Source organism: Arvicola amphibius, chromosome 2 (assembly GCF_903992535.2).
Source record: "Arvicola amphibius chromosome 2, mArvAmp1.2, whole genome shotgun sequence".
Lineage (NCBI taxonomy): Eukaryota > Metazoa > Chordata > Mammalia > Rodentia > Cricetidae > Arvicola > Arvicola amphibius.
This window is the reverse complement of record NC_052048.2, coordinates 45,161,004-45,233,092: the sequence shown is the minus strand read 5'-3', so window position 1 is coordinate 45,233,092 and position 72,089 is coordinate 45,161,004. Positions and strand designations below refer to the sequence as shown.

The 72,089-nt window shown below is 36.1% G+C and overlaps 1 non-coding gene and 1 pseudogene across 1 annotated transcript; both read left to right on the top strand.

The window, feature by feature from the left end:
* Positions 1-40,734: 40,734 nt before the first annotated feature.
* On the top strand, positions 40,735-42,839 carry LOC119807644 (annotated as a pseudogene).
* A 4,635-nt stretch (positions 42,840-47,474) lies between these two features.
* Positions 47,475-47,577, top strand: LOC119808534. Its single transcript, XR_005284467.1, has one exon. It is a non-coding gene; the product is annotated as a U6 spliceosomal RNA (small nuclear RNA).
* The last annotated feature ends 24,512 nt before the right edge of the window (positions 47,578-72,089 follow it).

Below are 72,089 nucleotides of genomic sequence, written 5' to 3'. Positions count from 1 at the left end.
TACAGGTGAAAGGTTTGGTTTATTATTATTATTATTATTATTGTTATTATTATTATTAAAAATTTTCACCTCCTCCCATTTCCCTCCCCCTCCCCCATTCTTCCTTCCCCTTGTTCTCCAGTTCAAAGAGCAGTCAGGGTTCCCTGCTCTGTGGGAAGTCCAAGGTCCTCCCCCTCGATCCAGGTCTAGAAAGGTGAGCATCCAAACAGACTAGGTTCCCAAAAAGCCAGTACATTCAGTAGAATCAAAACCCAGTCGAATTGTCCATGCCTTCTCAGTCAACCCTCCTTGTCAGTCACGTTCAGAGAGTCCGGCTTGATCACATGCTCCATCAGTCCCAGTCCAGCTGGCCTTGGTGAGTTCCCATTAGATCAGCCCCACGGTCACAGTGGGTGGGCGCACCCCTCGCGTCCTTGCTCATGTTCTCCCTCCTTCTGCTCATTTGGACCTTTGGAGCTCAGTCCAGTGTTCCAATGTGGGTCTCTGTCTCTATCTCCATCCATCGCCAGATATTCATGAGTGTGGTTATAGGATAGGGCCAGCTCAGGCGCCCTCTCCTCAGCTGCTCAAGAAACAAGCTGGAGACATCTTCTTGGATACCTGGAAACCCCACTAAAGTCCAGTCTCTTGCCAACCCTAAAATGGCTCCCTTAATTAAGATATATACTTCCCTGCTCCCATACCCACTCTTCCTCCATCCCAACTGTCCCATTCCCCCAAGCTCCCCCATCCTCCCCTTCTCACTTCTCTCTCCCCATCTCCCTTTACCCCTACCCCACCCCCACCCACAAGCTCCTAATTTTTGCCTGGCCATCTTGTCTACTTCCAATGTCCAGGAGGATAACTACGTATTTTTCTTTGGGTTCACCTTCTTATTTACCTTCTCTGGGATCATGAATTATAGACTCAATGTCCTTTATTTATGGCTAGAATCCAGTAATGAGTGAGTACATACCATATTCATCTTTTTGGGTCTGGGTTACCTCACTCAGTAAAGTGTTTTCTACTTCCATCCATTTGCATGCAAAATTCAAGATGTCATTGTTTTTTCTTGCTGAGTAGTACTCTAATGCGTATATATTCCATACTTTCTTTATCCATTCTTCCATTGAGGGGCATCTAGGTTGTTTCCAGGTTCTGCCTATTACAAATAATGCTGCTATGAACATAGTTGAACACATGCATTTGTAGCATTATGATAGGGCATCTCTTGGGTATATTCCCCGGAGTGGTATTGCTAGATCCTGGGGTAGGTTGATCCCGAATTTCCTGAGAAACCGCCACACTGATTTCCAAAATGGTTGCACAAGTTTGCATTCCCACTAGCAATGAATGAGTGTTCCTTTTACTCCACATACTCTCCAGCAAATGCTATTATTGGTGTTTTTGATTTTAGCCATTCTGACAGGTGTAAGATGGTATCTCAAAGTTGTTTGATTTGCATTTCCCTGATCGCTAAGGAGGTTGAGCATGACCTTAAGTGTCTTTGGGCCATGTGAACTTCTTCTGTTGAGAATTCTCTGTTCAGTTCAGTACCCCATTTTTAATTGGGTTAATTAGCATTTTAAAGTCTAGTTTCTTGAGTTCTTTATATATTTTGGAAATCAGACCTTTGTCTGTTGCGGGGTTGGTGAAGATTTTCTCCCAATCAGTAGGTTGCCTTTTTGTCTTAATGACAGTGTCCTTTGCTTTACAGAAGCTTCTCAGTTTTATAAGGTCCCATTTATTCAATGTTGCCTTTATTGTCTGTGCTACTGGGGTTCTACGTAGGAAGTGGTCTCCTGTGCCCATATGTTGTAGAGTATTTCCCTCTTTCTCTTCTGTCAGGTTCAGTGTGTTCAGATTGATATTGAGGTCTTTAATCCATTTGGACTTGAGTTTTGTGCATGGTGATAGATATGGATCTATTTTCATTCTTCTACAGATTGACATCCAGTTATGCCAGCACCATTTGTTGAAGATGCCCTCTTTCTTCCATTGTATACTTGTATGCCCATATTTCTGTATGGTGTGGCAACCAGGTACCAAAGCCATGGGCCTTATTGGAGGGGGTCATATAGCTCTGCAGACAAGCTGTCTCAGCCTCAACAATAGCCAGGATGTGCTGCTCCTTCTCTTTTGTTATAAATGTAGATCACCTGGGGAGAGGTGTTGGCTGAAGCTGATGACTTAATGGTCAGTATGTTTGGAGCTCCTTCCTTTGTAATTTGGAGGATATCTTATAGAGATGCTAATTCAGGCCTACAGGACAGCTAGCATACTCAACAAACAGGTAGATGCAGACTTGACAAAAGGCCATTCACCTGGTTACCTAGGAGACAGCCTAATGTATATTCCTGCTCAGTTTATGTGTTGGTCTAAAAGTTGGTTGGAGAATAAACACAAGAGATCATCAGGAGTAAAGAACCTGAGATGCCCTTCAATGGTGAACATGTAAGTTGTATCTGATTATTCCTTGTATCTCCGTACCAGTCCACTTAGGAAAGATAACATATACTTTTAGCTCCTTTGTCAAAAATCAGGTGTTCATAGGTTTGTGGGTTAATATCTGGGTCTTCTATTCGATTCCATTGGTCTACTTATCTGTTTTTATGCCAGTACCAAGATATTTTCATTACTGTAGCTCTGTAATAGAGTTTGAACTCAGGGATGGTAATGCCTCCAGAAGTTCCTTTATTGTATAAGATTGTTTTGGCTATCCTGGGTTTTTTGTTTTTCCATATAAAGTTGATTAGTGTTCTCTCAAGGTCTGTGAAGAATTTTGTTGGGATATTAATGGGAATTGCATCGAATTTATAGATTGCCTTTGGTAGAATTGCCATTTTTACTATGTTGATCCTACCCATCCAAGAGCATGGGAGGTCTTTCCATTTTCTGGTGTCCTCTTCAATTTCTTTCTTCAGTGCCTTAAAGTTCTTGTCAAATAGATCTTTCACTTCCTTGGTTAGAGTTACCCCAAGATACTTTATGCTATTTGTGGCTATCATAAAAGGTGAAGTTTCTTTGAATTCCCTCGTTGCTTCTCTATCCTTTGCGTATAGGAAGGCTACTGATTTTTTGAGTTGACCTTGTAGCCTGCCACTTCACTGAAGTTATTTATCAGCTGTAGAAGTTCTTTGTTAGAGGTTTGGGGATCACTAATGTACACTATCATATCATCTGCAAATAATGAAAGTTTGACTTCTTCCTTCCCGATTCGAATCCCCTTGATCTCCTGATGTTGTCTTATTGCTATTGCTAGAACTTCAAGAACTATGTTGAAGAGATATGGTGTGAGTGGACAGCCTTGTCTTGTTCCTGATTTTAGTGGAATGGCTTTGAGTTTCTCTCCATTTAATTTGATATTAGCTGTTGGCTTGCGATATATTACTTTTATTATATTAAGTTATGATCCTTGTATATGTAACCTCTCCAAAACATTTATCATAAAGGGGTGTTGAATTTTGTCAAATGCTTTTTCCACATCTAATGAAATGATCATATGGTTTTTAGTTTCAGTTTATTTATATGATGGATTACATTGATAGATTTTCGTATGTTGAACCAGCCCTGCATCTCAGGGATGAAGCCTATTTGATCATAACTGATAATTTTTTAATGTGTTCTTGGATTCTGTTTGCCAGAATTTTATTGAGAATTTTTGCATCTATGTTTATAGTGAGATTGGTCTGTAATTCTCTTTCTTGGTTGGGTCTTTGTTTGATTTCGGAATCAGGGTGACTGTAGCTTCGTAAAAAGAGTTTGGCAACAACTCTTCTGATTCTAATATGTGAAATTCTATTATATTAAGGAGTATAGTATCAGCTCTTCTTGGAAGTTCTGATAAAATTCTGCATTAAAACCATCAGGGTCTGGGCTTTTTTTGGTTGGGAGGTTTTTTATGACAGCTTCTATTTCCTCATGACTTATACGTCTATTTAAATTGTTCACCTGGTCTTGATTTAATTTTGGTAAATGGTACTTATCTAAAAAAAAGTCCATTTATTTTACATTTTCCAACTTTGTGGTATATAAGTTTTTGTAATAAGATCTAATGATTCTCTGAATTACCTCAGTGTCTGTTGTTATGTCCTCCTTTCCATTTCTGATCTTGTTAATATGCATTTCTCTCTCTGCCTTTTTATTAGTTTGGATAAAGGTTTTTCAGTCTTGTTGACTTTCTCAAAGAACTAGCTCTTTGTTTCATTATTCTTTGGATTGTTTTCTATGTTTCTATTTTGTTGATTTCAGCCCTCAGTTTGATTATTTCCAGTCTTCTACTCCTCCTGGGTGAGTCTGCTTCTTTTCTTTCTAGAGCTTTCAGCTGTGCTGTTAAGTTTCTAATGTGAGCTTTCTCCATTTTTTTTTTTAATGTGGGCACTTAGAGCTATGAACTTTCCTCTTAGCACTGCTTTCATAGTGTCCCATTGGTTTGGGTATGTTGTGTCTTTATTTTTGTATAATTCAAGGAAGACTTTAATTTCTTTCTTTGTTTCTTCCCTGACCCAGGGATGGTTCAGTAGTTGACTGTTCAGCTTCCAAGAGTTTGTAGGCTTTTTGGGGGGAGAATTATTGTTACGTTCTAACTTTATTCCATGGTGATCTGATAAGACACAGATGTTTATGATTTTTTTTTGTATCTGTGGAAGTTTGCTTTGTTACTGAGTATGTGATCAATTTTTGAGAAGGTTCCATGAGCTGCAGAGAAGAAGGTATATTCTTTCCTATTTGGCTGGAATGTTCTATAGATGTCAGTTAAGTCCATTTGATTCATTACCTCCATTACTTCTCTTCTTTCTCTGTTAGGTTTCTGTCTGATTGAACTGTCCATTGGTGAGAGAGGATTGTTGAAATCTCCTACTATTAGTGTGTGGTTTGATGTCTGCCTTGAGTTCTAGTAATGTTTCTTTTACATATGTGGTTGCTTTTATATTAGGGGCATAAATATTCAGGATTGAGACTTCATCCTGATGAATTGTTCCTGTTATGAGTATAAAATGTCCATCTCTTTCTCTTCTGATTGATTTTAGTTTGAAGTCAATTTTGTTAGAAATTAGTATGGCCACACCTGCTTGTTTCTTAGGTTCATTTGCTTGAAAAATCTTTTCTTAACCCTTTACTCTGAGTAGATCTCTGTCTTTGTGGTTGAGGTGTGTTTCTTGTAAACAGAAGAATGTTGGATTTTGTTTTCGTATCCAATCTCTTAGCTTGTGCTTTTTTATGGGTGAACTGAGTCCATTGATATTAAATGATATTAATGACCAGTGATTGTTAACTCCATTTATTTATTTATTTATTTATTTTGATAGTAGAGTTTGTGTGTTACCCTTCTTTGAGTTGTGCTGGTGAAGGGTCGCTAGATGTCTGAGTTATTGTGGGCATTGCTGGATTCCTTGGGTTGTGATTTTCTTTCTTTATTCTGTATGTTTTGTGTTTTGATTATTATATGACAAGGGGATTTTTTTTTTTGAGACAGTCTATTCAGTGTTCTCTATGCTTCTTGAACCTTCATAGGAATATCTTCCTTTAGGTTGGGAAAGTTTTCTTCTATAATTTTGTTGAATATATTTTCTGGGCCTTTGAGCTGTAATTCTTCTCCTTCTACCCCTATTATTCTTAGGTTTGATCTTTTATTGTGTCCCAGATTTTCTGAATGTTTTGTGATGAGACTTTGTTGGATTTGCTGTTTTCTTTGATCAGTGTGCTTATTTTCTCTATGGTGTCTTCAGCATCTGAGATTCTTTTATCTCTTGTATTCTGTTGGCTATGCTTGTTTCTGTAGTCTCTGTTCATTTACCTAGATTTTCCATATCCAGCTGGCCTTCGGTTTGTGTTTTCTTCATTGCCTCCATTTCAGTTTTCAAGTCTTGAACTGTTTCCATTATGTTTGATTGTTTTTTTTTCTTGGTTTCCTAGGATATCTTTTATGGATTTACTAATTTCTTCAAACTTTTTGTTGTTCTTCTCAGCCATTTCTTTAAGGGAATTTTTCACATCCTGTTTAAGGGACTCTATCACTTTCATAATGGCAATTTTTTCTACTTCTTCTGGATTAGGGTGTTCAAGTCCTCTTGTAAGTTCACTGGGTTCTGGTGTATTCATGTTGTTTTTCAGATTGTTGTGGGAATTCTTGCATTGGCACCTGCCCATCTCATCCTTCAAATGCTCTCCTATGGATCTTCTGGTACGGGATCAGGTCCCCTTCCTGGCCAGGGACCTTGCAGACAAAGGGCTTACCTTGCTGCAGGCAGGCTATTAAAACAAAGGAACTCTTTCCTGGTTGCACTCACTACCCTATCCCAGTGCCCAAACAGGCTGAGCTGGGGTATCTTATGGTCCAGAAGAAGGGAAAGGAGGGGGTGCCTGGGTGCAAGCTGGGATGGGATAGGTAGAGAGAGGGAGTAGCCGGGGAAGGAAGCCCTTGCAGAAAGAACAGGAAGTATAGGGGGTTGAGGAATGTCTTTGCTCCATGACCTGGGCTTCTGCTGTGGGTCAGAAACACACTCACCCCTCTAATGGATCTTCTGGTACAGGATCAGGGCCCCTTCCTGGCCAGGAACCTTGCAGACAAAAGGCCTACCTTGTTTCTGGCAGGCTATTGAAACAAAGGAACTCCAGGTGAAATGTTTTGTTCAGAACTTTGTCATCTTTGGTTAGCTGAACCAATGGATGCCGAATATCCAGATACTGAGGATGGGTTGTAATATTTATTAATTTGAGTATAAAAAACTCATCAGAAAATAAAAAATAATTCACATTTAAAATTATTATAATTGCTTTTAGTTCTGTAGTGTTGACTATCATACTTGAGTGAGATCCTTGTGGCCATTCTAGAGAATTTTAGATATAAAGTACCAGTTTCCTACCAATATTTTACATTCCCTTGAATTATTTTACTGGAGAGCATTTTCTAAAACTCACAAAGGAAATTTAGGTTAAATCACCATTAATTTTGAGTGCCCTGGGATTTATTGGGAAGGGTGTCATAACTTCAATATGTGCTAAGTCTACTTTTATGTAGTACTTTGTAAATCATTACAGTAGATCATAACAAATTACCCACTTTTGTTCTGCTTAATGGGTAATGTGTTTGAGATGAGCAATTAGACATTAGTTATACACAGCTGTAGCTTGTTCAATAACTACTGTTTTCAATCACATTTCTCTCTCTCTGGATAAATTGGCCACTTGCCTTGTACAGGTATTTATAGTAATATTTTATGTCATTCTTATTTGCTAGTTCAAAGGACATTTGTATAAAATTATGCACAATTTCATCTTGAATAGAAATTACAGTTTTACAATGATGTTTTATTTTTATGTATATGGATGTTTTGCCTTAAGAACATCAGTGCACTGGACACAGTGAAGAGTCAAAAGAGGACAGCATATCCCATCCAGCAACAATTACAGCTGGTTGTGAACTGCTAAGTGTTGCTGGGAACTAAATCTAGCTCATCTGTTGGAGCAGTAAAATCTTTTAACCAATGAGATGTTTCTGCAGTCCCTAATTTTTATTGTACACTAAATACTATTAAATAAACTATACTTACTAATGTCCATGGATGACTACATTTGTGCTTGTGTTCTGCAGGCATATATGTGCCTGTGCATGGTAATGGTAGTGTGTAAAAGTGTGGCGGTGTCCAAGTTTGGAGTCAGGTGTTTTTCTCTTTGCTTCTGACCTTATTCCTTGAGACACAAGCACTGAAATGAAAGCTGATAAGCTGACTGGATTACTTGGCCATCCATTCTTCTGCTTCCACAACTGCCAGGCTGGGATTATAGGCAAGTGTTGTTACATCTGGCTTCTTGAAGTAGATGCTGAGGATTTGAACTCAGGTCTCCATGCTTCAAAGACAAGAACTTTACTGACTAAGCTATGGCCCATGCCCAAATAATATGTTATCATTATTTTTTTTTATTATGGCACAAATGAGTATATTCTTTGAAGGGTGTACTTTGAAAATAAATTATGCATGCTGTTTCATGACTCTTAAGTAATATTTGCCCACATGTAACTACTGTATTTGGCATATTGGCCACAGTGTCATTGGTTGGAGTGCCCATGTGACAGTGGTGTTTTTTTGAAACAGGAATTGTCAAATAGTGCTGAAATTCTGGCCCTGGAATTTGTTTGAGGGAGAGTACTGGGCTATGCATTTGTCATGTTGAGTGCCTCTCTAATTGTCCTCTCATGTATTCATTACAAACCACCTGCACTTCTTCCTCTCTAGAGTGTGACGATCACAAACATCCTTAATTTGCAGAGGTTCCTTAAGATGTGAAATCATGTGCACTAAGTAGTAATGTTGTAAATTGATAATTAACAGAACATATAGTGACCGATCCTCCAGCAACATCCTGTCAATATTCAGATTTCTTGGCTTAATATATTAAACAAGAAGGATGAAAATAAGGATATTTTATCTCACATAAAACATACCAAAGGGATGAAAATAAGGATATTATATCTCACATAAAGCATACCAAAGAATGTTGACAAGGTGGAAGACAGCTCAGTAAATAAAAACTGCAAGCTGCAAGCAAGCCTGATGACTCTAGTTCAATTCTCAGACCCCTGATGGAATGAAAGAACTAAGTTTGCAAGTTGTCCTCTGATTTCCTCTCTCTCTCTCTCTCTCTCTCTCTCTCTCTCTCTCTCTCTCTCTCTCTCTCTCTCTCTCTCTCCTCACACACATACACAATTTAAAAGCATGTTGATTAATTTTTATAGTCATTATTATTTTAGGAAAAATATATCTTGTTATGGAAATGTTTCAAGGGAGTTTATTGGCAAGTAAGTTTCTTAACAATAGGAAGGTTTTTAAGGCTCTTTGTAACTTGCTTTGTTGACAACTTCGTTTCCTCAGTATTTATGTCATTATTATAATTTATGTAGTTGCTACTAATTTAATAGAATGCATGTATTCATTCTATCTGCTCTGCTAGATACTGCAAAACCAAAGTTATTGTTAATTATCCTATTGTGTTTAAGAAAACTACTCTAAATAAGCACTTTTACAAATCAGAAAAGCTCAGAAAATAAGAGTACTTGGCTTCTGGGGATAGAATGATTTAGGATTTATTGAGGACAGTTATGAAATTACTCAAGGCTTCTAATGTACCAAGTGCTAGGATCACAGATGAGGTTCCAAGATACCTACAAGCATATTGTTCATTCCATGTCTATATTCTGGAATCAAATAAATTTATAAAGTTTTGATCTGATAACTCCAGCCTAAATTCTATAGAATCATATGACACAATAGGAAAGTCAAATTCAATAAATAGAACTTACTATTTGAGCACTAACTCCTACATTTTGGCTGCACAACTTTGACAGACTTTCTATAGTACTCTAAACTTGTTTCCTATCTTTTAGGAAAAACAATGTGTTTTGTTCATGCTGCCTATAAGCAGAGGTAATAAAGCTCCCTATACTTAATCTTTATGCTTCTTTTTATCTTATTTAAAAATATTTCATATCAGCTATGAAACCTCCTGTCCCAATGTCAATGAAACCTTGCTTACTCTAAGTTTGGGGCACAACTGCTAGCAGTGGTTTAGTGCTGGGAGCAGATAGTGCATGCTCCTGTGCTGTATTTGTGTGTAGATGTATATGAATGTATGTGAATGCTTGTCAAAGATATAACTCAACCTACCACACTGAAGGCTCCTTAGGAGCCTTGTGGGTTTTGTTCATTTGTCTTTGTTTTGAGACAGAGCCTCTCACTGACTTGAAACTCACCCAGTATCCTACCTTGGTTAGCTAGAAATTCACATGGATTTTAGCTCATGAAAAAGATTTTACTTTCAATTTGCATTCTGATGATTAAACTCAGGTTCTCTGACAACAAGGCACACATTTTATAGTCAGAGCTGTCTCCCCAGCCTGACTGTGTGCTTTCTAAATTATCCATTTCTTTGCTTGAAACAAATCATTAACAAATGTTTTTGGCAAAGAGCTAGATGCTTAATACTTCCCGTGTTGTATTAGAGTCTTTCATCATCAGGTTCATTGCCACAAAAAAAAAATCTTGACCTTGAGTATTGGAGAATGAATATATACATACAATGAAGATGAGGAAGAGAGGGTAGATCTTCTAGGGCAATGCAAGCTCAAAATCATTGTTGCCTGATGTACTGGTCAGATCATGAGACAATTTGTATCTTGTAAATTATTCTGTAGGTCTCGTCTCTGTGTTTATGTAAGAGCTGTAGTCACATAATTGATAATGTATGCACTAGTGTATATTTTCCAAAGAAACAGAACAGTAGGAAAGGAAGAAATTCATTCTTACCTGCATGCACACATAAACATGCATGCCAATATTTCCTGTACATTTATGTGAGATTAAGAAATCATGGTTGCATATTGTTGAGGGACATGTATCCAACTGCAATATACTACTCTCAATCTAAGGGGAAGGAAAGTCAGTGGAATTCATTTTGAGCTAAAAAGTTAAGAACTAGGGGCCCTTGAATCTGGATGCCTACCCCAGACAAATTTAATTCACAGACACATGTAAAATTATGTCTATATGCTAGTATGTCATGTTGGCAAGTGAAACTACCCCATTAACTTGTGACTATTTATGTGCTGCTTTGAGTTTTTTTTTTTTTTTTTTTTTTTTTTTTTTTTTTTTTTTTTTTTTTTTAGTCTGAGAGAGTTTTTTTTTTCCTTTTTTTTTTTTTCTCTCATGGTTTATTTTTTTTTTTATATTTTAAAAATTTCCATCTCCTTCCCTCCTCCTCCCTCCCCCTCCCCTCCCCTCCTCCTCCCCCTTCCCTCCCCTCCTTCTCCCCCTTCCCTCCCCTCCCCTCCACCCATACCTCCCCTCCCTCCCTCTCAAGGCCAAGGAGCCATCAGGGTTCCCCACTCTATGCTAAGACCAAGGTTCTCCCAACTCCCCCCAGGTCCAGGAAGGTGATCGACCAAGCTGAGAAGGCTCCCACAGAGCCCGTCCATGAAGAACAATCAGAGCCCAGCGCCATTGTCTTTTGCTTCTCAGTCAGCCTCCGCTGTTGGCCACAGTCAGAGAGCCGAGTTTGGTCGCATGATCCATCAGTCCCATTCCAACTGGAGTTGGTGATCTCCCATTAGTTCTATAGAGGAAATAAATTCACAGATTAAAGAACTAAACAAATCTAACAAATTCTTAACACAAAACATTCAGGAAATCTGGGACACCATGAAAAGACCAACCTAAGAATAATTGGGGTAGAAGAAGGAGAAGAATTACAACTCAAAGGCCCAGAAAACATATTCAACAAAATTATAGAAGAAAACTTCCCCAACCTAAAGAAGGATGTTCCTATGAAGGTACAAGAAGCCTACAGAACACCAAATAGACTGGATCAAAAGAAAGCATCCCCACGCCATATAATAATCAAAACACAAAACATACAGAATAAAGAACAGATATTAAGAGCTGCAAAGGAAAAAGGTCAAGTAACATATAAAGGGAAACCTATCAGAATTACACCTGATTTCTCAATGGAAACCATGAAAGCCAGAAGAGCTTGGATAGATATGCTACAGACACTTAGGGAACATGGATGCAAGCCTAGACTATTATACCCAGCAAAGCTTGCATTCACCATTGATGGAGAAAACAAGATATTCCAGGACAAAAACAGATTTAAACAATACGCAGCCACAAATCCAGCCTTGCAGAAAGTAATAGAAGGAAAATCACAAACCAAGGAGTCCAACAACGCCGACAATAACTCAGGCATCTAGCGACCCTTCACCAGCACAACTAGAAGAAGGGAAACACACAAACTCTACTACTAAAGATGACTGAGTTAACAACCACTGGTCATTAATATCACTTAATATCAATGGACTCAATTCACCTATAAAAGGCCACAGGCTAAGAGACTGGATACGAAAACAGAATCCAACATTTTGCTGTTTACAAGAAACACACCTCAACCACAAGACAGACATCTACTCAGAGTAAAGGGTTGGGAAAAGGTTTATCAAGCAAATGCCCTAAGAAACAAGCGGGTGTGGCCATACTAATTTCCAACAAAGTTGACTTCAAACTAAAATCAATCAGAAGAGATGGAAAGGGACACTTTATACTCATAACAGGAAAATCCATCAGAATGAAGTCTCAAATCCTGAATATCTATGCCCCTAATATAAAAGCTGCTTTGAGTTTTATCATGGAAGTTTTGAGTTAAACTAACTTTTACTTACTACTTATTTTAAATTATTCTCTCATATAATAATTCCAACTTCAGCCTCTCCTCCCTCCATGCCTCTCAGCTCCTCCCTGACTCTCCTTTCTCACAGATCTGTTCCTCCTCTGTTTCCATATAAGAAAGATCAGAACTCCCAGGAATATCAACCAAGCATGGCATAGCAAGATAGAACAGGACTAGGCACAAATCCTCATATCAAGGCTGGATGAGGCAACCTTGTAGGAAGAAAAGGATCCCAAGAGCAGGCAAGAATCAGAGATACTTCATGCCAACTTTAGGAGTACCACAGGAACACTAAGATACATAATACAACATATGGGCAAATGATCTTGCACAGACTCATGCAGGTTCCATGATTCCTACTTCTCCCTGTGAACACCTATGAGTCCTGCTTAGTTGATTCTGTGGTCTGTGTTCTCCTGCTGTCTTTGACCTCTCTGGCTCCTACAATCCTTCCTCTCTCTCTTCTGTGTGATGTCTGTGATAATGTCCAGATGCCTGGGTTATAAATACCTGAGGACATGCAGGCATTCAAGGGACACATTGTTACTGGGGTCATACCAAGTTGAATGACCTGAGCAACTACCCAGAAACATGGTGATGTCCTGGTCCAAGATGCAGCAGAGAGCCATGTCACCAGGGTCTGCTTTGATGTCTACAGCACATGTTACCAATGAGAGAACATGGCTTAGGCATTTGAGAATTAGTCCAGCTCTTTACTGTCCACCTCAGTGGGAGAGATACCCTCCCCCAGAACTGGTGCCAGATGCATGGGTCTGGGAGAGCTGGTCTCAACCTTAGATAACCCTGGGAGAATTGCCCCCCACCTTTACTGGCCAGTACAACAGGAGTGCTGACCCTGAACACAGGAGAGCTGGTCCCAACCCTCATCATATTTGTGTGGGGGTGGGAAGGAGTGAGCTGACCCTGATGACATAGTCACAGAAGAACTGGACCTGACCTCACCTAAAGGGGCAGTCCTGGTGGAGAACTAAATTCATCCAGGGCTTTGATCTGGCACTCCCCAACATCTACCCCATCTGTGACCTACTAGAACACATGAAGGGACCATAACAATAGGATCTCAATGACTAGGGACAATGCCGGCATATCTGAGAGAATTTAAAATGAGCATCTAGTATTGATGATGTACCAGAAGCCAGAGTCCTTGAACAGATCAACACCTCTTTGCAATGAAGATTTGCAATAAAATCTGTATAGATAAAAGGATATATGATGTGAGACACTGCTGCTCCAAAGACTATTATGACAAGAGGTTATATGATAGAAAGGTGGGAAAGATAGGGGTTTTTTTGTATGTTTTTTTCTTTGTTTGTTTTTGTTGGTAGTAGAAAGAGGCTAAAAAAAGGTAGAAGGCAGACATGGAAGTGTAAGTGAGGACTGATTATTCATTTCCTGCCCTCCCAGGCATAAATAATCATGCAGAAACTATATTAATTACAATACTGCTTGACCAATGACTCAGGCATATTTGTAGCTCTTATATCTTAAATTAACCCATTTCTATTAATCTGTGTATTGCTGTGGAGCTGTGGCCTACCGGTAAGGTTCTGGAATCTTTCCCTTTTGGCAGCTACATAATGTCTCCCTAACTTTGCCTTCTTTTTCCCTGCATTCGGTTTAGTTTCCCTATCTAGCTTTATTCTGCCCAGCCATAGGCCAAAACAGCAGCATACAAAGGGGAATCCCATATCACAGAAAAACTGGGAAATGAGTGGAATTGGGTTACGTGTGGTGAAATTCCCAAAGAATCAAGAAAAATATGTTTTTTAAAGATAATTTAAAATAACCCGAACTTACATCACAGTACTCTAACTATAAACATACAAATTCACAGTATACATGTGAAAGCCACTCGACAGTCCTCCTTACTCGGGTACCAAGAAGACCTTCATTACATCTTCTGAAGTGACATGAACCCATGACTGTTACAAGAACATGACACCTTTTTGTAAACAATGATTTAATAAATGGTTTAGCAATATCAAGTTTGTATGCAAAACATAAAATGTTTACTGAGCACTGTTTATAATAAAATGATTTTCTTTTAAATATGCTATATTTCAAACAGTATGAATATGTGAATTATAATAATGAAGTTTAATTACAAATATCTTAAATTATTAAATAAATGTTATAAATTCACCAACTGCAAGATTTATCATCTTCCTCTGTAGTGAGAAGGTGAGCAGGCTACATTCCTGCCTGCCCTCTTCCCAGCTACCTGGCTATCTTATGCCCCTAAATAACAACACACAAACTGTATTCATTTAAACACTGCCTGGCCCATTAGTTTCAGCCTCTTATTATCTAATTCTCACATTCTGCTTAACCCATATCTAATAATCTGTGTAGCACCACAAGTGGTGTCTTACTGGGAAAGATTCAGCATGTCTGACCTGGCAGCTGGCCCCATCACGTCTCTCTCAGAGGAGAGGCATGGCATCTGACTCAGCCATCTGCCTCACTTCCTTCTTCCTGTTCTGTCTACTCCACCCAACTAAATCCTGCCCTATCAAAAAGCCAAAGCAGTTTCTTTATTAACCAATGAGAGTCCTCCATCATTCCTCTGATGTTCATTCTTTTATACTCTTTTTTATACTTGTGGTAGATTGAAAGAAAATGGCCCACATAAGGAGTAGTACTATTTAGGAGGTATGGCTTTGTTGGAGTGTGTATGGCCTTGTTGAAGGAAGTATGCCACTGTGGGGGTGGGCCTTGAGGTCTCCTATGCTATAGCTACACCTCCTGAGACAGTTAGCTTGCTGTTGCGTGCAGATAAAGATATCTCAGCTCCTTGTCCAGCACCATGTTTTCCATGGTATACCACCATGTCTTGCCATGGAGATAATGGATTCAATCTCTATAACTGAAAGCTGTCCAATTAAATATTTTCTGTTATTAGAGTTGCTGTGTTGTCTCTTTACAGCAATATAAATTCTAAGACAGCTATATAATTCTACTTAAGAGAAAATTCTATAACAACCTCTACTCATCCTTCTTAGTAAGTTCTTGAAATTTGACATTAACTGTTTTCTTATATTAAACATACATGCATACAAACATGACTTTTGTTAAACATTTGCTTTAATAAGCATGCACTCCATTTCTCTTAACCACAGGCTATTGTCAATGCAAAATAACACAGCTCTCACCTCAAAGGAAATAAGAACTTATTCTGGAGATGATTTCAGTTTTAGGTTTATACACTCTGCTATTTAGACAATTTCAGAGATTTGGGTTCCCCTAAAATCCATGTTCCAATGTAGAAGCAGCATCATAATGTTTTATAGTAACAGAAAGTAAAAGAAAGCCATAAATTATGACACTTTTAAGTGCATTGGTGGAAACATCAAAGGGTGTTCCAGCAAGATTCCAGAGTCTCTTCTAAAAGTATCAGATGCTATCTGATGGTATTCTTAACATTTGGGTGTGTGGAAGGTAATGGGTAAGCTAAGAGATTCCAAAAAGGTTGGATCTACTAGCCACAAAATTTCAGCTCTTGCATAAGAGGAATAACGAATGGCTTTTGTGAGGACTAAAACTTACTCTGTATAAGATAATCAGGTTCAATAGCTGCAACATCCCAATCTCTCAACATCACTACTCTTCTAATCAGTCAATCAGTCTTTGGAGACACATTCCCTTTCTGGAAACTCACATTCATGCTATCTACCTAGGATGAAATTGTTTTCTCAATATTTATTGCTGTACATACTTTGACTACATATGTATTTGCCATTCTAAGACAAACGCCTTATGTATTCATTTTTAATAAAACTTTGGGAGAAATTACTTTTTAAAAGTTTGTATGGTAAAGAAAAACCAAAAATCTAAATTAAAACAGAAGCAAAAGTCTGATATGTTTTGTAGGCTTACTCTGCTTAATCTGAGTGTTGGAATGAAGGGATGTCATTTATAGATAACATGCCCTGTTCAATGGGGTCTTAGAGAGTGAGAACAGAATTAATGCTTTAGTGGGTTGAACAATCTGTCCTGCCATATGAGCAAAACTACAGTTTTGTTTTTCTAGAGGTTTTTTCTTGCTATTTCATGCCTCACTAACCAGGGCTATCCATGTCCAATTTGCATGCAAAGTGATATATATATATATATATATATATATATATATATATATATAATCTGAACAATAATCTGATATAAGAACTTATAAGATTTGTATTCAGAACTTGTTACTAAATAATAATAGGATAAGACTGCATCCTCACCTGTGCGCTCTCTCTCTCCTTGTCCCTCTTCTGAAGAGGTGGCAGGGCTGCTGCCTCTCTCTCTCTCTCTCTCTCTCTCTCTCTCTCTCTCTCTCTCTCTCATACCTCTCTTCTCCCCCCTCTCTTTCTTCTTCTCTTTCTCTGTCTGCCTCTCTCTCTTCTTTCCACTTCTCTCCTTCCCTCTTTTCCTTTCCCCTTTCCTTCCATTACCCATTAAGTAAACTCTATACTGAAACTCTCTCTGCATAGCATATTTGTCCATTTTCTTTTTGGAATAGTTTTATTTTTATTTAGACCTAAGTTCATTTTTCACTGGTATGTTAAAAACATAAAAGTATACATATTTATGGTTATCTGTTGTTTTAATATGATCATACTGTATGAAGGTTAAATCAAGTTGAACATGCCACTCTTGAAATATTTATTTTCTTATAGAAAAACATTCAAAATCCTCTTTCCCAGTTTTGAGAAAAGCACATTCTAGTGTATCTCCCCTCCTGCCCTCATTCTCTCTGCAAAGGAACAGCAGAACTGACACTTAGCACACTCTGATCATCCTTTCCTGTGCCCTCTTCTTTTCCTTGCCCCAGCTTGTGTTCAACTACATCATGCTTTCAACTTATACAACATAACTATTTTAGATTTTATGTATAATTCAAACTATGAGGTCCTTCCTTCTGTGAAAGATTTATTTCACCTAATTTTGTTCTCATTTTTATTTTCTTACTATTTCTTTAAATTTTTTAGCTGCTCTCTCTTTACCCCTCAATTTCAACAGCTCCATCGTCAAGAGAACCACACACATACACAAAGGCAAACTTTGTGAGCACTGTCCTAGGAGGGAGTTAGTTACTGCAGCTTCTTTTCTTTTCCTTGCCTTGCACTGCTAGTTATTTACAATTTGTATCGGCATTAGAAGGATTACTTTATCTTCGAATTTCCCCTAAGATAAAAACCCTGGTAACCATAGCAGCGCTGTCATCCAATCTCTAGAATCCACAACAAAATGTTGTTCAAAATTCTCAACCCAGCCTCCCAAGGTAAACATTGCTGTGTTGAGTGACAAACTAAAACAATAGGAACTGGGCCTGTTTCCATGGAAACAGACCTTTCCATTTGAATGGTTCCAATCCAGGAATCCCAACCCAAAACCTGCAAAGGTATGTGGTTTCAAATCCCCTACTGGTTAGCACTCACTACTGTACTAACACTGCTGAGAAGACTGAAAAGGGAAAACAATCGGGGCTACCAATCATTGCCATGGAAACCCAGATTTCTAGTAATTTGCATTGATGGGAATTTAAAAAGACCTATAAGGCAGATATTGACCAAAATCAAGTGACACTTAAAGAGGAGAATTATGATGAGTTCTATGGAACTTAAATACATGTCCTATTTGGTACCAAGAGTAGCTATGTTTTTCTTTATGTAAAATCATAAATTTTCCACAATACTTTAGTAATTCACAATTCAGATCATAAAACTCTGTAACAAAAGAAAAAAATTATCTTCTTGAATATAATTTCCAAAAAAGTTTTAGATGTTAGCCTAAATGTAACAAAAAGTATTAACTAGTTTTTTAACATTGATTGTTGCAGGAGACCATTCATTCTTATCCAGCTTCCCAGACCCAAAATAATCACTCAGAAACTATATCATTTAAATCACAACTTGGCCCATAAGCCCTAGATTCTTATTGGCTAACTTTTACATCTTAAACTAAGACATCTCCATTAATTTGTGCTTTGCCACATGACTGTGGCTTACCGGGTAAAGTTCTGTTTCTCCCCGCATTCTGTTTTGTTTTCCCCTCCTAGATATATGCTTCCCTATCAGAGGCCCAGTTAGATTTCTTTATTAACCAATGGTATTCACAGCATACAGGGGGGAATCTCACATTACCTCCCCTTTTTGTTTAAATATAAAGGGAGGTTTTAACTTTAACATACTGAAATTACATATAATAAGACAGGTATTAAGCAATAATTACAGTTACAACATTTATATCTATTTTATCTTTACTATAATTAAAGAAAATATAATTATAACTATCTATCCTTAAACTCCATCAAAGACTCCAGAAGGATATATTACTTAAGTAAACAGACATGCATTGATAGCAACTTCCAACGCTCTAGAATTGATAGAGACATCTTGCTGCCTAGAGAATCAACAAAAGTTCTTTTGTACTATTTGGGCATCCATTTTTAGTCTACAGGACCATAGTATTCAGAAGACTTCTCCATGAAGCAGGAAATATCAAAGACAGTTCTGCCTACATTGGCAGTTTATCAGTCACTTTTTTCTGTGTCCTACAGAATGTCTAGTAGAATCTTGCATGAAACAGGAACCTGGAACGATTGTTTCACCTTTAGGCAAGTTAAGCAGTCATTTTTATGTGGGTCCTGCATATGTAGTTCATACAGCATACCAACAAGTAGTTCAGGCAAGAGTAGCCTTTTACCCAAATAGCCAACCAATGCCATAAGGAGACTCTTCAGTGCCCATATCCTTTTGAAGTAGATTGTTGCTGCCAGGAGCAGATGTGTATCATTGTCATAAAAAGTCTTAAGCTCTTAAAATATTTTAAATTTCATATTATGAAGATTTCTGAAAGATTTGAAGAATACCTACTTAACTGAAATATGTACTTTAAATTTGTATCAACAAATCAAGATCCATACCAATGCAAATATCCATAGCATATCCACCTTCAAATGTAAAGAAAGATTTGTGAACAACATTTGGGAATAAAGGTATAGTTCTTTACTAACTGCTTCCTGCTTTTTGTTGGGCAAAGCAATTTTTGGGGTGTTCACAGTGACCTTTTGAAGGGTCTTAATCCATCAAACCACATTAGCATGGAAGGAATCTGTAAGTTCTCATCTTCTGTGGAAAGAAAAGAAGAACCTCTTTTCCAAAGCAACATATTCTTATATCCTTAGACAAATTTTTTGAAGTAAAGACACACACACACACATTGGATTAGCTTAACAGCCTGCACAATGAAAAGTCTCTCTGTACTTTGTTCCTTCACAGTCTAAAAATTCAGAGAAAGCACAATAACATACAAAATTCAGACTCTTTATATTTTCTATCTTTATGTGGCTTATTTTTTTAATCTATGACTGTCTAAACGATGTCTCTTTAAAGACTTTGTTTTATTTTTTAAATGATTTACTTCTTTTTATAAGTGTCTGTACTTTTCTTCTTCTCTCTCCCAAGCCTATGTATATTTATCCAACACTGTGACCCATTTAGAGGTCTTTTTATCTGAATCTGCCTTTATTGTGTATCTGTAATTATTTTCTGACCAGGGCTACTTCTTAAAATGCAAAACAGCTTCATTAGGACTAAGGCTGCTCAGCCTTTTGGCTTTGCCAAATCTATCATAGTGGAGGTCTGTTCACAACCTCTGTGAGTGATACACACTGCCCCATTTCCAGGTATGCAGTGGTTCTATGCCGACCGATTAAGCAGTTTGTAACATGCTGTTGTTCACAAACCCCACTTAAATGCTCAAATGCTCCTTGGCCAGACCTTCCAAAAGAGTCATAGCCATTTGTGCTGGCAAAACAGGAAGCCATTGTTTTGAAATAGCAGAGTTTTTATGTCTACCACTGAATCAGTAAGAGCTCTCTTAAGGGAGCTACAGCATGCCACAAGCAAGCAGAGCCCTTCCAAAAAAAAAGTGACCAAACTTTGTTTTTTAGTTTCTAGAATTCCTTTCAAGCCCTTTCAGGTTTTATGTGGATTTAGCTAGCACACATTGGAGCACCAATTTGTTGTAGGATCCCATTTGTTAGTTCCTGGTTGCTCAGTCCTGAAATAATCACACAGAAACCATATTATTTGCAATACTGTTTGGCCAATAGCTTAAGCATATTTCTGGCTAACTTATATCCTAAATTAACCCATCTCCATTAGTCTGTGTATTGCTTCATGGCTGTGGCTTACTGGGTAAGTTCCATCTGGTGTCTGTCTTCAGTGGGGGCTACATGGCTTCTCTGGACTCTGACTTTTCTCCCAGCATTCAGTTTAGTTTTTCCTGCCTAACTCTACGTTACCTATTATAGGCCAAGCAGATTTCTTTATTAACCAATGGTATTCAGAGCATACAGAGGGGAATTCCCCATCACCTTCCATTTTCTGTTTAAATATAAAGGAAGGTTTTAACTTTGGAAGAGTGGTATCTGAAAACACGAGACATAAATTTGAGATTAATTAGCTGATTTATGTCTATCTAACCTCAAATTTGAAGGGAATTTTGTAAGTAAATGACTGAACAAATTTTGGACTTTTTAAAAGTTATAATGAACTGGTAAAAGTCTTTGTTTTATTTTATTTCATTTTGTATATTAAAAATTTATTCTTTGATAATTTCATACAGTATATTTTACTCACATTTATTCCAGGCTCCTAACTTCTCACAGATATCTCCCCTATTCCTTGCCCATCCAACTTTGTTTTTTCTTCCACTAAAATGCATAGCATCTTATTTGTGTGGACCATCAATTTGTGAGCATAGGGCCTGCCCTGAAGTGTCTTTGACTTACTTAATAACTCCATATTGACATAAGGTGAGATATAGATTTTAAAAGTACTTTGTACCTGATGTATAATCTGCAGAGTTAACCAATGGATTGTACTGTGAGACAGACATCATGACTATCCCCATTCACTAGAAAAGTGAATGATAATAAAGAGTTATAACAGTTCATTAAGTCACTCATGTAAAATGACTTATTCCATAATGAGGATGCTGAGCTTCTGAAATTAAATAGCCTACACCTGCAGCTTCCTGTATTTCTTTTACTATCTTGTTCTAAACACCACAATATGTACCTATTAAAAACCGTCAGAGAATTTTACCAATGTGTGCTTTCAGTCCGAATTAAATGCCTCCTTAGCCTCAGATATAATAATCTATTGGGACAGTTCTGTTGTCTTTGTCCTATGCTGTGCTTTGTGGGCAACTTTTCCTGGAAATAATAATCTGGTTGTAGGTGAGGATGCTAACTTATGTGACAATTTGTCAAATAGAGAGGCATGACTGGCATACAGTAGAGACTCAATAGAAGTTTATCATGTTATTTGTCTTGAACACAAAGGTCAAAGAGGAATACATTGTGTGATTCCTTTTTATTTTAATAGCAAGAAGCTGATAGAAATAGTTCTCACAAGTGCAGGATCCAGTAAAACATAATTTAGAAAGAAAAAAAAAGTGTCTCTGAATTCATATTTCTATTTTTATTGATTTTTATTGAGATCTACATTTGTCTCTGCTCCCCTCTCTGTCTCTACCCTCCCTTCAACCCACTCCCAAGGTCCCCATGCTCCCAATTTACTCAGGAGATCTTGTCTTTTTTTTTACTTCCCAATGTAGATTAGATGTATGTATGTCTCTTTTAAGATTCTCATTGTTGTCTAGGATTTCTGAGATTGTGATTTGTGGGCTGGTTTCCTTACTTTATGTTTAAAACCACTTATGAGTGAGTACATGTGATAATTGTCTTTCTGTGTCTGGGTTACCTCACTCAAAGCTATGTTTTCTAGCTCCATCCATTTACCTGCAAAATTCAAGATGTTGCTATATTTTTCTGCTGTGTAGTACTCCATTGTGTAAGTGTACCACATCAGACAGAGGTCTGATCTCCAAAGTATACAAAGAACTCAAGAGAACAAATAATCCAATAAAAATGGAGTACAAACATAAACAGAAAACTCTCAACAGAGAAATCTAAAATGGCTGAAAGACACTTAAGGAAATGTTCAACATTCTTGGCCATCAGAGAAATGCAAATCAAAACAACTCTGAGATTCCATCTTACACCTGTGTGAATGGCCAATGATGCCAACTTATGCTGGAGAGATTGTGGGATAAAGGGAACACTCCTGCATTCCTGGTGGATATGCAAGCTAGTACAGACCCTTTGGATGTTAGTGTGGTGATTTCTCAGAAAATTATGAAACAACCTTCCTCAAGACCCAGTAAGACCACTTTTGGGTTTATATCCAAATGATGTTCATTCATGCCACAAGAACTATGTTCATAGCAGCATTGTTTGTCATAGCCAGAACCTGGAAACAACCTAAATGCCCCTTAATCAAAGAATGGATAAGAAATATGTGGTACATTTACACAATGGAGTACTACAGAAAAAAATAATGACATTTTGAATTTTGTAGGCAAATGGATGGAGCTAGAAAACATATCATAGCGAGAGCCTGAAAACAACCTAAATGCCCCTTGAACAAAGAATGGATAAGGAAAATGTGGTACATTTACAAAATGGAGTACTACACAGCAGATTTATCTTTATCTAGAGATATGTATGAGTCACATTAGACTAGGGCTGTTGCTTGAAGTACCCTGCTGATAGCTGTGAGTAGAAAGGAAATCTCTAAAAGCTGAGGTATGTTTTCATCTGGATGATTATTAATGGAAAATTATTGACAGTTCACTATATCCACACTACCTTCAGATTTAATTTTTCATGCATTCTGACAGTGATGATTTTCTGCTTCTTACTGGAATTAACCTGTTGGAAATCACAATAAGCCCTAGGATGAAGCCCATCTCAAAAGTGAGGAAAGTATATAGAAATCTTTCTCAATTTTTACTAGTAGACCTTGAAGGAAAGATAATAAGATAAATAAAAGTGCAGAAATGTAATGATTAGAAGTTTTAATAACATTATCAAATTTTGTGATAGAAATTTGAAAGTAGTTTGTTTTGATCCACATCTGCTACTATAAAAAATACTAGAAGGAATTAGCTTATAAAGTACATAAATGTATTCATCATAGCTCTGACTACTGGTAAAGTCCCAAGGTCAAGAAAGCAGTTGTTTTCATGAGTGGTCAACATCCTTATGCATTTCCTTATTCATGGTCTGTGGCTTTCCTCTGTGGTCCCACAAGAAGAGTAGAATAGTTCTCTGCAGTATCTTATAAAGGAACTGGTCATGTTCATATAGGTTCTTTCTTATAAGTCATTTCCCAAAGAACCAGCCTTTTAATATGGCCATAATCAGGACTAATGTTTCAAGGTAAAAATTTTGAGTGAAATAACAAGATGTGTCATTGAGCTGCACTTAACAAGAGATCTTTTCTTTGGGAGGCATTTTGCTAGTTCATTTTAGTATAGGTGATGCCTGATGGGAGTCTAGAATATTATCGTGTCTTTCCAATTTTGCTGTGATCCAGTTCTCTTCCTAATTGATTAGAAGCTAAAAGAGAATAGGTTTAAATAGGTAAATAAAAGACCACAAATGCTTCTTGTTTCTCATTATATACATTTTGGTTTTCTTCTTTCCAATCTTTGGTATGTGTGTCCTAGTATGAATTTAAGAATAAGTTCATAATATGTCCTCTTTCAGCTAGCTCAAAATGATTTTGGGTACTTCTAATTGAAGAAGTCTTAGCACAGAGAGTGCAGTTGGAGTCCTTCACAACAAATTATTTTTGCCAAAATGAAGTAGGAGATTTTGGGCTTTATTTTCTGATCATCACAAAATGATATTAAAGAAAAGTAAATTTTTGACTATAGAGTAAGAACTTGTATTCAGAAAGTGTGGTCACTCTAAATAGCTCAACTAGGGTTCTGTGTGGTCACTCTAACTAGAGGGCTTCTGTAGTAGGAAAGTATGCTTACTTTAACTAGACTTTTTGAAGTTTTAGAATTAACTAGGGGTTTTGTTCTTAGGAAACAAGTATATCTATGGCAAGTTTCTTTTGCTGTATATAGTATAACTGTTGCATGTGAAGAGAATATCTCTTTCTATTAACTCCTAAAAGTATGTTTCCTGGTTTATTAGCACAGTAGCTTTTAAGGCAAAATTACATTGTTAATTATTTTATCTTTAATGCAATCTTAGTGTTTCCAGCTGCTTTGAAATACTGATATATGTGGCATAGCTCTTCAGACCTGCATCTTGTTCTTCTCTTTGTACTGCATCATCTGCTGTCTTGAGAGAACTATTCCTTTCATTTCTTACAGCCTTATGGAGCATTCCAAGTCCAAGCACTCTATTTAGCTTCCTGAGTAGACCTATTGCTCCCATTCTCTATTTCTTGTAGTTTCTAGACTTTCCATGCCCTAGTCTGGCAACTTTATTGCAAACTAGTGAAATAAAACTTTTTTCATCCACATATACTTATTGCAAATGCAATCCACTGTGCATAATGAATACTATGAGAAATACTGTCCCATTAAAAATATATGTCAATCTATGACCTTCATTAATTTGAGTGGATAAATAAACATTGTGAATCAACTGTTGCTATGCTGGGAATTTCTCTGTCTTCCTCAGATACTCTAAAGTACCAGATTTTATGTTCTGGATTTTATTATTACTTCTTACACTTTGACTTCAATTTTAGACTGTACTGTTTACTGTATGTTTTTCTCAGTAGGACAGATTTAAACAATGTGTTCACTTTCAATCTGTTAAGCCAGTGTCCTAATTTTATTGGCTAGTTATGTTTGTCAATGTCTGAGATCTTGAAAAAAAGTGAAAGAACAAAAATAAAACAGGAAAATACAAGAAACAAACAACACTTCCTTAAGTTTTAAGATATTGTCCAAATAAAGTTATACCAAATTACTTAGAATATTTAAAAATGATTGATAGAAATTTGGATAATTCCTTTTCATGTTAAAAATTCATTATGACAAATTACTCAATGTATGCACATTTATTAACATTTCCTTTTTATTTTTAATACTGTCACATGAACATGATTTAATTAGTTACACAAGCATAAACATCTAATAACAGGAATTTATGTTTCTAAGTCTCCCAACTTCGAATAATATTTAAACATTCTTAACGAAAGAAGAACTAAATTTTTATAGAGGCTTGTGTGTCAGTGCATGTATGTATATATGTCTGAATTTTTTCTCTTTTCAGAGGAGAAAAGGAAGAGGTTCTACTACAACGGAACCAAATTTTCAGCTTTAGTTTTTAATTTCAATACACCTAATTTGTAAGTATAGTTTTTTGCATATATATTTTTTCTCTATGGTATCTTTTTGAATACATGTCTATGAAAATTAAACATTTCTGTTTTGATATGATAATATTAATTTTCCACAGTGATCAATAAATTTTCCTACAGTAGTCTTTGAAATCTACAGAAAGAAGGTGTGACTGCACAACAATAATTCCACCTGGTTTTTATGATGCCATTATACTGATAGCACCACTCTAAGATCAATTTTTGGGCTACAAACTGCTCTAGAGGATTCCATCTTGGCTAGCTGAGATGGTGAAACTTCTTACAACATTCTGGCCAGAACTTCAAATAAGAATGTCGGAAAAACTTTACCTACTACTCAGAGACTCTCTGCAATATTACATTACAACATCTTGATACTTAATTATCATTTTAGTTTTTACAGGATCCCATAGAAATGTCATCCATCCTGTTACAGTTGGAAGTAATTCAAGTAAATGAAGTGGCCTCTCCCAACAAATCTGTCCTTAGTGTTAGGGGCAATTGTAAGCTGTCAGGGATTAGTTTATAAACTGTATAGAATTAGGGTGGAAATAGAGTAGGCTGCAGGGATCTCTTTTGGGAGAAAAAAATGGAATGGATCAGTATGGATAATAGATTAGTGTATCTACTTGTAAACTATTAATTATATTGGTATAGGTTCTTGTCTGTTTCCAATATTTGGTGCACCTATGCAGCATTATTTTGTCACATTGTATCATGCATGTTCTTACCTCTCTTTAAGTATTTGTATATTGTTTCAATTTTAGAAGATATTATCATGTTTCATTATACATTTCTACTTTTGATCATTATATGTATATGTATGCATATATATATTGTTTACATTTTGGGATAATTTCTTCATTTGCTTCAATATGTTTAAAGATTTTTATTTTATAAAGTAAAGCCTTAGTCTTTAAGCTACATAGCTATTAAGATTACAAGTCAATAGTCACCCATGTTGTCATACTTATAATTAGGCTAGTCAGGTTCGTTAAATGCATAGAATTATATTCGGCATATATATTTTCAAATACTTCAAAGAACTGTAGAATATGACATTTGAATAACTCATGATTCTGTTGACATGAGACATAGTTGCTCCTCGAAAGCACGGATCTAGTCCTTGGAAAATGTTGGGCCTCAACGGTTACTCTACTTCAATTGTTTTTCTCTTGCAAAAACTGTGGCCTTTGGGAAAAAGAACTGGCCATTGCCTTGGCCTATCCTCCCCCCTGGACAATATGTATGCTGCCCAAACTGACACAAGCAGGATACAAGCAAAAACAACTGCTGACCTTACCAAGGATAGAACAGGACAGTCTTTTGGAATTTTTTCCTGTGTCTGAAATGGTCTGTCATATACTCTAGGCATTAGCAAAGTTTGTTTTCCCAAAGTGCAAGTGGCAGATAGATTTTGGGTATTGTCCCATGGGGTAAACCAAATGCCTGTTATTTGTTTGACCTTTCAGAAAAGTTGCTTGCTTCCACTTCCTGTTTACTCATGTACTATTATTTTCCTTCTTTATTTTATTTAATTGAAGACAAATAGTTATAGTTTTCCTAGTTATGTTAAAAAATAAATAGGATATGAAACTTTAGACTCACAAAGATAAAATAGGTGATAGACTATTTTCTTTAATTTTGCCAGATACAAATAGATTAAAGTTGTAACTGTAATTCTTGCTTGACATCTGTTTTGTTATATGTAATTTTACTATGTTAAAGTTAAAACTTTTCTTTTTATTTAGAAAGAAAAGGGGAAATAATGTGAGAATTTCTTTTGTATGCTGTGAATATGTTTTATTACTATTAGTTAATAAAGAAGCATATTTTGGCCTATCACAGCGCAGAATATATCTACATGGAAAAACTGAACTGAATGCAGGGACAAAGGTAACAGAGTCTGGCACCCAAGCAGCAAGATGTGAGGTAACAAACCATGTGTCTTGCGGTAAAATATAAAATAATAGAAATGGATTAATTTAAGATATAAGAGCTAGCTAGAAATATGTCTGAGCTATTGACCAAACAGTTTTGCAATTACTATAGTTATTTTGTGATTATTTAGGTCTGGATGACCAAGAAATGAAAGCACAATCTCTGTTTACAATTCCTGTTCCATCTCCATTCAGAAAGATGCAGGCCTTTCATCGGCTTGAGGAAAGCTTGGCACATCAATTTGATGTAGGTCTATTTAGTATCTGAACTCTTTCTGTGAATTAAAGCTAAGAGTGTTCTTAAATTGTCCTGGTGACAGGGAATTGGAAACATTACATTTTCCTTCTAGCAGTATTTGATTGACAGCCATTCATTTCTTTGTTGAATAAAAATATGCACTGTAGAGGTTTTCATATTAATCTGTGTCTTGTCTCGAGAATTCACATAGGCTAATAGATAAACAGTTATTATTCACTTTCTGGTACATTTTTCAATTTTTCTTCTGAAGATGTTTGAACTGACAAATGAAGATGTCATGTGTTTATGGGATTGTGCATCTATATATCATGTAATGCTTAAATCAGGGTAAATGTACCTATCTTATCAAATATTTTTATATCCTTGTGATTAAATCAAAATTTTTTCTTCTGACTATATATATGCATATATATAACACATAAACTCAAAATCCATTCTTCTGAATATGTATATATATATATGTGTGTGTGTGTGTGTAAATGTATACATATATATGTGTGTGTATGTATATATCATACTACTATTATCAATTATCACCCTGTTGTCCAGTAGAACAGTAGAACCAGAAGGTTTTATTTCTCTTATAATAAATAATTCAACCACTCTCCAATTCTCCCTTCACTTTACTATTTTACAGGAGCCAAACATTTTTCTATTTCTTTTTCAAATTTTGTGACAGTCTATTTTAAAACTTTGTTTTTTGATTCTGCATATGAATGAGGGCATTAGCTATTATTATTATCTTTCTGTGTTTTGCCTATTTCATTTAACATAGTGACCTCCAGGACTCTCATACCAAATTCTAAAAGAAAGATTTAAAAGAGGTTAAGTTTTTATTAAAACTTCAGTTATTTATGGAATACTTTCAAATTTTCCCGTGTTAAATAACCTATCACCTACTCAATAAGTTCCTTGAAGTAACACATATGTCTTTTAAATAATTCTTATTTTACCCAAAGAAGTAAAAAAATTGTTTCATTTGCTTATCTAACTATGCTTTAATGATAAGATTTATAATAAATCTTAAAAGTTAATGTTCAGCCGGGCGGTGGTGGCACACGCCTTTAATCCCAGCACTCGGGAGGCAGAGGCAGGCGGATCTCTGTGAGTTCGAGGCCAGCCTGGTCTACAAGAGCTTGTTCCAGGACAGGCTCTAAAAAAAAGCTGCAGAGAAACCCTGTCTCGAAAAACCAAAAAAAAAAAAAAAAAAAAAAAAAAAAAAAAAAAAAAAAAAAAAAAGTTAATGTTCAGTCTCTTGGTAAGGATAATGGATGGTGAAGGATTAAGTATTTTCCTAAACAAAGTTGTTTGTTGTACTTTTCAGTTTTCCTTACTATGTCTCAGGCCCCCTCTCCCTCTTATCTTTCTTCTCTCCCTTCTAAAAATAATTATGCAAAGTAAAAAGGTGCAACACTTTGATTTTTCACCCTAAATTTTTCTGTAGTTTTATAAATGGAAAAAAGTGACTTCTCTTTTTGCTAATGAAAAATTAGATTTCTCGGATTAGAGTATGTATCCTTTGAAATAGCATTGTCTTGAAATACAAATTCAAAATGTGTGCTGGAGAAATGGCTTAGCAGATAAGAGCATATTCTCCTTCAGCCGAAGATTCAGGTTCAGTTTCCACACCTAGTAGGGCAGCTCACAACTGTTACTGGAAAAGGGGGTTGAGGACACAAGTCAAAGAATCCCAAGCTAACTCCAAAAGATTTTACTTATATTTCAACTGCCTACTACTCCAGCTACAAAAGTTTTCATATCTCCTAGTTTGCATGGAAACTACACAAATGTGCACAAACAAACATACACACATCCATAATATACATATTTAAGGTAAAAATAAGATCTTAGAAGGGTATACATGATAAATAGTCCCAACTCTATATTATTTACATTAACATAGCAAATCCTTAATTAGGTAGAGTTTAGATATTTTAGTAATTTTTGCATAGCTATTACATATATTCAAATAGTTGAATATATTATATTAAACACTTTAGTATTGTGTAATTATGTCATTGATATAAGTAACAAACACCTTGGTGGCATTTATTTTCCAGAAATATTTTCATTATATCAAGGCAATTAAGCATATTTTCAGCAAACACTTTTCACATAAATATCACAGAATGATTTCATTGTTATATAAGTGAAAAATTACTGTCTCATGCTGAATAATGTGCAGTTACTCAAAGAAAATTAATAAAAGAATTTATAAAGATTAATGAGTTATTAAGATAAGCTGTTTTAATGAATAATTTTACATGGCCATTAAAAATATGCACTTATTTTACATTTATTTTAAGTAATATACAAAATTGGAATTATGTTATTAGTCAGGTATCATACAATGCTTTAGTTCTTATAGTAATTGTATAATGTTTAAATCTATCTAGATATATTTATCTCCTCAAATACTTGTCATTAATTTATGTTAAAAGCTTTAAAAATACTTCTTTCTAGTCTTTTAAAATATAGAGTATATTACTAACTACAGTCATGTAACTCTGTAATAACCTGCCAGAGACTGTTTTTATGAATGAGAATTAACTATCCATTGTTAAATCTACCACAATCATTCTTTAACTGACCCTTCCCTTGTCTTTAATATCCACCATTCTATTTTCTATTTCTAGAAAATTGATTTTTAAAAATTCTATATTCAATGTTTATTCTTATTTTAATTATATGTGTGTGTCAGTGTCTATGTGTCACTTTCTGTCTGTGTCTGCATCTGTGTTTGTGTCCTGTCTGTTGGACACTGTCTGTGTGTGTTTTCTGTGAAGGTATCTGTGTTAGTGTCTGTGTATGTGTGCATCTATGTCTGTGTCAGAACTGTGTCTGTCAGTGTCAGTGTCTGTGTCTGTCTGTATTTGTATCTGTGTTGGTATCTGTGTTTCTATCTATGTCAACATCTGTGTGATCTGTGTCTCTGTATGTGTGTCTATGTTAGTGTCTATGTCTGTCGTGTTTGTGTCTGTGTCTGCATATGTCTATATCTGTGTCAACATCTGTATCTTTGTTAATATATGTCTGTGTCATCTGTGTCCATGTGTGTGTGTGTATCTGTGTCAACATCTGCATCTTTCTGTATCTATCTGTGTCTGTCTGTGTTAGTATCTGCATATGTTGTTTGTGTTTGTCACATCATTGTGATCTATCTGTGTCTTTGTCAGTATCTGTGCCTGTCAGTGTCTGTTTCTGTTTCAACGACTCTGTCAGTGTCTGTTTCTGTGTCATTACCTGGGTGAGAGTGTGATTGCAGATGTCCAAGGAAGCCGGAAGAGGGTTACTGAAACCTCTCTATTTGGAGTAACAGGTAGTTGTGAGCTTTCCAATGTGGAGCAAACCTTGGGTCCTCTGCAAAAGCAGCAACTGATATTAACTACAGCCATCTCTTTCTAGGCCAACTTGCTGCCATTTGGAAGACCATGAATTATTGGCCAGACAGCTTGTTTCTGTGGATTTTCTGTCCTCTGCTCCCACTCAAGAGTGTGGAGCAGGTGAGTCACCCCTTTCTAGAATTTTCTTTTGATCCTGGGCACCCAATTCAAATCTTTATTCTTGTGACCAAGCACTTTACTCATTGATCCATTTCCCCAGATTGCTTTTGTTTTTTGAAACAGTATCTTTACCTCTTAGCTCACCTATATTTAATCTATTGCTCTTGGATAGGTAGTAAAGTTGTTTCTTTTTTATCTGTTGTGGACTTTTGTAAATGAAGACCATGCTTTCATTTCCTGGCCACCCAGACCCAAACAATCACACATAAACTATTTTAATTAAAACACTTTTGGCCAATGACTGAGGTGTATTTCTAGCTAGCTCTTAAATTTATATTAGCACATTTCTATAATCTATATATCACCATGAGGCTGTGGCCTGCAGGTAAGGTTCTGGTTTCTCTTCTTCTTCAGCAGCTACATAATGTCTCCCTGACTCCACCTACTCTGTCCATATATCTCTATTTGGATTTCCCACTTTGCTGTACTCTGCTAAGCCATTGGCCAAAACAGCTTTATTCATCAACCAATAAAAGTAATACATATACAATAGGAATCCTACATCAGACTGTGTTGCAACACAGACATGGGAATGCAGATGTCTGATATTCTGATTGTTTTTGTTGGGTTTATCATTTTAAATTGTTTGAGGAAACTACATATTTTCTATTTGGCTGTAGTAATATATAGTTCAAATGTTATACTACATTGTGTTCTATCTTACTTATTATTAATACATGATTAATGTAAAGAATAACAGATTTCAATTATGGCATATTTTTGTTCCTATGTGTAATGTATCTTGATCATATTCTCCTCCTTCCTGCCCCTTCTCATGTTTTCCAATGTGTTCACCAATACTGGTTATTTTAGATTTTTTGATACTAGCAAGTCTTACTTTGTTCAACTGGTACACACTTGCTATGGGACAATGGTCTTGTACCCTGTAAAATTTGTCACATATATTGGTTTAATAAAATGCTGATTGACCAGTAGCCAGGCAGGAAGTATATATGGGGTGACCTGCATTGGAGAATTCTGGGAAAAAGAATGGCTCAGTCTGTAGTTGTCACCCAGATTCAGAAGACACAAGATGAGAATGCCTCACTGTTAAAATGTACCAAATCACATGGCTAACACAGACAAAAAATCATGGGTTAATTTAAGAAGTAAGAGCTAGTTAATAAGAATTCTTGAGCTAATAGACCAACAAGTTTATAATTAATTTAAGCCTCTATGTGTTTTGTGGGATGGAAAGGCAGGAGAGAAACCTCTGACAACACATACTTCTGTTTCTGCTTTGCTTTTTATTGGCCTCTTATTCCTCTTATTCCTATTAAGCTTTTCGAGTTACTTTGATGTTTAAACATAACTTCTTTTCAAACCTATTATTTGTTACGTAGTTTCTACTATACTGTCGGTATTTCCTCTACTTTGTTTATTGTTGCTTTTGCTGATTAAATCTTTTTAAATGCAGTGCAATTTGTTATATGTCTATTTTTAGTTGTTTCTATGCCTTAGAATCTTGTAAAAAAAAAAAGTCTACAAACCTGACCCTGTGTTTCCTTATAATAGCATATCATCAGATCTTATACTCAAGTGTTAATATATTTGAGTTGATTCTGCAGCTGTTGAGATATACAGATCTACTTTTATTTTTCAGTATGATCAAATTTGCCTTTGAAATCTCTATTTCACACCATTGATGTACATCAATTTTAATGTATGTATTATGATGTTTAAGCTATAAATTGTGTATGTTTTGAAGTCAAATAGTGTAATGCCTCCAGCATTGTTCATTTGCAGAGGTTTTCTCGGCTCTCTCTCTCTCTCTTTCTCTCTCTCTCTTTCTCTCTCTCTCTTTCTCTCTCTCTCTCTCTTTCTTTCAGTGGTGTGTGTGTGTGTGAGAGAGAGAGAGACAGAGAGAGAGAGAATGGGTATGTTCTGTATATGCATATTCTATTTATATTCTATATAAATTTTAGGATTACTATAACAAGGCTTTGTAGAGAATATTGGAACTTTTACAGATAGTATATTAGATTTTAGTATATCCATAAAGAGCTTTGTGTTAGATGAACCATTAAAAAATTACTTTGTTAAATAATCACTTTGTCCAGCCATTAACATGAGATGTCTTTTTGCTCTTCAATTTCTGTTATATTATTTTCATTGTGGATGCATTTGCATTTGTGATTTAATTTCTAATTTTTTTCTTTTTTGTTATTTATAGCTAGTGTAAAGCGGGATAACTTAGATGTTTTAATTTGTACCTTTTGTAGATGGGATTATCTTTTTATTTCAGTTTTACTTAATTCACTGTTGACAACCAGCAGTGGTACTAAATGTTATTTGGTTACTCTGCATCTTCTTTTGGAAATATATTATTTGTTGTGCCAGGTTTTATGTAGCGATTTTTGTTTGTCTGTGAAATCATGTTTTGTGCAAAGGGTATCACCTTGATACTTTCAAGTCCAATTTGAGTGTGCTTTACTTTTGTGTTTTACTAGATTATTTAGACAAGAATATCAGAATGTTGAGGAGTATGAAGATGAAGGCAGACTCCCTGGCCTTCTTCCCCAGATGCTTTTCCTTATTCAGTAAAATGTTGGTGTTTGTTGACCTCTGACCTCATCTGCGATAGGTAATAAAATATTTATCCCTATTGTTTTATGTGTATGTGATTTTTGAATGCTAGTCTTTTTCAGACTTCCTAAACTGGTTCTATTTGCTTAGACTTATTTCTTGGAGTATTACCCTTGTTTCATTTCGAGGACTCTAAATAGGAACATCTTTTGAAACATATTATTTCTAAGTAATTTCTCCCATACTGAGATATTCTATGTGCTCTGTTGACTGTTAATTTTGCAGAGGTTTCATCTAAATACATGATGTTATGCTATTCCAATTAATCTATAACATGTCTAAGAACATCATCAATCCAACCTCCAGCTTCCTCTAAGGGATGGGACAGACTTGAATGCCTTTTTGTGTGGCTGACATACAGTGATACCACAAGAGTCCAAACATTCCAGTTACTGTACACAGTATAATCCAGGTACCCATGTTACATCATTCTATGCCTAATGCTAGGTTATAATGCTGGTCTAAAACCTTTCAGTCTGTGCATTTCTCTGTTTCTGTCTCTGTTTCTGTCTAACTCTTTGTCTCTGTCTTTGTGTATTTGTTTGTCTCTCTCTTTCTAACCATAGACTTATCAATTATCCTCATTCCTCAACTCTTTGGGTACTACAGTCTCCATGTGTCTCCTTATTTGATGTATTAAAACTATAGTTTTTTTTTCTGGATTCCCTTGACTCTTCTTAAATTAGATAAGAGCACAAATGGCTTTTTTTTCTCAAGTCATATTAAGACAGCCTCTGTCTGATGTGGGGTTAGTTAAGATTTTCTCCCATTTTGTAGGCTGTCATTTTGTTTTGTTGATCATGTCCTTTGCTTTACAGAAGGTTTTCAGTTCCAGGATGTCCCATTTATTAATTGTTTCTCTCAGTGTCTGTGCTGCTGGGATTATATTTAGAAAATGGTCTCCTGTGCCAATGCATTCAAATGTATTTCCCACTTTCTCTTCTGTAATGTTCAGTGTGGCTGTCTTTATATTGAGGTCTTTGATCCATTTGGACTTGAGTTTTGTGCATGGTGATAGATATTGGTCTATTTTCATTCTTCTACATTTTTTTTTTTTTTGGTTTTTCGAGACAGGGTTTCTCTGTAGCTTTGGAGCCTGTCCTGGAACTAGCTCTTGTAGACCAGGCTGGTCTCGAACTCACAGAGATCTGCCTGCCTCTGCCTCCCGAGTGCTGGGATTAAAGGCGTGAGCCACCGCAGCCCGGCTCTTCTACATATTGATATCCAGTCATGTCATCACCATTTGTTAAATATCCTTTCTTTTCTCCATTTGATATTTTTTCTTTGTCAAAAATCAGGTGTTTGAAAGTGTGTGGATTAATACCCAAAGTCTGATCTCCAAAATATAAAAAGTTCTCAAAAAATTGTTCATCAAAAGAACAAGTAATCCAATAAAAAATGGAGTACAGACATAAATAGAGAACTCTCAACAGAAGAATCTAAAATGGCTGAAAGACATTTAAGAAATCATTCAACATCCTTAGTTATCAGAGAAATGCAAATCAAAACAACTCTGAGATTCCATCTTACATCTGTAAGAATGGCCAAGATCAAAAACACTGATGACAACTTATGCTGTAGAGTTTGTAGGGTAAAGGGAACACTTCTGTATTGATGGTGGGAGTGCAAATTGGCACAGCCTCTTTGGATATCAGTGTGGTAATTTCTCAGAAACAACCTTCCTCAAGACCCAGTAATACCACTATTGGGTATACATCCAAAGGATGTTCAATCCATGTCACAAGGACGTTGTAGTGAGGCGCTGCGGACCGGGCTGCGTTCCTGCTGCCCGGCTCCTGGCCGCCCGGCTAGCTTTACCTGAAATAATTACACATAAACTGTATTCTTTTAAATACTGCCTGGCCCATTCTTTCAGCCTCTTACTCACATCTTGACTAACCCATATCTAATAATCTGTGTAACACCACGAATGGTGTCTTACCAGGAAAGATTCAGCATGTCTGACCTGGTGTCTGGCTTCATGATGACTGTCCCAGAGAGGAGGCAGGGCAATTGTCTGAGCCATCTACCTCACTTCCTTCTTCCTGTTCTGTCTACTCCACCCACCTAAGGGCTGGCCAAGGCAGTTTGTTTATTAGCCAATGAGAATCCTCCATCAGGACGTGTGCTCAACTATGTTCATAGCAGCATTGTTTGTAATAGCCAGAACCTGAAAACAACCTAAATACCCACTGACAGAAAATGGATAAGGGAAATGTTGTACATTGACACAATGGAGTACTGCACAGCAGAAAAACATAATGACATCTTGAATTCTGCAGGAAAATGGGTGGAGCTAGAAAATGTCATTTTGAGTGAGGCAATCCAGACCCAGAAAGACAAGTATCACATGTACTTATGCATAAGTGGCTTTTAAACATAAGACAAAGAAAACCAACCCACAAATCACAATCCCAGAGAACTTAGACAATAATGAGGACACTAAGAGAGACATACATAGATTTAATCTACATTGGAAATAGAAAAAGACAAGATCTTCTGAGTAAATTTGGAGCATGGGGACCTTATGGGAGGGTTGAAGGGAAGGTGAGAAGCAGTGAAAGAAGTAGAGAAAAATGTAGAGCTCAATAAAAATAACAAAAGAAGCCTCTGTAGCCCTTTCTGAGCCACCATCTTCATCTACTCCACTACTATGTTCTTAGACTGAAGAGTAAAATGTCTGTACAAATAAGGAAGGAGTTGATTTGTTTATAAATATTGCAACTCAAGGAATACATTTTCTTAGAGAAAATTATTCAATGTGCATTTATAGTTCCTTGATTATTTAAGTATAATTAATAGAGATAAAAGTGCTTAGTTTGGGGATTATGATACATGGATTAGTTTCAAATCTGCTTCTTTCCTGGAGATTACAATGTAAATTACACTTAGTTAGACACACAAATAAAAATAACTTAAATCAACAGCTTGTTTCTAACACTTACTCTACAAAAGTTCACTAAAAAGACAGAATTATTTGGTACTTATCATGGTTGATGTTTAAAAGTCAGCTGTAGGCTTCAGTTGACTGGTGGGACAACATTACCTTTTCCTTATGGTCCTTAGTGAAGGTAACACAGGTAATTTTCTCATTGAATTTTTCTTTTATTGCTTTTCTATCTTGTTTCACAGTTCTAAATTCTCCATTTAATCAATTTCATAGTAGCATCTATGTGTTTTTGAGAAAGATATCTTTCTCCTCTGATTTTATTTTTTTCTGTGTTTAAGTGGAGTATTACTATAGAAGCATTACCCATTTGCCTCTATTTTCTTTTACCAAATTACCTGTGTTCATTGGTAATGTGGGATACACTTAATTGCTTTTACAATGTGAATGCATGAATCATATGTAAGATTATCAACAGTGAGTTAGTTAATCTATATTGTGTTCTAATGAATGAGATAACATTCAAGAAGTTAAACTTTAGTGTACTCTCTAAAATTTCTCTGCCAAGAAGTAAGAAAAATTTAAAAATAGTAAACAAAAAAGTCTGTACTTTGAAAATCTCAAAGTTCATTGCTGGACATTTTTGTTGAATCCGAAGTCATTGAGTAAATAACTAAACTGCTGTTTTGGTAATAATAAAGATGTGTTTCAATCATTTCTTTCTGTTTTCTCATCTAGCCATCAGAGTAGTTATGGTTTATATGATAAATCCAAACCCAGATTTGAATGCTACAGACTACAACAGTGACATGCCTGCCAAAATATACTCAGTGATGCACTAGTGGCAACTACTTTTTGATCAGATCTAATGCCTGCTTCATGAGATGGAACACATAACTGTCAGTGATAAAAGGGCCAAGTATCTATGCCTATGTATGTCATATGTCCTTAGGAAGAACCCAATACTATTATACTAATTGGACATCTTATTAAGATGATCCCCAATGAATTGTTACTATACACATAGGTTAGACCATCTCTCAACCATTACCAGAGGAGCTTTTCTTTTTAATAGATGACAGTTAACACACAAAAATACTTAGCCTGTCAATATGTAGAAAATAAAAGACTGTGAAGTACTCAGTCCTTGTGGTGGTTTGAGGAAAAATGGTTCCCCCGTAGGCTCTTGTGTTTTGTTATGTGGTCCTCAGTTGACAGACTTGCTTGAAAAGGACAGACTTGCTTGAAAAGGACATATATTTCGAGGAAGGCTTTGAGTTTTCAAAAGACTTCCACTATTTTCAGTCTCTGTGCCTTTTACTTGTAGATTAAAATGTAAACTCTTCAATATCATACCTGCCTCCTGCCTGTTGCCATACTTCTTGTCATGATGGTCTTGGATTCCTAACCTCTGAAACTCTAAGTGTCAAATTGCCTGTTTTCTTTCTAAAATGTATTGACCATGATGTTATATCACAGCAATAGAAAAGTAGTTAAGATGGTTCTAAATAGGGCATACATATCCTATCCCTCACACCAAGTCCAAGAGATCTTCATGGAAGAGAGGAAAGACTTTAAGATGGAGGTGGTGGATAACATTAAATACACAGTTTTCTCTAGAGGTAATAGATTTATTGTCTACAGATGACTTTTGCTCTAGAACACACAAGGTATGAGCAAACTAGCCAGGTAAAAATTCCTGAATTGAGCATGAAATACCATCACTAGCTAACAATCTTTAGAAGTAATAACTATAAAAATAATCCTAAAACTGAAAAGATCTAAAGACCTAACTTATTGTATCAAAAAAAAAAAAAAAAAATAAAGCTCTATCCATGTAGGTTAGAAATTAAACATCAGTCTCTACCATTCATTTCAAAACACAAGTGTTCCATGACTTTTAAACACAGTCTTCGTGTATGCTGTGCATCTGAAGGGCACAGTGCCTGTCTATTAGACATACATGTAATAAGTACAGACATGGCTTCTCCCATTCAGCCCTGTACTGATGGCAGTGCATAAATGGAATAGTGCTATGGAACAATGGTCTTTTTATCCTGTCACTTATACTATTTTTAATAAAATGCTAATTGGCCAGTAGCCAGGCAGGAAGTATAGGTGGGGTGACCAGGCAGGAAATAGAGGCAGAGTTATGAGAACAGGAGAATTCTGGGAAAAGAAAAGGTTAGTCTGCAGTTGTTACCTAGAAAGAGAGGAAGCAAGATAAGAATGCCTCACTGATGAAAGGTACCAAGCCATGTGGCTAATAAAGACAAAACTTATGGGCTAATATAAGATTTAAGAAAGATTTAATAAGAATCCTGTTCATGATTAATAGGCCAATCAGTTTATGATTAATGTAGACCTCTATGTATTTCTTTGGAAATGAATGACTGTATGACCATGTGGAACAGAAACCTTAGCCAACAAATGGCTCCAATGTGAACAGCTAAATCCACTTAGAACCTGAGAGAATTTAAAAAGGAATTCTAGACACAAAAGAACAGAGTTAAGAACGGCTTAACACCATGGCTCCTTTGAGAGGTTTGCCTGATTTCAGCATCAGCACAAAAAAAAGCTACATGGTTTTGAACCAGTGGCTTTCTGGGCCTTGCTGCTAGTACAACCATGGCTCTTTTAGGAGGCCAAGCCCTTGAATGGGGTTTGTGGGCAGTGAGCTGCAAGTTACTTGGTGACAACATGGGTGAACTAGTTACCAAAATTGAGATGATGAGCATGGCTCCTACCTGGCAGTCATAGGCAGTGACTTCTGCCATGTTGGACTGGGTAGAGTAAGCAGGCAGGGTCCTGTTAGCCCTCGCAACACTGCAGCTTCAGATTTTAAGAAGCATGTATCAATTTTAAGAAGTGATCCTGGTCAGAAAAGGATTACAGATGCACAAAAGGACAGATTCAGACAAAAGAATCCTCTAAATAGTTTACAGTGCATTTAAAAATATATGTAGGCTTGGGAGAGAAAAGAGAAAGGATAAAGTCCTTAAAATAAAAAAAGAGTAGTTGGATGTGATAGCACACACCTTTAATCCCAGCATTTGGGAGACAGAGGCAGGCAGATTTCTGTGTGTTCAAGGTATGGTGGCATACACCTTTAATCCCAGCATTTGGGAGTCAGGGGCAGGCAGATCTCTATGAGATCAATGACAGCCTGGTCTTCAGAGTCTTTTCCAGGACAGCCAAAGATACACAGAGAAGCCCTATCTCAAAAAGACAAAAATTAAATATAAAAATAAAAGAAAAATTTAAAATAAAGCCAAATAAAGATGAAAAATACACAGAGAGTCTAGATATTGTATATTAATATGATGTCTTTGAATTGTGTGACTGCTGAGGATTGAGCAACAGCTGTTAAAAGAATTTGATTATAAATGCTGCTGGATTAATCCAAAATATGTATTTTGAAAATGCCTTCACTTCAAAATTTAAGTCAAAAGGAATGTTACTTTGGAGAAGAGGTTTTGCTTTTGTTTTCACAGAAAATGAGAGGCTGTTGGTTCAATCTAGGCTAAGAAAAAATTAGATTTAACCAAAGAAGACCCCTCAAGAACCTCCAATAGGAGCAGATGGTCCAGATGATCCAACATTTCAGAAGACATTTGCTGGAGTTTCCTCTGAGTTCTGCTTTAAGCACAGTTTCAGGACTGCTGGCTGAAATGATTAAGCCTCACATAATATTCCATTCAGGACTTGACCATAATTCAAAGTTTTCTTTAGGTTCCCAAAAGATAATCAGTGCTCCCAATCAGCAGGAAATAGCCTGGAAAACTACACTCACATTCCCAAAATTGTATTATGGATGTTTGCCTTTGTTTAGAATGTTGGTTACAAGTTGTTATGGATAGTGGTGAGGAGAAAAGCTAAACAAAGGATATTAGATTTAGAGTTCTTGTTTTTTAAAAAAGAAAGTGCTATGGGACAAAGGCCTTTTATCCTATCACTTGTATTTTTTATTTTTAATAAAATGCAGATTGGCCAGTAGCCACGCGAAAAGTATAGGTGGGGTGACCAGGCAAGAAGTAGAGGCAGGCCCTCGCCTCCCGCCTCCCGACCATGGATCCCCGCAAAGTGAGCGAGCTTCGGGCCTTCGTGAAGATGTGTAAGCAGGACCCGAGCGTCCTGCACACCGAGGAAATGCGTTTCCTGAGGGAGTGGGTGGAGAGCATGGGAGGTAAAGTACCACCTGCTACTCACAAAGCTAAATCAGAAGAAAATGTCAAGGAAGAAAAAAGAGATAATAAGACAGAGGAAAACATAAAGACGGGGGAACCATCAAGTGAGGAGAGTGATCTAGAAACTGACAATGAAGGTAATTGAGCCAGACACTGATGCCCCTCAAGAGATGGGAGAGGAAAATGCAGAGATAACTGAGGAGATAATGGATCAAGCAAATGAAAAGAAGGGGGCTGCCATTGAAGCCCTAAATGATGGTGAGCTGCAGAAAGCAATTGACTTGTTCACTGATGCCATCAAGCTAAATCCTCGCTTGGCTATTCTGTATGCCAAGAGAGCCAGTGTGTTCGTCAAATTACAGAAGCCAAATGCTGCTATCCGAGACTGTGACAGACCCATTGAAATAAACCCTGATTCAGCTCAGCCATACAAGTGGCGAGGGAAAGCACACAGACTCTTGGGTCACTGGGAAGAAGCAGCTCATGATCTAGCCCTTGCCTGTAAACTGGATTATGACGAGGATGCCAGTGCAATGCTGAAGGAGGTTCAACCTCGGGCTCAAAAAATTGCTGAGCATCGGAGAAAATATGAGCGAAAACGTGAAGAGCGAGAGATAAAAGAAAGAATAGAAAGGGTGAAGAAGGCTCGAGAAGAGCATGAAAGAGCCCAAAGGGAAGAAGAAGCCAGAAGACAGTCTGGGCCTCAGTATGGCTCTTTTCCAGGTGGTTTTCCTGGGGGAATGCCTGGTAATTTTCCTGGAGGAATGCCTGGAATGGGAGGGGGCATGCCTGGAATGGGAGCAATGCCTGGACTCAATGAAATCCTCTGTGACCCTGAGGTTCTTGCAGCCATGCAGGATCCAGACGTCATGGTGGCTTTCCAGGATGTGGCCCAGAACCCAGCAAATATGTCAAAATATCAGAACAACCCAAAGGTTATGAATCTCATCAGTAAATTGTCAGCCAAGTTTGGAGGTCAAGTGTAATATCAAACAGCCCTTGCTGAATGAAGAGCAGCTTAGCTCACTTACTGGATGTTGCAATAATACAAACCAGTGTACCTCTGACCTCATCAGGAGAGCTGGGGTGCTTCGAAGACTATCCCTACCCTTCTGCGTCAAATGCGGCTGAAGCATTTTACAGTGGTTTGCCATTAGAGTCTTCATTCAGATAATGTTTTCCTACTAGGAATTATAAACATTTTTCAACCTTAAACATATTTTTTAAAAATTTAGGGGGTATTAATTCCTCCACTTTTCTTTACTAATCTTTGGGTTTTTCCTTTGAATTACTGGGCAAGGAAGCTGAATATGGTCGACTTACTGCTCTCATGAATGGAAATAAAGATTTGTTAGTGGGAGGTAAATAAAACTCATTTAAGTTGATTGAGTTGGACATATGGTTACTAAAGCATCTTGATTTCTTTTTTTTAATGTTTTATTTCAAAATGATCTATTTCAGTGAATTTCTTGGGACCACCAGTATTTGGATCTGACCTGGGTAGAACTGAAATGTTGGACAGAGCAGCAGCAAGTCCTAGGTTTTGTTTGACCTTGTGTAAGCTCCACTTAAATCTTACACTGTGCTGCAGGGGCGATTTTTATTTTCAGCACTGCAGTGGAGTTAGGATCCCTAGTTCTGCCGTTGTCCACTGTTTCATAGATGCTCCCTATCATCCCACATAGAGGAAAAAGTGCTTTCTATGTTTATGTCAAAAATTACCTTTCCTGTTAGAAAATACCTGTCTGCCTGTCCTCTTGATCTTCTTGTTGAGCTAAAGGGTTTTTTTTTTTTTCCACTAGCCTCATCACTTTGCAACATAATTGTGGAAGCATATTTATTGCTAGTTTAATTTCATATAGAGTACATACACGGTCATTGTAAGGTCATACCTGGAACAGCTGTGGTATCTTATTGGACCATGGAATTGCTTGTTTGAATATTAAACTTTGACACTTGTGAACTCCTATCATATCAGAAGTCATTGGAAGGGAGCTTCCCTTTGGTTTTAGGTTTGCTTATGAAACTGAGAAACAAATGCGATTCTGGAGTTGATGTTGAAGTATACATCTTTGTATTTTGAAGAGTTTAAATTGTTTATATATGATGAAAGATTCATTTGTCCTATTTAGCTCTTAAATACTGCGATGTATTTAATGCCTGTTTTCTCTCCTGCTGCAAGGATAAAGAAAAACGATAAATACACAGAGTGCATATATAAATTAACACATCTGAAGTCATATGTCTATGCAGGTCTAACTGTTTCATACAGCAGACACAGATGCATCTTGTTACATGTAAGAAGAAGCTGTATTTGGACAGAGCATGTGTTTAAAGTCCTTGATAACCATCACATATTCTTAAATTTGAACTTTGCACGGTGTTCCTTTTGTCCAAGAGTGTTTTCCTTTCATAATTTCTGTGGTGTGCTGTGCTTTACTAAAGATAGTTTCTTTTGGAGTCTGACTATAACTAATTATATTCTAATATTGCAAATATTACCATAAATGGGTGAAATTGCTCTTCTGAAAATTGTGTCCTTTGCTTTTAGACTTCTGAGTTTCACAGATAGAAAAAAATACAGGCTTCATTTATTTCATAATGACTCAGTATCATTTCTACACCAGAAATATTGGGGTATTTTTTTTCACTAAAGATATTATAAGAAAAAATACTATAAGATGATTTTTTTTTGCTTAAAGATATGTGGTTAATATTCCTAAGATGCTAAAATAAAATACGGTTTCAAACTGGAAAAAAAAAAGAAGTAGAGGCAGGGCAATAAGAACAGGAGACTTCTGGGAAGAGGAATGGTCAGTCTGCAGTCATCACCTAGACAGAGAGGAAGCAAGATGAGAATGTCTTGTTGATGAAATGTGACAAACCACGTGGAAATTGTGACAAGAATAATGGGCTAATATAAGATTTAAGAAAGAGTTAATAAGAATCCTGAGCTAATAGGCCAATCAGTTTATGATTAATGTAGTCCTCTGTGTGTTTCTTTAGGACTGAATGACTGTGGATTGGGTGGGACAGAAATCTCAGCCAACAAACTAGTATAACTATGTCATACACAAAAGATTGGCTGTTATTCCAGGTCACAGTCCAACAACAGGCTTTAGCAATTACTGATTCAACTCTCTCCAAAGTGTTAAACAAGGAAAGACAATGTGGTAAACCAGGCAGCGCATAAACATTTTGATATTTCATTTTAGTAAGACAAATGGAGACACGAGTGTTATTTATTTGGAGATGCCCTTCAGTACTATTCCAGAATACAGCACTAAAATTATTCTCTGCTCATTCTTTTTAGTGTTTAGTTCTGTAGTTTTTTTGGAACATATGACAAAGAAAAATATGAGCTTCTACAACTTCTGGGGGTGTTTATGTCTTTCCAGAACTCTCTTGAAAACTTATTCCCCTATGTGCTAGCATTAAAACATGAGATCACTAAGAAATAACCCAGCCACAGGAGCTCTACCATTGTGAATATGTTAGCACTTACTCTTATATTGTAAGAACATGGATGTCTTCTTTTTGGAAGGCAGTTTTCAAATCAAGCTATTAAAAGTAGAGACAGCTGCCCTTACTACCCTGCACATCTGCCCCATATTCATGCTTAACAACTTGTACTACAGAAATGTGCACAATTGAGTTTCTCGTTTTCATGAAATTCCCAACTCCAAGGATCTTCCTATGGCACCACAGTTATACTAATTCATCCCTCTAAATGCACCAGGTAACTAGATTCAGAAAACACAGTTGACAAACTTAGAATCCTTATGTGATGAAGCGTACCTAGACCAGATGTAAAAAGTATTGGAGGATAGCTGAGCATGCTAGTACATGGATGACATTTATGTATTACAAAATTGTGGCAGTAATGCTGAGAATTCAAGGTCAGTCTAGACAGCATAAGGTTTTTAAAAGGGAAATAATGGAGAAACATTAACTCAAACGACCTGGTGATGTTCAAGGCATATTAGCTGAAATGAAACAAGAAATCTCTAAAATTTGCTGTTTCTGTGGAGAAATATATAGTTCCAAATTGTTGGGTTTTCTGATAAGATTTGGGGGAAAGTGTCTCTTAATGTATTTATTTAATGTCCTTGAATAATTCTATGAAATTGTAGAGTTGTGTGCATTTTTGTAAAGGATTGAGTAGATGACTATCTTACTAATTGACTTTAAGACAACAGACAAAGGAAAATATTAGGGAGATTAAGTTGGGATAGATTACATACAGCTCCCCAACATAAATATTATTCTAAGGGAAGGTGTATGTGATAAAAGATTCAAACTCTAGAAAGTGATAAAGATTCAGAGATTTCTTTGTTGATTTTTAATTTGGATGACTTAGCTACAGATTAGATTCAGGTGTTGAAATATCTTGTTATCATTGTTAAAGCTTATCCCAATGTGTTTTCAGTTCTCACTCACTTGTTTTCTATGTTTTGTCTGTGGGTGTATTTACCAATAAAGTATGTTCTTAAACATAAAAGAAAGTCTGAAGTATTTTTTTTTTTTTGGAAACAATTCCATCCACAATTTATTTTTCAAGGCAAAAATAAACATATAAATGAAAATCCTAGGAGTAAATTTTCTCTAGATGTTGAAATATGATACGTTTGCAGAAAACTAAAAAACATTGATGAAAAATTGATAAAGATACAAATTTATGGAAAATATGACATATTTATGGTTTGGGACAATTAATATCAAAGTATCCATATTATTCAAAGTGATCTACATATTGATCTTTTTCTATATCCATAAAAATGTCATAGGAATTATGAAGTATTTTCTAATGCAGCCAGCCAAACTGTGTCTCCTGAGTGGAGGATTGCGGCCATTTGTGTTAGGGTTATTATTGAGAGATGCTTACTGAGTTCTAAAACAAAATGTGTTCATTGTTTTTTTGAGATGGTTGTAGTAAGTTCTTTATTTTTAATTTTTATTTTATTTTATTTAGTTAATCTTATTTAACTTTCTTCTCTATCAGTTTCGGGTGTTCTGTGGTTTAACTGTTGTAAGGCATACATTGGGGTGACATCTGTTGGGGTCTAGCCTGGATGAAATTCACATGTTCCAGGGTAGGAGCATGAGGACTATAATTATTAAGCAAAAAGAACAGAGATTGAGAAAAATAAAAGGCAGAAACACAGAACAGCACCAGGAGGAATAGTCAGTGAATATTTCTTTTTTCTTTCTTTTTTTTTTTTTGTTTTGTTTTGTTTTGTTTTGTTTTGTTTTTCGAGACAGGGTTTCTCTGCAGCTTTTTTTTAGAGCCTGTCCTGGAACTAGCTCTTGTAGACCAGGCTGGCCTCGAACTCACAGAGATGCACCTGCATCTGCCTCCCGAGTGCTGGGATTAAAGGCGTGTGCCACCACCGCCCGGCTAGTCAGTGAATATTGAACCATCTGCATTTACTCTTCCACACCTCTATATACTTCACTCCAAAATGGGAGGGGGGAGGCAAGAGACTCCATTAAGATGATATCAGGAATTGACTTGAATTCTATGACCTTTGGTCCAGGTGGAGCAGATCCACCTCATATCCAAAATACTAATTAACCACACCCTAGGTAAGGATCTCTTGTTTTTAGCCTCACCCATTATCAACAGCTTTGAAAGAACAAAAATAAGCTCAAACTCTCTGACTTTTAGTCAAGGTGGAACAGGCTCATATCTTTGGGCCCCCATATCTAGTGTTTTGAATATAGTAGATTTCCCCCCTGTCTTTTGTTTAGCTAGTTCTCTGATGAAATTTCATCACTTTGCTTTGTGATTGAGACTTCCTTTTTTTGACTGTGAGAGTTATTGATGACTGATGACTGATCTGATACTATTTTGATATTTCTATCTTTGCAGGTGAATTGGAATTTTGACCTTACAGATTTTACTATTAATTGCTTTATGTATTTGACATCTTTACCATAATGTATTATAGTGATGTTTAAGCCATATTAACTGAAACTAAATAAGAAATTATTAAAATCTCCAAAATTTGCTGTTTCTGTGGAAAAATTTAAAGTTGCAAATTGTTGGGTTTTCTGATAAGATTTGAGGGAAAGTGTCTCTTAATGTATTTATTTAATGTCTTGTGTATTTATAATTTTTGAGGTTCTAAATGCTACTTAAGTGTGAATTTCTATTTTTCCTTTAAATTTAGAAAAATTTATGAGGTAATTTTATTGAATAAAATGTCTATGCCTGTAGTATTTATTCTAAGTTCCTTTCACATCCCACACATTGTTAAGGTGGTTATCTTGATCATTTTCCAAGTTCTTGACTGTTGTAATTTTATCTTATTTTTGTTTTCTACATTGGTTTTGGATATAGCAATTCATCAGCCATGTCCTCTATCTCAAATATCCTTTTGCTCTGATTAATTGACTTTATCTCTGCATTGGAATGGCAGGTTTGAATTTTGACGTGGAGAATTCTAAGACATAGAAACCTTCAAAATCTTTCTCACTTTCGGCATAGGAACACACTGAAATGAAGGCCTTCAAGCATACTTTCTCTTTTCTCTAAACTCTTTGCAGCTTATGGTGCCTGTAATATATAGTTTTGCATATTGGAATTTAGGAATAAGAATGCTTGCTTTGACAGCACATATAGTGTATTTTCAATGACCCAGAGAACAATAGCATGGCTCCTGTACAGGGACAACAATTATGCTTGTGAAACATTCATTATTTTTATCCTAGTTCCTGGACTAAGTAAATTTTATCCAAAAGACTATAAAACAATTTTTGAGAAATATAAAAAAATATAAATATAAAAAATATAAAAAAGAATGATGTATTAGAGTTTTGTAAGTTCCCCAAGATTTATAATTCTGAATTTTATAGTGCTTCTGGAATTGGACTCGGAAAATTGTCTGTGTTCAACTCTACTCTTTTTGCATCTCTTTTTTGACTTCAAGCTACACAAAGTATCTCTGACGTACAATGTTGATCACCAAAAGTGGAGTGGAGAGATTGATTCAGAGCTTTTATCAGGGGTTATCAGAGGACGTATATCATGGTACGCAACAAATATTAACAAGTACTAAATAATAAATAACCTGGTATTACTCGTTGTGAAATTAAGTTCTTAAAATATCACAAAAGTTATACCTTCCAAGAAATAAGCATACATGTTTTTTGATGATTTCTGAATTAAAGTTCCTTGTGATTAAGGGATTTACAATTAGACTGACAGTAATTTATGACTTGCAACTTGAGAAATTGAAGTCTGTGTAAGCTGGGTGATGTACTTGTGAAGTAAGGATGTCTTAGAAAATGAAGAATTAATGATATATTCAAGAGGAAGATGGATGAAAATGCACTGCATCAGTGCGTAAAAACAGTGGAGGTCATACTGCGAGTCCTGCTCCAATAAACTGAACACACAGACTTGCAAATGTAGTTTAAACATGACAGTGTGTTTTTGTTTGGAGGCATAGGCAGGTGGATCTGTGTAAGTTCTGGATCTTTAAGAGATACATCATGAACATACCTGTAAATAAATAAATGAATACATAAAATAGATATGATAGTATGCATTTCTTCCTATTTTCTACAGACTTAATTGCTGCAAAATGTTTTTGTGAAATGCTAACTAGAAAATTTCACACATTTAACGTGAGAAAGAGAAAGTTTGCCTCAGGCATTCAGCAGCTGGCCTGGTGTGAATTTCTACTCTCCACCCCCACCCCTGAGCAAGAACTTGGCATTCTTCCTGCTGGTTATCTTCTGTCAGGACATAATTTTCCCACTGTCTACTTGAACCTTTTCATAGCATGTCCTCATGTGAGCTCAAGGCAAAGCATGACACTAGCACAACCACGCCATCACTACACATATTACTGTCCAAGCTGCCAAGCACTTCCCTTTCCTAGCCAGTGTGAATACCTGCTGCTCCTTACCCATCACAACTTTGGGGTCTAGTTATCTAGTCTTTAGATGATGGGAGTGATGTCTCCGAGGTGGTTAAGAGCATTTGCTGCCCTTGTAGCCAATATGGGTTTCAGTTACTAGTAGCCACATCGCAGCTAACAACCCTTTATAGCTCAATCCCACTGGATCCATTGCTCTCTTATGCCTTCCTGGAGTACTGAACACATGTGGTGCATAGATATTCATTCAAACAAAGCACCTATGCTCATGAAATCAAAGAAAAATTAAAAATCACTTAAAACAAGAAAAATACCCCTCCCCCCCAAAAATCAAAATCATGGAATTATTCCAACTTCCTGAGAATGTTCAATAGCAAGGTTTTGCCTCCTGAAACTGTCCCTAATGTCACATAACTCTTAAGTTCGCAACATGTCCCTTGTAGTGTTCTCTTAACAGCTGTGAGTTAGAAACCCAACTTATTCATCTTGATCTGTGTTCCTCCTGGGCTCCATAAAGTTAAAGAAAACAGTGCAGTTTGGGCTTGGGGTATCTCTCAAAGAGTTATATTTGAATAAGGCTTTAGTTACTGACTTGGTGTCATTGTACAGTAATGGAAAGTTTAGAAAGTGCAGCCTAGTGGTATTTTTCTCATCATTGAATGCATATACTTGAGAACAGTGATCTCTACCCTATCCCATTTCTCCTACTTGCATCCTAACCACATGGTAAAAAGCTGTGCCACATCATACACACCTGTCATTGATATTCATCCCATCCAAGACAAAATTAAAGGGTTTCTGGAGCATAGGAACTCTGAAGGATAAGGCAAACTGAACCCTTTCTGTTGTTAATTTGCTTATCTAGGGTATTTAACACATTTCTAGTAATTTCACTAACATGCAATGATGGTATGGGTAGGCTGGGTTAACAACACCCTGATGATATCAACATTTCTGAGAAGACATCTCTTTAGGTAGATTTGTTAAATGTAAAGACAGATTTATACAACAGTGAAGGCAGTTAGAGATTGCAATGTCACTCAGGATTATTATTTTTGTAACTCACTCTGGGATAGTCCTTTGAATAACAAATTCACTCAGTGCATTTACAGTGTGATTGATTATCAGAAATTTGATTTAGGTGAATCTTTTTGTGAAAACATTAAAAGCAGGATATAGCTGTAAGGGGAAATATTATGATGCTTTCGTCTAGACAATAATTTAATTTGCATTCATGCTTTTGTACCTAAGTTCACTACTCTAAACATAATTAAATCAAACTCAGGGAAATTTATTTAAAGGAAGGATATTTCTTAAGGGCTCATGTGAAACATGATAACATTTCTGTTTTTTGTTTTTTATTTTCCAGATAAACTTTTTATAGCTTGAGGTTAGAGGGAGAAAAATGTATCTTTTCTATACTTCCTGGAAAAAATGATTTAAAATATTTGAGTCAATCAATTTTTAATGATAAACATTTCTTATTTTCTTACCTATCTTATGCATTATTCTTTCCAATGTTATATAACCCAAACATACAGTAGACACTTTATATGAAACTGGTTTTATTTCAAAGTCTTGAAAAGGTCTTATTTGGCAGAAATGCTATTATATTGTGCACATATTTTTAATATATTTGGAGTTAAATCACTAATATGGAACAGAGTCCATCTAAACTGTGGCTATCTCTTTTTGTTCAGAAGACCAACAATCAGAATCAGATATGATGATCTTTGGAATCTGTATATAAACTGGTTATTCCCATGTATTGTAGGTATTAAACATGACAAACTTTATAAAAAATCTATAGGTAAACAATTGTTTTAAAAATCTTAAGCACCGTTAATATAAAATGCTATCACACCATGACCTGAAAAGAAAATGGCAAAGTGAAATGCTAATACTGTATTTAGGGTGACGCAGGGAAGCATTTCCAGAGATGGATGGTCTAGTGATTCTACATGGAAAAGAGAAGGAGCTGTGGCAAAACACAATTGCTACATGAGGCAGATGGTATGTAGCATTCGGTTATCCAACGGGAAGCAGATTATCATTCATATACATAAATTCTGCATTAAACTTTCTGCAAGTCTGTGGTCTCAGTCTCCTCTATATAAAGGAGACCAGTTGTCTTATTTATTTGTTATGTTTGTTTTAAAAAGTTAAGGATGTCATGTTAGAATATTTGTATCATCAATTTTTATCTCCTTCATTTTGCCTTAAGATAATGATTTTTTTGAAATATGAAGATACATTAGATGATGGGTATATTGAATCAATGATAATGCTAGCTTATAGAATCTTTTCAAAACTTCTTAAAAATTTGTTCCCAATAAACATCTATCAATTGACCAAAGTAGAAAATAAAGTGTCAATTTCTTTATGGGTGTTGGGTAGGGCATACAAAACTCTTGCTTCCACAGTAGTTCTGTCCAGACCTGCCCTCTTCTCCTATGCTTTGTTTTTCCCTCTTTATGGTCATTGATACATCTTATAAGATCATAGCATTTAAGGGGATATCCTGGCAAATTGTAAGTATTGTTATCTTTATAAGAATAGACAGCTCCATTCTTGCCATAGTTTTGATCTGGAGTTTTCCCCCAAGAACCCTGTATAAAACACTTGGCCACAGTCAGTAGTGTTAAGAAGAAATGATAGAAAACTTTAAAATGTGGGAACTAGCATATGACCTGAAAGAGGATCTTTTCACCTTGGGTTTTGACCCTGGCTGTGTGCCTAAGTCAATGTTCTCTGGCTGTGAAGAGGCACCATGGCTGCAGCAACTCTTATAGAGAAAACCATTTAATTAGGGCTTTTTTACAGTTCCCAAGGGTTAGTCCATCATTCTCATGGCAGGCAGCTGGGTGGCTTGCAGGCAGATGTAGCAGCTAAGTGCTCCTACATGCTGTGCAACAGGCATTAGGAAGAGAAAGAAAGCCCGTCTATGAGCTTGGCTCATGCTTCCAACCCTCAAAACCCCACCCTAGTGACATATTTTCTCCAACAAGGCCACACCTTTCCCAACAAAGCCAACCTGATAATTGTTTCAATCCTTTCAATAATCCTTGGTCCCACTTCCTGGTGATGAAGCATTCAAATATATGAACTTACGTGGGCCATTCTTATTCAAACCATTACATTCTACTCTCTGGTACCCAGAGGCTTGTAGCTATACCATAATGCAAAAGTGTATTCAGTCCAGATTCAAAAGTTCCCATAATTTATCACAGTACCAATAGTTTTAAAACTCTAAAATTTAAAGTCTCCTTGGAGCCTTAAGGCAATCTCTTAACTGTAATTCCTGTAAAATCAAATTTAAAAAACAGATTACATACTTCAAATATACAATATTGCAGAATATACAGTACCATTCCAACTGTTGCCAGGACCAGACCAGGGCTGCATGGCTTGCTATCACCATTTGGGGACCTACAGCATTTCTGCTGCCTACTGCTGCCAGGGATCTTGCAGCATTTGCAGGCGGATCTCTGTGAGTTCGAGACCAGCCTGGTCTACAAGAGCTAGTTCCAGGACAGGCTCCAAAGCCACAGAGAAACCCTGTCTCAAAAAACCAAAAAAAAAAAAATCATAACAAATTTATTATTGTCTTTCTCTGTGGATGTATTCCTCTACATGGTGCCTATAAATCTCAGTGTTAATTGCTCTCTTATTCCTTTTGCTGGTACTTAACAAATAGCTAAGATTTTTTTCTGTGTTATGTATAAAAGAAAGGAAGCCTGAACCACAATAGTCATTTAAAAAACATAAAAATCACAAATTAAGAAAGGCAGAGCCAGAGTGGTCACTAAGTCAGTGACAAAACCCCAGAGGAAACAATTTTCAGAGCAGATTAGAAAGAGGAAGTTTTACTTGACTGTTTACATTTTCAAATTTGTCATTTCAGATTTGGTGGAAAGTCTCCTGTGACATGATGACAAATATATTCATTGGTTGTTTGTGACTGGCAGGTTTCAAGTTTTGTTTTTGTCTGTCATAAGCCTTTACCAGAAATGATACAAATTTATTTTGCTTATGTTTGAAGTTTTAGTACAGTTAAGACTACTTTTAAAGTCTAATTAATTCTAGAGAAGTTTCAAGCCTGATTTCCATTTTAACTTTGCTTTATCATATGTCAGGTAGTCAGTCTATGGTTATTACATTAATAGGTATATGTATGCATTACATAGATTGATTTCTCGGGCATATTTTACTGTTAACGTTAAAAAGATATTTCCTAAAATGTATGCCATATTTTCATATAAATTAATTCTTAAGTTGATTTCTGTAAATATTATACACATAATTCTGCATGTTCCTCAAATGACTCGTATGTGTGTGTGTGAGTTGCATGCTTGCATATAAGCTAGCATGTTCACTTGTATGTGTGCATGTGAATGTATATTCCAGGGTTCGTATAAGCCAGTGATTAGCATAGGATAATCATACAGGTCCCCCTAGGTATTACATATTGAAACAGGGTCTACCAGTTGGACACAGACTTCCCTGATTTGGCTTTATACTCCAGGTAATCTCTTGAGGATTGAGATTACAAGCTGGGTTGTATGTCTGCCTGTCCTTTAACATGTGTTCTAGGAATCTGGACAGAGGTTGTAACAATTGGTGCTTTACCCATAGGTTCATCTTCTACCCATCAAACCCCTGTATAACCCCTAGGATGACATATTGATGTGCACTTGTGATATTTATCTTTAGTCACAGATCCCATAAACAGACATCACAAGGGCCCATTCAGCCATATGTTACTCCAGAATTGCTGGGAGAGTGGGACTCATTTCAGCAGCTTTTGCTTTTCCTCTTTCAATAGCTTTGGGTTTCCAAATGGCTCAGTAGCTTTTATTTTAGATCTAATATTTGACTTTTTCTCTAGCTGCTAGAAAATATTTGACAGGATTACAAAAAGATTAAACAGTGTAAGTAGAATGCTTATATCCTTTAGTGTAGTTACAATTTTGAAAATAACATTCAAACCAGATTATTAAATTGTGCTTAATAAAACATCTCAGAATGTTCCAATCAACTAGTCAATCAATTAAGCTCTTCATTTTTGAGAATCTGCTTGGACATCTTTGTGATATAGGTACCTAAGTATATAAAGAAAAAGACTAAAACAGAGAGAGGGGGGGAGAGAGAGGGAGAGGGAGATAGGGAGAGAGAGAGAGAGAGAGAGAGAGAGAGAGAGAGAGAGAGAGAGAACAAACCTGTTCACTATTTAAAGTAACTCACATCACAGTTATTTGTCATGAAAATAGACAGAGAAGTGAGCAGTCATTGTTGCTGGAGTATATATCGGAGATGTGATTGAAGTTTTAGGGTTTAACCATAGTTAGAGAGAATTAGTATTTGGAGGAATTTGTCTCAAGCTGGTAAGAGTGAAAGTCTCTGTGAACAAAGGATTAAATGTTGAGAGACAAGGAGGAAGTAAGTAGGTTTGCCTGATGTGCTAAGACCAGCATTTTGGGAAGTAGAGAAAAAAAAAAAGATATGGTGTGCTCAGGGTGAGCTCACTGGTCACCCCTGGAGTTTCATATAGTATGTATTTGGAAGCGAGCATTATCTATGCCAATGATGTAAGGCAAGATGCATTTCCAGAGAAACTAATCTAGAAGCAAGATACTAAATTAATTTTAAAAGAAAAAATGAATTAAGTAGGGGAAAATAAAGACATACTTTGGTTCTACATTTTAAAGTTTCTATCTTTCAAAAACGTGTTTTCAGAGCAAGTTACAGGATGGCCAGGGCAGCACAGAGAAACTCCTGATAAAACTGGTGTAGGAGGTCCTTCTGTTTATGTGTTGCTTCATTGGTTAATAAATGAATTCCTCAGAGCTAGGCAGAGAAAACTAAACTGAATGCTGGGAAGAAGAGGCAGAGGGAGAAGCCATGGATCCTCTACCTGAGACAGACACTGGTTAGTATCTTTGCTGGTAAGCCACTGCCACGTGGTGATATACAAATTAATAGAAATGGATTAAATTAATATAAGAGTTACCCAATAAGAAGCTAGAGCTAATGGGCTAAGCAGTGTTTTAATTAACACAATTTCTGTGTGATTATTTTGGTTCTGGGCAGCCGGGATGAACAAGCGGGCCCTCCACCTACAAAACCAAGCAAACAAAACAATTTCTCAGGATTGGGAAGAGAGATCAATCAATAAAGTGCTAGCTTTGAAGGATCAGTGTTTTATTCCCAGCACCCATGTAAAAGTCAGAATGTGTTCACACATTGCCCTAATTCCAGTGATCAGAAATAGAAAGATAAGTGGATCCTGGTTTCTTTGACCAACCAGCCAATCCTGAATTATCAAGCCTTTGGTCTAGTGAGAGACTCAAGCAAATGAGGTAGATGGCTCCTAAGCAACAATCTGTAAGGTTGATCTCTGGTATCTGTATGAACAAACATATATGTGCTCATATACCACCAGGCACAAACATGAGTATATACCCACATATACACACTCAGTTATGAAAAATGTCAATTTCATTAGTCATTCAAAAAATAGTTCCTGACAAGATAATACATGAATCAATCAGACCTTAAATTAGACAAGTTTTATGTGAAAAAATGATAAATTATAGACGAGATACTTTCCTTTTGGTTGTATATGCCATTAAGTGTTTCTTCCCTACTGTTATATTGAAACAAAACAGTTAGACATCTTAGTGACAGCTCTATGTAGATGAAATGTTTTCATTACATTCAGGATAATATGATAAACTCAAAAAACTTAGGAAGAGTGTCTGTAATGGTAGAAAATGCAATGAGAAAGAAATCTAAAATCACCAGCTGACTGGATAAAGCAGAATCAGCCAAGCTACCTGAAAGAGTTTAACACCAACTGTGTCATGTAGAAAGAATACTCTTAGACATGTTGAACTGCCTCTAGGCTGTGCAGATTGCTCCAGATTCACAGCTTTGTGATCTGTTACCCATGCTGGAGTGGGCTTTGGTGATGCAGCTGTCTTTGACATTTCTGCTTCTATAAATAACCCCTTATCTCTATTATTGTAAGTAACCCTACTAAAACTTACTGGTTCACCAAGTTGGTCTTTGGTGGTTCTTCGTAATTTTGTCTGTCATGAGCTCCCTATTTGGGATGAGATGTGTTGTGTGTCCCCAGGATTTTTTTTAAATCAAATAGCAGCACTTTAGCAGTCTTGTGATCAGTCATGTTCTCATCATCTCCATTACCATCTCCCTTGTCCTCGTGGGTACTCTTTCTATACAGAACTGTCACTTTTTGCTCTTTCTGTGTGCTAGCGCTCATTCACAACTTTCTCCACACAGCAGCTTTCCTGTGCTTTGATGCACTATTATATTCAAATATCACCATAAACTTTCTGTTCATAGTATCCATTCTACCTGTGGCAATGGCTAAAAGCTATTCTTCGCTTGCTTTGTAATCTTATTTTCTCTACTCTTTGAGATCCTTCCATGCAGCTACTATCCTCAACATCATAGAGTTCTGAGAGTATGCTATTATGTTAGCAATGCCCCTCTTCCTTCTCTTTCCATAGTTAAATGTTCATTACTTCCCTATAAGTTTCAACTTCCTAACCTATAGGAAGTCCCTTTTGGGGAATTATTACATGATTATTACATTGTTACTTGATGCTTGAAGCTTGTGCTCCTTTTATCCAGAAGAATAAACCAATAGACTAATAATGAGTCATGAGATCATCAGCTTTTGCTTATTTTTGTCTCCTTAACTATATTACAAAATACTAGAGTCTAAGAAAGATGAAAACACAGTTTTTCTCTTTCTTTTATTTTTAAAAATGTACCACATTGGATGTGTTTGGCAGACATTCAGTCATGTTTTTCTCCTGATTGATAGTTCCTAGACCCAGTGAAGAAATCACTTTACACACAGGCCATTTTTTTTTTGTCATCATGTTAGTTTTAATGTCTAGTATTTCACTGTGATTCTACAAGATGCATGAAGATTTAGATATGCCTGATCTATCAATACAAAGAGGCTTAGCTAGGCCATGGGAAGCTGGCACAGTGGGCGCTTAGCTTGCTGCCCAAGTATGAGGACTGGTGTTCTGATCCCCAGCACTCATGTGTAAAGTCAAGCATGGTAGCCACTGTCTGGGTGGAGTCAGAGACAGTGGATTCTGGAGATCCCCTGGTGAGCCAGCCTAGCCAAAACTGCAAGCTCTAGATTCAGTGAGAGACCCTGTTTGAAATATTAAGGTGGAACACAATGAAGGAAGACACCCAATGTCTACCTATGTATGAGTAAGAACACTGTGTGCACATTCATACACTACACATACAAAGCATAATTAGCTCCTCTACATGGATCTCAATTAAACCTTTACTACCAAGCCCTCTGTTGGATAAACTATCAGAGATTCCTGCAGTACAGAAGGGCTGTAAAAACTGTTTTATACCTATGAAGTGGTGTATGACTAATTCCCATTTCTACTGATATATATTCCTTAGGAAACACCTATTCAAGTTAAAAAACAGTCATAGATTTACTTGAGAATCCCCTAAGATTCCCTGACTTTGTCATTTCCGCTCTTAGGTATAATCCCAACATAAGAACACATATATGCCTTATCTCAGAAGATATAGTTAAGAACACCCTAGCACTCTTAATAGACAAATTTAAAAAATGATATTCTTGTGTGAAGAATAGAATAAATAAAGAAATTGTGTATGCTTATGCAATTATTTTGAAATACTATCCACAATGAAAGTGAATGCCATACCAAAAAAAGAGAAAAACTAGAGGAACATCATAAACATGATGTTGAGTGAGAGGAGTCAGATACAAATAATACATATTTTCAGTTATATGAATATACAATATGAAAAATCAAGAAACTAGGTATCATTAATTTTAAGAAGGAAATGATGATGTTTGGGCAGTTGAGACCCAAAAGTCATTATAGTAGTTAAATGAGAATGTTCACTTCAATAAAAAAAACAAGATACAGTGAACTAAATATTACTTGTCAAACTGTTCAGTTGCATATATCTTTTTTGGCTTATTTGGGTGTTTCTTGTTTAAATGATATGATTTGGGGCAATCTGAAGTCTGTATATAAAGTGCAAATAAGTGAAAATCAATTGTGTACAGAATATGTCTACATAGTCACAAACATGTTTGAGTCAAACACTTGCAATAGAATACTTGCAGGCTGATGTTTATGGGAAAGTAAATGGTTTCACTCTGGTGTTTATTATTGTTTTGAATAACTTATATTTGATTTTTGTTGTCTTCATCTTAAATGGTAATTGATGTGTAATGTTAACATATGCATATTCTGTTGCTGTTAAAAGTGTAAGCCATATTTTCATTTGTCTCATAGCCAGATACTGATTAACTGCAAAATGATAGCTAACAGAAAATCAGTACTTTTCTGGCAGACTCTACAACAAATTCTTTTAAAAAGTTTTTATGCCTCAATTAACAAATAATGTATTAGTTCTTATTATAGCATTTTCAATCACTCTGTGAAAATATATTCTCTCTCCCCTCTTCTCCTCCATCCCTCTCTGTCCTTGTACAATCTAGTTCCACTGGTGTTTGGATCACACATATTTTGTTACTTTTCCCCTCATTCTCCTACCTCTTGTTTTGCTCTTATGTTCCATGTCCTATATTTCCCCTTCCCCCCTCACACACACACATACACATATACATACACTCTGCAAGTGTGCATGTCTTTCTGAGTCTTTTACCTCATCAAATATTATTTTCCACATCCATTTATTTTCCAGTACACTTCACAATTTTATGTTTTTTTCTTTACTGGAGAATAAACTTCTGTAGCATTAGAAACCACATTTTATTTGTCCAATCATCTGTTAATGAATGCCTTGCCTAGTCTTATCTCCTTTCTGTTGAAAAAATGGCTCTGATAAACAAGGAGTTGTACATACCTTTGAGTAGGATGTAGAGCTTTTTGGCTATACAGCAGGAGTTGCACAACTGGGTCACATGGGTACCACAGAGTACCTTCTCCACCTGAACAAAAGCCACATATAGTGATCAGATTATTTGATCATCTTTAAATGCAGACAGTAAACTTGAAAATTGTAACATCTTGATGAAGAAGATGAACTAAATAATCAAAAGAGCAGGAATATGGTCTAAAATCCAAATCAAGGACTCTAACCATCCCATCTTCAATTTTAATATGCATCTATATACAGATTGTAAATAAAACCACTAACATTTTAATATAAAAAATTAACTTTGAAGTTTCACATAATTATATTTATTACAGACCTTGTAGTATTGTCTGAGTTAGAAGCTCTTGTGTTAGAAATGCTTACATAGTAGGCTATACATGGCAGTATGTCAGAAGTGAACTTATATGACTTCTTCAGTTCAGTGTTCTCATGTGAATATGGTCAGAATTGTACAGCTAAATCTTAAAACATCTTCAACGAATGTAGGCAGAGGCATTAAAAAATCAATATTATCCTCAAAGTGAAAAATAAGTTTTTTCTTGCTAATGCTACTAAATTTTATAAAAAAAATTAAAGTTACAATAAAATACCTGAGTAGTGATTGAATGTAATTTACCAAACTTGCACATTTCTATAACCTGTGACAGAATTAACAGTCTTCTACTCACAGAAAAATATTTTAAGTTTCTAAATGTCCTCATTATACAAAATTTAACACATTTCTTCTAGATAGCATTTATAAATACACATTTGAAATTTATAAAATATAATAAGTGATTAAGCCCCTTTAATAATTTTACCATAAGATACAAACTATTTAAAGTTTTAATGTAACCTAGAAATGCGTTTGAAATATATGAGCAGAAACATTGAAAGATGTCACCTCTCAACCCTGTTGAGGTAATGAATGTGTTCTTATCCTTGAGAACCTTCTAGAGCAAATTAAAATGGTTTTGTAAATTATTGTAGTAAGAAGTACTTTATAGCTGCTTTCATTAAAAATAAATACATTTTTATTAAAAAGCAAAACTGTCAGTACCTACCACACAGTGATCAGCATTTATATTAATATAAAAATAACAGTAGCTGACTTACCTGAGGACATTTTCTCCCAATGAAAGGGAAAAAATGAAATAACAGCAAAACAAAACAACGCCACTGTGATGAAGTAGTTACAGTCAACACCCTGCAGTCACTGAAGGAAATAACAGTTAATGTGACTTTAAGAAATAAAATTATCTGTTTTGGTTTTTCTCTGATTTTCTACTGATCTAAATCATGAAGTCTCTGTGGTCTTAATGCATAATCAGCAATCATGCTAAAATTTAACATATTTTTTCATAGTCTCTAAGAGTAAAGTGGCTTCATTATGACTATATTGTTATCTTTTTTGCTGTACCTATTTCTTTTGGTACTATGTTTCTTGTGTGTATGTTTCTCTCTCTCTCTCTCTCTCTCTCTCTCTCTCTCTCTGTGTGTGTGTGTGTGTGTGTGTGTGTGTGTGTGTGCATAACTGTAAGTTGACATGTGTATGTGCTTTTATAAGTCATTATAAGTCAGAAATTAACATCAGTCTTCCCCAGAGCTGCCATTAAAAGTGTGTTTGAAGGGCTGGTCAGTGGTGGCACAGCCTTTAATCCCAGCACTCTAGAGAAGCAGGTGGATCTTTGTGACTTTGAGGCTAGCCAAGCTAGTTCTAGGATAGGCACTGAGGCTATACAGAGAAACCTTGTCTCAAAAAACAAGACAAAAAGTGTGTTTCAAAGGCTGAAGTCAACAAAAACAACAACAACAACACAACAAAACAAAGAATTAATGAAACAAAGAGTTGGTTCTTTGAGAAAATCAACAAGATAGACAAACCCTCTTTCTAAACTAAACAAAAGACAAAAAGAGAATATCCAAATTAAGAAAATCAGAAATGAAAAGGTGGACATAACAACAGATATGGAGGAAATCCAAAGAACCATTAGGTCATACATTGAAACCCTGTACTCCACAAAATTGGAAAATCTAAAAGAAATGGATGATTTTAAAAATATTTGGTACCAAATACCAAAACTAAATCAAGACCAGATAAACAACTTAAATAGACCTATAACTCCTAAGGACCTTTAACATTCGTAACTTACTTTTCCCAATAAAGATACTCTTACCATTTTCAATGGCAGGAATTAACTGATTATCGATTTAAAAATCAGTGGCACAAATTACATACATATAAGACGATATAAAAATACAGTGTGACGTAAGGAATTAGAGTACAGTACCATATCAGCTGTATCTAAGAGGTAGAATTCTTATCACAGTCTTACAGAAAAGACACAGTAGACTCAGGTGTAGTCTACTTATCAGTTATGGTACCTATAGATTGCTTCTCTTCTCCTTGAAAGTGGAAACAAAAGACTTTTTAGGTAATGATCTCACTTTGTTTTGTATATGCTGTAGGAGTTTTGCTTAGAATACTAGAACAATTTCTTGGCCAGTTACTGATTATATCTGACATTTATCTCATGTTTTGAAAACCTCTGAATAGTAAAAAATAAATTTCTAGTCTTCTCCCAAGGGAAAAATATATATTTTTCCAAGAAGGAAAAAATATATCTCTGTACTATTCTGAATATAAACTGTAAATGAAGCAAATATTTCTCTAAGTACCATATGTGTGTGTGATAATAAGGTAGTAAAAGATCGTTATTGCTCAGTAAGAATTACAGAAATATATAATATATATATTCTATATATATATAAAACACATCTATATCTATATCCATATCTATCTATAGCTATATGGGTTCGATACCCAGATTTAATTGTTGATTATTTCTAGTTGACAATACATTTATCATAACACTATAAATGTGTGTAATTTAATTCTGTTTTATGGTAAAGTTAAATTACTAGTATTTGAATAAGATTGAACTACAGACTAATAAGCTAGAAAGACAGCATTTTGTATTATTGGCTTTTATATCCCTATTAGCTGTTTATAATTTTGAATTATTTTAATTTTTTCAAGTCATAAGTGACCATATGTAAATTTGTGAAAATTGTGATAAAACCTGTAATGAATATGCTTAACCAGTACTAAATCTTATAGTAGAATGTACATTTTATAAAATCTACCTGAATATTTATGATTGAAAACAATAACTAGAAAATGAAAACTATTATATACACACACACACATACACACACACACACACACACACACACACACACACACACAAAGTCTCCCAAACAAAATAAGTTCAGGGAGAGATGGTTTCAGCATAGAATTCTACCAGAACTTAAAAGAAGAGCTAATACCAATTCTTCACAAATTGTTATATTCAATAGAAACAGAAGGAGTATTGCCAAACTCTTTTTACAAGGCTACAGTTACCCTGATATCCAGACCACACAAAGATTCAACTAAGATTGAGAATTATAGACCAATCTCCCTCATGAATACTGATGCAAAAATACTCAATAAAATACTGGCAAGTAAAAAAAAAAAAAAAAAAAAACAACATCATCCACCATTATCAAGTTGATTTCATCCCAGAGATATAGGGGTGGTTCAACATATGGAAATTTGTCAATGTAATCCACCATATAAACAAACTGAAAGAAAAAAATAAAACATGATCATCTTATTAGATACTGTAAAAGCCTTTGACAAAATTCAACACCCCTTCATGATAAAAAGCTTTGGAGATATCAGGGATACAAGGAATGTATCAAAACATAACAAAAGCAATATACAGCAAGTCGACAACCAACATCAAATTAAATGGAGAGAAACTCAAAGTGATTTCACTAAAATCAAGAACAGAACAAGGTTGTTCACTCTAACCTGATCTATTTAATACAGTACCAGAAGTTCTAGCTAGCGTAATAAGACAACAAAATGCAAACAAGTGATACAAATTATAAGGGAAGAAGTTAAAATTTCTCTATTTGCAGATGATATGATAATAGTGACTCCAAACATTCTACCAGGGAATTCCTAAAACTGATAAATGCCTTCACTAATGTGGTAGAATAAAAGATCAAGTAAAAAAAATCAGTAGCCCTCCTATACACAAATGGTAAAAGAATTGAAAAAGAAATCAGAGAAACATCACCCTTCACATTAGCTACAAATAACATAAAATATCTTGAGGTAACACTAATCAAAGTAGTGAAAGACCTGTATGAAAGAACTTTAAGTCTGAAGAAAGAAATTGAAGAATAAACCAGAAAATTAAGAGATTGCCCATGCTCTTGGATAGGTCAGACCAAAATAAGAAAAATGGCAATCTTACCAAAAGTAATCTACAGATTCAATCCAATCCCCACCAAAATCCCAACATAGTTCTTCACAGACCTTGAAAAAACAATACTTAACTTCACATGAAAAAACAAAATACCCCAGATAGCCAAAACAGTTCTGTACAGTAAAGGAACTTCGGGAGGCATCACCATCCCTGACTTCAAGCTCTACTATAGATCTATAGTAATAAAAACAGCTTAGCATTGGCATAAAAACCGACAGATTGAACAATGGAATTGAATTAAAGACCCTACTATGAATCCATACACCTATGAAATTTTGATTTTTGACAAATAATGTAAAGTTGTAGAATGGAAAAAAGAAAGCATCTTCAAAAAATGGCTCTGGCATAACTGGATGTGAAATGTAAAAGAATGGAAATAGATCCTTGTATATTCTTATGCACAAAACTCAAGTCCAAATGGATCAAAGATCTCAACATAAATCCAGTTACACTGAACTTTGTTGAAGAGAAAGTGGGAAGTAGCCTTGTATGCATGGGCACAGGAGACCACTTCCTAAATATAAATCCAGTAGCATAGACACTGAGAGCAACAATTAATAAATAGAACCTCCTAAAACTGAGAAGCTTTATAAGGTAAGGGACATAGTCAATAAGAGAAAATGACAGCCTACAGAATGGTAAAGATCTTCACTAACCCCACATCAGACAGAGGATTGAACTCCAAAATATATAAAGAACTCAAGAAACTAGACATCAAAATACCAAATAATCCGATCAAAAATGGGATACAGAGCCAGGAACTTGTGGTGCATACATTTAATCCCAAAACTCTTGAGGTAGAATCAGGCAAATCTCTATGAATTTGAGGCCAGTCTGCTCAACAAGAGCTAGTTCCAGAACACTCACCAAAGTTACACAGAGAAACTGTGTCTCAAAAAACAAACAACAACAACAAAAGGTGTATAGTGAATTGTCACCAGAGGAATTGCAAATGCCTGAAAGACACTTAAGGAATTTCTCAACATCCTTAGCTATCAAAGAAATCCAAATCAAAACACCTCTGACCTACCATTGCACACCTGTCAGAATAGCTAAGGTCAAAAACACCAAAGATAGCTTATGCTGGAGAGGATGCAGAGTAAGAGGAACCCCGCCCCCATTGCTGGTTGGAATGCAAACTTGAACAGCCACTTTGGAAATCAGTATGGTGGTGTTTTTATAGAATTGGGAATCAATGTACCTTAAGACCCAGCAATACCACTCTTCCCCAAAAGATGCACACTCATACCACAAGGATATTTGTTCACCTTTGTTCAAAGCAGCATTATTTGCCATAACCAGAACCCAGAAACAACCTAGATGCCCCTCAACTGAAACATAAATAAAGAATATGTGGTATGTTTGCACAATGGATTACTACTCAGTGGTAATTACATCTTGGAATTTGCATGCAAATTGATGGAACTAGGAAAAACACATCTCGAATTAAGTAATCCAGACACACAAAGACAAATATGGTATGTGATGACCCATAAGTGAATATTAGACATAAAGCAAAGGATAACCAGCCTATAGTTCACAACCCCATAGAAGTTAGGTAACAAGAATAACCCTAAGAGGCACATACATTGATCCCCTTAGAAAGGGAATTAGACAAGATCTCCTGAGAAAATTGTGAGTGTGGGGAGGAGAATGGAGGCCAGAAGTGAAGGAGGAGGGGAGAAGGGGAGGGAGGAGAACATGAGCGAACAGTGTAGCATGATTAATAAAAACCTAGGGACAGGGTGTGGTGTTCTTCTTTGATGTCAGAAATGCAAATCATCCAACCAGTGACACTTATCTCTACTTGAGTCTGAAATGGTGATCTTGCCTCAGAATGAGACTATGTATGAGAGCTCTCACCTCCTCTTTTATATTCCTCTCTAGGCCTAGGATGAAAGGTGTGTACCACTACCATCCAGTTTCTATGCAAATTTGCATGGTTACTGGGATTAAAGGTGTGTATCACCACTTCTGTCTGTCTGTAACGCTGACCTGTGGGGCTCTTTTATTCTCTGATCTTTAGGCAAGATATATTTAATAAAATACAAATGAAATATCACTACAGAATGGGATGGTTGAGATGGGGGAAGGACAGAGAAGCAGCACAAGGAAAGAGATATCTTAATTGAGGGAGCCATTATGAGACTATCAAAAAAAAACATGCACTAGGAAAATTCTCAGGAATCCATAAGAATGACCCAACCCCATCTAAGACCTTAAGCAAGAGTGAAGAGGGTGTGCCTGAACTGCCATTCCCTTGTAATTAGATTGATAATTACCGTAACCATCATCATAGAAACTTCATCCAGCAACTGATGAAAGCAGATGCAGAGATTCCCAGGTAAGCACTGGGCCCAGCTTCCAGAGAGACCAGATCAAGAGAGGGAGGAGTGATATTATGAGCAAAGGAGTCATGACCATAATGGCGTTACCCACAGAAACAGCGGACCTGAGCTCGTGAGAGATCATTGACTCTGGACTGATAGCAGGGAAACCAGATAGGAACAAATTAGGCCCACTAAACGTAGGTGACAGTTGTGTGGCTTGGGCAGCTTGTGAGATCACTGATAGTGAGAAAAGGATTTATCCCCAGTGCCTGAACTGGCATTTTGGAACTCATTCTTTTTGGAGCGATACCTTGTTCAGTCTAGATATAGGGTGGAGGGCCTCAGTCCTGTCTCAAAGTGATGTGTCAGACTTTGTTGAGCCCACTTGGGAAGTTTTACCCCTCTCTGTGGAGTGGATGGAAGGCGGGGGAGAGAGAAAGATGCGGGGAAGTGTGGAGGGGAGAAAATAGAAACTGGGATAGGTATGTAAAATGAGAAAAGATTGTTTTTTAAAAGTTAAATTTAACAATAAAAAAATTAAAAGTGTGTGTCACCACAGATAACCTCTCTCACAGAGTCCTAAGCTCACAGAGAAAGCCCCCAGCCTTGCCAATCCTACTATAATAGACTGTAGCCCTCTGAAAACATGAGCTAAAATAGCCCTTTACTCCACTGAATGGCATCTATTAGGTCTTTGTCATATTTGTTACTGAAGTAACACACAAACATTGTTCTTTTTACTTCAGTAGATTTCTGGCATGGTTGTGTATCAGGAGTAATGTTACTCAGAATCCCACTTTTTGCAGTGCTTATAATGTCTTTGTTGTACTGTTAAATATTATTTGAAGTGAATGGTGGATGGGCTAGGAGGAAGTAAGAGGGTGGGTGGAAGAACTGTGGTTGGATTGTAAAATGAAAATTTAAAAATAAATAAAAATTAAAAAAATCCAAAAACAGAAAAGAGTGGCTCATTTACTTAGCATTCAAAACTTTATATGTAATTAATGTATATATGAAAAATTGCATATGCATACAGATATCCATGGGTATCTGTTAAAGCCTGGGTCCAGTATTTTCCTAGAAATAACAAAATCCAAAGACAACAAAGTCCATATACAAAATTGCTTATAGTATTTGTATAAAAGCATTGCATAACTCTATTTAGTAGATTGCATTTATGCTATTATCAAATTCAATTAATTCCATGTAAAAGGCTGTTACACTGTATTTTTAAGGTACATACTAAGCATAGAAAAAGTTTGGTTTTGCAATACTTTTGATCTCCAGCTGATTGCAATGCCTGTGTTGGACCTTCAAATATGGAGGATGGGCAGTATATAACAATTTGTATGTAAAGATTTTATGTAGCCCATAAAGTTGAAGCCAAAACGCCACCTGGTGTTCGAAGTCTGATAGCAAAAGGAGGTTTCTGTTGCCTCTAACCATCTTCGTCTACTCTAAGTCAAAACATTATTTGCGAACAAAGTATTTTTTTTTTTTTGATTCGGAGAATGACTTCATAAATAGGCATGGGCTGAAATGTGCAACAACATGAACCACATTCAGGAGCTCAGTGAAGCTGATACTAATGAGTTAGAAAATAAACAAAAGTTTTTGCTTATAAATTATGTCTCATATATTAATTTTAATTAGTCTCATAGCATTTGATATGGGGCACACTGGTACCAAAATTTTATTTTAACTTTTGAAAGCCGTGGCAACCTCAGTGGAGGTAGGAAGCCAGTGCCTATCCTGGAATTATTTTGAATAGACTGTAGGAGTTCTATCCCAGTTCTCAGGAGAGACATTATATAGGTATGCTTTAGTACTTTGGGCTATGTTCATAAGTACAGCTATAGAGCTGGGGGTGCAGCTGAGAGACACTGGTGACTTGCAGAGTCCATCTTGAGGTCTTATATATAAAGCATACATAATAATGATGTACACCTCAAGTTCTTCTGGTGAATTAATGAGGTGCTAAGGGCAAAAGTACTGGATATATAGTACTAGAGTAGTGGTCGTAGATAGCATGTAGTTACTTGTGCTCACAGAAAGCACTAGGGAACATGTAAATACACAGGGCTGTCTCTCCTTGGAGAAAGATGCATAACCTGTTTTTCACCCAGAAGGCTGGGAACAGAGGTTGTTCATAGTCTGATGACCTCTGCGTTATCTGTATAGCCATGTACACCAATTTCTCCAGACCTTCATGTTTATCTTAGTTAATCTATGGCTTTATCATCTGGGAGACCCTTATCAGGAGCATTGTTTGCCTTGCGCATGCTATCAGTAAGTATATAGAACCCATCTTTATGGGAGATGTCAATTGTACATTATAAGAGTGTAAATGTAATCATGCCTTAAGCCTTACTGTACATACAGGATTGAGTTAAAAATCACCAAGAAACTTTTTAAACCAAATTTTGCTATGCTTGTTGATGCCTAAAATAAACTACCAGGTGTCAGACTCTTGAAATCCGAACTTGTACTGGCTACCGAGTTGTATTCAACTGGACTTCCTTCTTGCTTCTTGCAGATCCATACTCCACTGGTCATGGTGTTTTCACAATGCTCACCATCCCACAACTGATCAGATCTCTAGGAGAACCTACATCATTCTTGTGTCATATTGATGTTGGTACATATAGTTGGATGATTTCCTCCTGAAAGTACAGAAAACTTATTACATGAAGTCAGAGTAGTTTTAAATAATCACTGGAGTGAATGAACTTTCTTTTGGCTCTTCTTTTAATTAAAATTATACCTTTACTAGTAACTAATTGACTTCATTTTTCTGTTTTTAACTGAAGATTATTTTAGACCTTGGGTCTCTTTACTTGATTGATAAAAAGAAAGAACAATTGGTATGCCTTTCAGATGTACAACTGTCAAGAACATGGAGTTTAAGGAAAAACTGATAAAATGCAGAAAAGGACTGATTCTGGGGAGCCCAGCCCCAAAAGATACATCTACCATACAATTTCTCCACTTCAGAAAACATCACAGAAGAAAGTGCCCAAAGATTGTAAGAGCCAGAGGACCAAATACTCTGTGACCAAAGATTGTTTTCTAGGAATGACAGGGAAGCTTCAACCATGACTCCTCAACAATATGGCTGCCTAAACAAGACCCAAACAAGGACAGTATCTATAGATACACTCATGTTGAAGAGAAAAATTTTTGTCTAAAGGCTCCAAACTTAGACAAAGAACTGCAGGCAACTAAGAAACGCTGAGAGCAGATGAAATAGTCTTCTCCAGGAACAAGCTCAATAGTGGAAACACTAAATTGACTGAGCTTGTTTTACATATGTGGAAGGAAAGAGTGGAAGAAGTAAATGGAAGAAAGAAAAATAATAATTTTTAAAATTTTAAAAATGACTACAAATAAGAATCCATGGTTCATGAGATTGATTGTGGGCATCAACGAAATACAAAGTGATAACTATGAACAGATATGAATATAAGATAAATCCTATGTGAAATATTCATCTTTTAAAATATCTCCCCATTATTTTTCTCCTATGTCAGATTTAAGCTACAATACACTTTGGTCAAAATGGCACATGATATAACTTACATCCCATAATCTTACACAAAGTTTGCAGGCCAATAGCCTAGGTCCTAATGGAATTATTTATAGATTTCATAATTACTGAGCAAGTCACATGGGAACTGAGCAGAAATATTATTATTTCTGTTCTCTCCATCTGTATCTAGCCTAAAGGTTAACTACATTTGAATATTTTATCATAATATTAAATTGGCACAAATCATTTTGATTGGAAGTTTTACTATTCTGGCTGCTATTATTTACTCCCAACAATTTCCTCTTAGTTACATTCTTTAAAATTACAAAGATGCAGAAGCCTTATATCTTACACTATAAAATAGCAGAATAATTATTATTTTTTCCTCATATACTTACTGTGTGTATGTGTGTGTATGCATACACAAATGCATATTGTGATGCATATGGATGGAGGCCAAAGAGGACACAGGGTATCTGTCTTTATACCTGTGATTTTCACTTTCTTGAGCTTGAAAGTTTTTGCTTGAGTAGTGATCCTAAGTCTCCATGATCCTTTACTCTCCACTTCTACTCCCAATACTGTAGATGGAGGTTTCTGCCCTGTTTGGTTCTGTAGTCATTCAGTCCTAACAAAGCATGCAGAGGCATGTATTAATTATAAACTGTTTAGTCTATTAGCTCAGGCTTATTATTAACTAACTCTTACGACTTAAATTAACCCATAATTCTTATCTACGTTTAGCCATGTGGCTTGGTACCTTTTTAATAAAGACATGTGGGGCATTCTCATCTTGCTTCTTCTGCCTGCATCTGACTAACTCTCTTCTGTTATAAGAAGGCCAGTTGTTTGTTTCCCAGCCACCTGGCAGCTCAGAACTGAAATAATCACACAGAAACTGTATTATTTAAATGACTGCTTAACCAATTACTTAAGTGCATTGCTAATCAGCTCTTACATTTAGAATTAACCCATCTCCATTATTTTATATTTTACCATGAGGCTTATGGCCTACCGGCAAGGTTTCAGCATGTCTGTCTCCAGCAGCAGCTACATGGCATCTCTCTGACTCTGCCCCCTTTCTCCCAGCATTCAATTTAGTTTTCCTTGACTAATTCCAACCTGCCCTTTCAACAGGCCAAGGCAGTTTCTTCAGTTTCTTTTTTCTTTCTTTCTTTCTTTCTTTCTTTCTTTCTTTTTTTTTTTTTTTTTTTTTTTTTTTTTTTTTTTTTTTTTTTTTTTTTGGTTTTTCGAGACAGAGTTTCTCTGTGGCTTTGGAGCCTGTCCTGGAACTAGCTCTTGTAGACCAGGCTGGCCTTGAACTCACAGAGATCCATCTGCCTCTGCCTCCCAAGTGCTGGGATTAAAGGCATGATCCACCACCGCCTGGCCCAAGGCAGTTTCTTTATTCCCAATGGTAATCACAGCATAGAGAAGAATTCTACATCACCTCCCCTTTTCTGTTTAAATGAAAGGAAAGTTTTAACTTTAACATAGTAATATTACATATAACAAAACAGTTATCAAGGAAGAATTATAGTTACAATATTTATATCTACTTTATCTCTTTTCATAATCATAAGGAAAACTATAATTATAAAGTCTTTTTTTCTGATTCATTTCTTTAATTTTTAATTTTTATTTCTTTTTAAATAATACCATTCAAAATTTTTACTTTCTCCCCTCCTCCCATTTCCTCCTATCATTGGTGTATTTGATTTTAGCCATTCTGACAGGTGTAAGATGGTATTTCAAAGTTACTTTGATTTGCATTTCCCTGATTGCTAAGGAGGTTGAGCATGACCTTAAGTGTCTTTTGGCCATTTGAAATTCTTCAGTTCAGAATTCTCTGTTCAGATCAGTACCCCATTTTTTAATTGGGTTAATTAGCATTTTAAAGTCTAGTTTCTTGAGTTCTTTATATATTTTGGAGAACAGACCTTTGTCTGTTGCTGGGTTGGTGAAGATCTTCTCCCAATCAGTAGGTTGTCTGTTTGTCTTATTGACAGTGTCCTTTGCTTTACAGAAGCTTCTTAGTTTTAGGAGGTCCCATTTATTCAATGTTGCCCTTATTGTCTGTGCTACTGGGGTTATACATAAGAAATGGTCTCCTGTGCCTATATGTTGTAGACTCTTTCCCACTTTCTCTTCTATCAGGTTCAGAGTGTTCAGATTGATATTGAGATCTTTAATCCATCTGGTCTTGAGTTTTGTGCATAGTGATAGATAAGGATCTATTTTCATTCATCTACAGGTTGACATCCACTTCTGCCAGCACCATTTGTAGAAGATGCTTACTTTCTTCCATTGTATACTTTTAGCTCCTTTGTCAAAAATCAGGTGTTCATAGGTTTGTGGGTTAATATCCGGGTTTTCTATTAAATTCCATTGGTCGACTTCTCTGTTTTTATACCAGTACCAAGCCGTTTTCATTACTTTAGCTCTGTAATAGAGTTTGAGGTCAGGGATGGTAATGCCTCCAGAAGTTCCTTTATTATATAGGATTGTTTGGCTATCCTGGGTTTTTTGTTTTTCCATATAAAGTTGATTAGTGTTCTCTCAAGGTCTATGAAGAATTTTGTTGGGATTTTAATGGGAATTGCATTGAATTTATAGATTGCCTTTGGTAGAATTGCCTTTTTTACTATGTTGATCCTACAGATCCAAGAGTGTGGGAGGTCTTTCCATTTTCTCGTGTCCTCTTCAGTTTCTTATTTCAATTCCTTAAAGTTCTTGTCAAATAGATCTTTCACTTCCTTGATTAGAGTTATCCCAAAATACTTTATGCTATTTGTGGCTATCGTAAAAAGTGAAGTTTCTCTGATTTCCTTCTCTGCTTCTCTGTCCTTTGTGTATAGGAGGGCTACTGATATTTTTGAGTTGATCTTGTAACCTGCCACTTCACTGAAGTTATTTATCACCTGTAGGAGTTCTTTGGTAGAGGTTTGGGGGTCACTAATGTACACTACCATATCATCTGCAAATAATGAAAGTTTGACTTCTTCCATTCCAATTCGAATCCCCTTGATTTCCTGGTGTTGTCTTATTGCTATTGCTAGAACTTCAAGAACTATCTTGAAGAGATATGGTAAGAGTGGTCAGCCTTGTCTTGTTCCTGATTTTAGTGAAATGGCTTTGAGTTTTTCTCCATTTAATGTGATAGTAGCTGTTGGCTTGCTTTATATTGCTTTTATTATATTTAGGTATGGTCCTTGTATATGT